The sequence below is a fragment of the Etheostoma cragini genome, chromosome 19 (genome assembly GCF_013103735.1).
Source record: "Etheostoma cragini isolate CJK2018 chromosome 19, CSU_Ecrag_1.0, whole genome shotgun sequence".
NCBI lineage: Eukaryota > Metazoa > Chordata > Actinopteri > Perciformes > Percidae > Etheostoma > Etheostoma cragini.
Genome location: NC_048425.1, coordinates 12,234,589 through 12,304,908, shown reverse-complemented (window position 1 = coordinate 12,304,908; position 70,320 = coordinate 12,234,589). Strand labels below are relative to the sequence as shown.

Genomic DNA, 70,320 nt, shown 5'->3' with positions numbered 1-70,320 from the left:
GTATGTACAACATACAACTTCAACATAAGAGGAATGTAGCATTATATGGATGTGAAAAAAGCTATAAATAGCCTATTTAACTATAAAATTAGCTTTGGTTAAAAACAAATCATCGAGATAATTAATCGTGATCTCAATATTGATAAAAAATAGTGATTATCATTTTGGCCATAATTGTGCAGCCCTAATGTCCACCAACCAAAGCTATATGAAGAACAAACATAACAAATGGGGTCTTTATACTTAATGCAATCACATACAAAAGCTACTGCATAATACTGAAATTTGTAGGTGGGAAGGACACACACACACACACACACACACACACACACACAGGCTGTGCTGTGCTGCCATGGAGATTTGTTTGCTTGCTGAATCCTGCCCACCTATCTGGATGTTGGTTTGTAGCGCTTTCAACCTTCCTTCATTTTCTCTTGCGCCCTCCTTTTTTTCATTCTTTTCCCTCCTCTGCTTTTCATACATTTATGTTTCTATTTATAGAAACATAAAACGTTGGAAAAACTCGTCTTTATCGGCAAGACGGGTTTCCAGAAAAAAAACTGACAAAAACTGTTTGTTTCTCCTTAGATGGGAGCACGTGGTGTAGGAGCTCCTAATATTTCCATACAGTGTCATATCGGACGATGGTCGAAAGAGCCAACTTAACACAGAAGTTGTTCTCATCTTAATAACCACGTTTTACTTGCTATATTATTTGCTCTCACATAAAAGCACTTATTACAGCTGCAACTACAGCTTCTAACCACAACTACTAATTACGAGGACACCCCACTCTAATGAAAGGGAGATGGAAACGACAGAATTTTAATAAAAGCTGCCAAATTAGAGAAATGTAACGGCATCTGAGCTGCAACATCTAATTCTTTCAATCTATTATAATCAATAATCTACTAAAATTCAGTCCCTCCAGAAAAACGCAATTATGCAATTGCATGATTCAAAGCATAATCAGCCAAAGTCCACATATTTATGAGGGGGTTGCATTGTTTTTAAAACGCAGCACTTTCACCGCATAAATTGCAGATTTCCGCACAAAATAATGTGGGTCGAATTTCATCATCGATTAGTTGGATCTATGCTCATCTATCATCTTACACGTTCTCTCGCACCTAATTTCAGATACTTAGCACTAGCTAAATCTGCAGTCTCCAGATTTGTGTCCGTTTTGACAGACAAATGCACAATAACAGGTTGACTTAAAATCAAATCTGTTTTCTCTCCATTTTGTTGCGATCACTGTTGCCAGTCTCCTAATAAAGCTAACCTTGTTAAAGTTAACGCCCCTTAAAAAACGCTATTTTACAGGCAACGCTTGATTGGGCCCGGCTACTTTGATCCATCATAAACCAGATTCTGGACGGATTTCTGTAGGTTATGTTGTTTACTAATTTAAGGTTATTTGTTACTCTAACAAAGAAATTGTTTTCATTTTTCTGAAGACCAATGGGTTATTACGGTCACTCTGTTAAAGGCAAACGTTCACAGATCACAGAGCTCTGATTGAGTCTAGACTTTACGGCACCGTAGGTAAGAGATAGTAGGTCAAGTTGTAACACCAGCGTCGGCATGTAATACTGTCTATTTACAAAGGGCATTTAAATGTATGTCTGATCAACTGCTAATTTAGGGGACATCGCCCAACCCTAGTAGGCTAACCATTCCCTTGTTTTCCCTAAGCCACAATGTGCCACTTGTTCAAAAAGTACCTTTTCTTTTTCTTCACTTAGCCCTAAACAGTTGTCACCGCTGACTCCGCGGCAGGCCTCCTAACACCGGGGATATGCTGCCACATTTTTTAAACCGATGTCACGGACTAGCGCTAAAAACCGCTCCACCCGCCAATGTGGTTGGTATACAAGGCAAAGTTTTTTTATTGTAATATGTCATGCCATTAGTCAGAGACAGTCTAAAGTGAACTTCCTTACAACATAAACTTGAGCAATGATCTGATCAAATCACATAGTGGTAGCAGTGTAGACAGTCACAGCTTTACGTCTATAGGTTATTTGGGCTGTCTCCTCACCAACATGAGTTCCACCAATCAGAGGCATCACCGTGGGATTGTCCAGGATTGTGGGTAATGAAGTACTAATCCAATACATTGCGAATAGAAGACATTTATCTCAAAACAAGGTTAGTGCCTGATGAACCTTTGGCATTTACAATGGCTTAGTCATGTCGTAGCTGGTTTCAAGTCTACCATCGACGGTTACCATTTTATGGCTCATACTCCAATTGTCAATGGAGAAATTGCATTGTACTTTTACTTTCGGAACCCGCTGTGGGCGGGACTGTTGAGCTCCATGGCAAAGAGAAGCACTTTGAATAATTCAGAATGTCTGCACAGCGTTTCGATGACCTACTTCATGGGATCAGGCCTCCTCTTAACCCAGTATGTTTACAAGAATCCTGGCATCCGGTTGCCCTCAAACTTGTCCACGCTTCCTGTTTCCGATTTATCAATGAAGAAAATAAAATAATAAAAAAAGAGTGGTGCACCTCTGAACGCGCCAGCAAAACCTACGTCATTTTGAGGTCACATTGCTGCATCACAGGTTGGGAACAGCGATTATAAAGAGGCCTTTACTTTAGCAAGATGGTGTCATGCTGAGTCTCAGTTTGCTGTGAATGTAGTGTCGTGTGTGTGTGTGTTCTCTTGAACTGGATTACCCTAACCTCCAAGGTATTTTATGTGTGTGTGTTTATGCATGTGTGTGTGTGTCAAATCAATTCGGAGCTTGTTTGCTCTGTTGCTGTCACAGTTGGGACACGCTGCACAGCACTTCCTTGCGTTCCCCATTTCTGCTGCTATGCAACTCTGTGTGAGGGAGTGAGTGAGTGTGAGTAATGCATGAGAGCCACCAGAGTAAACATATCTATGTAGCTTCCAAAGGGTGGCAGATATGAAAAGGTGATGAATACATGTACAGTTGTGTTCAAAATAATTGCGGTCCAACATCACTAACCTCATAAGTCATATTTTTTTGGTAGAAGTGATATCTCTACATGGCAAATAATGTACTAGTAAGTGTTGTACAGTCATAGAAAACCAACAAACCCAACAGTCATACCATGCATGCAGCTCAGTCTGTGTAACTGAATCTGTAATTGAAAAGGGCATGTTCAAATTAATAGCAGTGTTGTGTTCGATTAGTGAGGTGGTTGATTCTGTGAAGAAACAGGTGTCAATTATGGCCCATATTTAAGGAAGGAAGCAAGCGAATGTTGTGCATGCCGTTTATAGTGCATTTCACACTGAAATACTCAGCAAAATGGGTCGTTCCATACATTGCTCTGAGGAACAGCGGACTTTGGTTTAAAAGTTGATTGTAGAGGGGAAAATATAAAGAAGTGCAAAAATGTATAGGCTGTTCAGCTAAGTCTTGAAATGGCATCCAAAGCCTGAGCAACAAGGGAAAAAACGGTCAACTACCATTCCTATGGATGGAAGAATACCAAAATGGCAAAGGCTCAAGCAATGATCAGCTCCAGGAAAACCAAAGAACACTTAAGGTTACGTGTGAGTACTGTTACAATCAGATGACAGCTACGTGAAACAAAGCTATCAGCTAGAAGAACCTGCAAAGTCCCATTGCTGAAAAAAGACATGTGCTGTAAAGTGTCTTGAGATAACTCGTTATGAATTGATACTATAAATAAAATTGAATTGAAAATGCCGCAATCTAGAAAGAAAAAAAATGCAACGTGGGTTGTAGTTGATTAAATCATTGACAAGTCAACCACATCATCTCAAACTTTCATTTAACGTGTACTGGAAATCAAAACACACACATTTGATCACAGGAAGAAATCCAAGTATTTATAGCAGACTGACATCAGATGACTAAACAGAAAGCGTGAATTACATTGATGCAGTGAGAAAGAAAGAGAGAAATCCACACGCCTTCACCTGAATGATGTCGAGCCCTTCAAATCGCAGAGCTACAGTTAGCTGCCACACCTACCACTCTGCTCAACCGGAGAGGCCTGTTTTACTTTACCCCCCCACCCACCCAACCCAACACACACACACACACACACACACAAACACACCTAGGTAGTACCTGCTTGCCCTATATTTAAGCGTCCACCGGATGTCCATGTGTAAATGACTCATTAAATCTAAACGTAATTCCGATCCATTTAACAACTAACCAATGTAACTGTGTGCAGGGAAAAAATTAGGAACTGCTAGTGTGTGTGTGCGGCAAGAACAAACGTGAACATGATGGAGTGTGTGATCTACTTGGTGTGTATGAGTGTGTGTTTGTGGCAGGTTCTCTGTTGCTAGGGCCCTGGCTGGCTTTGTCTTTCTGTTCATCTGCCTAGTGACTGGTCTGGTAAGGAGAGAGGCATAATTTATGGTTTCCTGGGCGTAACAGCAACATATGTGTGTGTGTGTGTGTGTGTGTGTGTGTGTGTGTGTGTGTGTGTGTGCGCGCGCGCACCCTATAGATTGCTTGCAAGATGACTCATTCAATGGGAGCATGAATAAGGAAAAGCAAAAAGGTGAACGCTGAAATATCAAAACATCTTCACCACCATACCTGAGTCAATACACTCACACATTCAGTGTTTCTCTCTCTCTCTTCTATATTTAATTTCCAGCTCAACAGCTTGCAGGGAGATTCTCTACCAGGCTTTCACTCTCCTAAGGTGTCAGGTAGAATACATTAAACTGTGCTCAGCTAGACTCATGTTCCCATCACTGTGCTTGCTTTGTCTTTTGGTGCTTGACATTTGAAGCATTTTAAACCTACAACTGTCATAATTCACTGTCAAATAGATGGGAAACTAGGGCCAAGGAATTTTGACTAAAGAATTTTGACTTAAAGACAACATATGTATATTGGCCCTGAAATTTTTCCATTTCAACAATAAAATTCTGAATTCCAGAAATGTGAGGAAATGCGTCACAAAATCTGCAAAACCTGTTGACAGAAAACACTGACAGAAGTCCAGTCCCACTAGTCTTCAATCAAGCAGAGGGAAGTTACAACTCAACAGCTGTGACACACACTGTTTTTTTCCTCCCCAACTTCTTTTTTACATTTCTTTAAACCAATCACAATCGTCTAGGGCGGCGCTAAGCTCTGGACACGGCATCAGTGGCCCTGCAAAATGGATGCACCTTGTTTTGGTGGAACATTTGCACGCCGCAAAAGAAAATGCCACATACAATATTAAATTAAGTTACAATAAACTGTAACAATACAGTAAGACAATATATTTAAATTAGCCGGATACATGGGTAAACTTTATGTGCTCATACCAGTGTATTGCCGTGTGTATTTCGTCTATAGCACTCCCCAGAGTAAATGCTGTGAACATATTCTTTGTAAATGGTTACAATTATTCCCCAGTACCAAGCACGCCTGCCTTGTTGCCGGATGCAAATCTTTGTCAAAACTTTGTTTGTTGTTGTTTCACAAAGCGAAGGGATTGTGACAACGAGAGCAGAAGATGAGGGACATCCATCTGCCAAATGTCAGGCTTTATCCTGGAAATGTACCAGCCAGACTACATATCTTATGTTTTACACTGTCCTACTGATTAATGTGATGTGTCAAAAAGACAGTGTAGAAGAAGAATGCTAGCAAACAAACATAGAGGTCAACAATACAAGATCAAAAACACTAAATGTTAACAGCATTTTTTTGGTTGTTTGAAAGATAATTCTACAGGGCAGCATCAAGTTCCCAGGTTTTACTTTTTAACTTTTGAAATGAGAATGTTGAGGCTTCTGCATTTGCCTTCTGTCAGCTGCGTGTATGAAATCCCTCAGATCTTATCCCCACTTTTCCTGCTTGATAAAGTAGCGTTCAGGCGTGACAATGCTCAGTGACAGTAAGTTTATACTCTTAGGCAGAATTACATCACGCTCATTAATTTGGATTTAAAAAAAGACTGCACACTTAGCCATCCTGGTAAGGCAAAAGGGTCTAAGTTGGCTATTTTTTTTTACTGTTTTTTGAAAGTTTTTGAGGGAAAAAAAGGGGGGTCTTGTGTAAATAAACCTCAGGTAAACTCTCCATGACTTCTACAATAAGGAAATATAACTTGGGCAAATTAATGGTTCAAGTCTATCCCATTTCCATGTTGGGAGGACCCAGCTTGCTCAGCTAGTGTGTAACTACGCAAACAATGAAATGGAAAATGAAGTAACAATTGAAGAGGCAGACCAGTATTTCAGGCTGCATTAGTCTGTCTTTTCAGAAGACATGGCTCAGAGAATAGAGAGGGAACATTGTAAAACAGGAAATCAGACAGACAATCAACCGATCGTGCCTGGGGAAGTGGACAAAGAGCGCCAACCTACAGCAGACATGTCAATGCAAGTCATGCAGAACACCATTTTAGACCAATATCAAATAGTTTCCAAGACAAAAGACATGCTGTTTTGTCATTTTAATAAACCTGATGTGTCACCGTATTGTGTTCAAAATTCCAGCTAGTACAGCTTGAACCGGGGTCGCACTGATAATGAGTGTCATGTCTAAAGAAGTTCCTCAAACTGACAGCTGGTATCAAAGCGTGTGTGGCAACATGTCAGATCAGAGCCACTCAACATTATCTGCCATTTCACACCATCAGAAAGATGTCACAAGTCACTTCACTAAATGTGACAGCTCTCTTGTGATATGTGCCCAACGACTAGGGAGAGGTATTGAGCACCTGTACTTTAGTGGTAACGGTTTCAGGCCAAAATATTGTTACGCTCCTGGAGAAACGCCACTACTATAGGTTGATAGGCAACACAGACATCTGTAGCAAGTGCTCCTCCTACATTATATACACAGGAAAACATTTAACTCATTTTTGTATCCCCATCCTGTATAAATTCAAATATTTGTTCTTATATTGTATTGATATTATTATCATTTCATGTACAGTATACTGTATGCATGTATATTGTATCCTAGTATTTCATTTGTATTCTGTGCTGTGTGACTGATTTTGCTGCTGTAACACCATAATTTCCCATTTTTTTGGGATCAATAAATATCTATCTTATCCCTGCCAAAAAAGTAAAAATGAGATAACTGTTTGATTAAATCCTACTGATACCCTTCCCTACAACAGTTGTTTAAAATGACAGGATGGTAGCTCAGTAACTTTTACAACACGGCCCCCCAGACTTCTATAACCATTAACAGCTTAGTTTGCCAGTCGTGTGTAAAAAGAACTTGCAAACTTTACATCCAAGTCAAGTAATTCACCATGAGGCGTAAAATATGGAGATAAAAACTAAATTCATTCCAGCAAAGCCCTTTTTTGGGTGATACAAGGTCAGGATATTAAGAGAATTTGTGTTTTTACCTAGTGACACGTTGACTAATCCAACCACAACAGAATTTAACTAATACTGTTTGCTGATCCCCAGTGGAGGAATTACAAGGTATAAAATAAATATAAATGACAATATACATCTCTGACTGGAACAGAGACACTCATGTCAACACTCAACACGACTTCATGCCCATTGCCATGTTGTCCTGTATCTTGAGACCCGACACCAAAAGCTTTCTATACGTGGCCTTTAAAACAGACTGGGTTTGTGTGGGAGTATCCATCTGTGACCTTTTGCCTACAAACCCAATTAAGGACCCTTACACCCCTAAATCCTCACTGGGTGCTGTAGGGTGAGTTAGGGAGCATTCAGACCAACTATAGCACTACAGCGAAAACAACACAGGAGGCTGCCTTGGTACAGGCGCGTCACTAAAGGGTACACAAACCCGGCATACCAGAAAGTTCCGTTCGATGGTAATCAATCACCAAGATACCGTACTACACTAAACTGAAGGTCAATACTCATGTGTTTGTATTTAAGTGTGTGTTATATCATTTTGTTTCAAACACACCAAACTTTGAGATTACCTTAAAAAACCTGCTGGATATAGAGAGGACCTGTGTGTGTGTGTGTTTTTTGAGGGGGCTAAAGTCAAAAGACATCCAATTAACTGTATTGTTTCTGACCTCTGTAGGGTGTAGCCATGTAAAAATATGTATGTGTGTACTTATTTGCCCACGCTTATCTACATAGCAGCCTGGCTGTCAATCTGCTTTCCTATTCACTGTAAAAGAACCAGTGATCTATCGTGTGAGACAAGCCAGCACACACACACACACGCAGTGAGATCATGGTATCATCAGACATCTCCTGTCAGCGATTTATTTGCACAAGAAGCCAAGATAGACAAAATCTTTGAACCTCGGATTCTCCAACACAAAGAGCTTTCCCTATTGGCTGTTAAGAGCAGCTCTGCAGTCTGGTTGGCTGCGCCGCTGCAGTTCACACACCTGGGTTGGGCTTTCAACGTTTCAGGGAGAAAACTGTTCGACAGAGGGTGCAGCTCTTGGGAAAGAAACATTTAATAATGCTCCCCCTTATTTATGACTTTATATTTATTACATAGCCATGTCTTATGAATTGTTGTAGGTTATAACAAATGTTTATTTTTTTTCATGTGTACATTTGCTCTATTGATGTTGTATAATATAAAATATTAAAATGCGGTTAGCGTCACACACACACATGCTGACATCACCCACTGGCTACTCTGTCAACATGTAGACACAAAAATTGAGTTCTTTATTATTTTAGTTTTTAACTTTTCATGCAAGCTTTCTTCTAATTACAATAAATCTCCAGATGGAACTGTCAACAAGATTAAGACAGATTCTGCCCTGGAAGCTAGGGCTTTGTTCCGGCCTTTTAATAATGATTTACAGAGCACAGCCAAGGGCTTTCTTCGTCTTTTACATATTTAAGCACAATGCCAGAGTGGTTCTCCACTCAACTGAATGGAACAATTTAGTTTTTGAATCTCCAGCTCTCAAAATAATTTGTAATTGTGATACATGTGTTGATGGAATGGTATTTATAGTGTGTTTAGAAGCCCTCTGGCCTCTGCATAAGGGTCAGTAGATTTAGGTCAAAAGAGGATTTATTGTCGGGAAGTGCCTTCAATTACCTGCTCCCAAAAATGACAATTCTAATTTAATATCTGGGTGCCAACTTTAACATACCTCTCAATTTAAATCTCCATCTGCTGCAGGAGTGCTTTGGACCCCTTTATGTACAATTTGTTTAAGAATCAATGAAAGATCCATCTAGTTTATTGCAAGTTTGCATTACAACCAAAAACTTTGAAAGCCTATTTTCTTTTATCACACACACACACACACACACCAATTCCTATTCCTTTTAGCAACAACAACCAGCAAGTATTTTGAGTTTGTGACATACTGAAGGTTCCCATGTAAAGATTGTCCTGCACAAACACAATATAACTTTTTCTTTCAAGAGACCATCACTAGAGGGAATTGTATGGTCACACATGCACTAAATAAGTCGCAAATCAATGTTGTGTATTAAGAAAAAGAACACATTTTGTATCAAGCCACAACAAAAGTCAACCTTCTCTTTAAAGAAAAGGTACTTTCTAAAACCCCACTTGATTGATTTGACACTTTACAATGCATTATCACCGTTTCCAATGGCAAAGGGAGCATAAGGAACATGTGTTTTCACACATGTACTATGGTGAAATATTAATGCATAGGGCTGATTTGCTGATGATGGGCTTCTGTACTGTCAACTCTATAGCATTCACGTGGAACTAACAGGGTTTTCTGTATTGCAACAGGTCAAAGTACTGAAAAATCAGGTAGGAGGACATGCCCCAACACACAGACTAAACAGAAACCTAAATTTATTCTTCTACTCTGCAAAGAGTGGGAAATCCAGTGTGAGTGCGTAGGCAAGGTGGTGAATCACTGCTGTGTGGCAAAGACAACAGAGACAGAGAAAAAGCAAAGAGACAACCAGAGACTGTGGAAGGCCAAACAGGGCCTCATTCCACAGCAGATACAAACTTCCCACTCAGGTAGATTAATGGGTAAATGAGAACTTTACCATTAAATTGGAGCATTATCTTAAATTCTTACCTGCCCGGTCGAATTTTCAATGACTTGCACCAGTGGGGTCCTTGTTGACATTTTTGAAAGACTTGAAGTTGCCAAAAAGGGGAAAGGAACAGTGAAACAAAAACGATTCTTTAGTGTCTTTTGTGCATTTAAAATCTGGCTAGATGATGGTAGAGGAAAAATCCAGTTCCAGATGCCCAGTGCTAGCCAGCTAGCAGCACGACAGATAGCCCGTGAATCAACAAGTTGAATCCCACATCAGCGACTAGCCGAGTTAGCCAGCTAGCAACTAGCTAGCAGCAACCGTACGTCCCATGTTTGTCAACAAGCATAAAACAGGAAAAAGCTAAATGTCTTCTTCAGCTTCGGTCTTTTTGTGAAAACATCCAGTTCCTAATTAGCATTTATCAGTGTCAATGGTGACCAGTGAGTTACCAACCTGATGCTCGGGCGTTTTGGCCAGCTAGCTAGCTACTTGGGTTAGCTTGAAGAAAAGTTGTGGCAATGGTTGTATTGAACAAGACAAGGTTCAATTAGGTGGCTAGCATGCTAACCTGTAAAGTTGCTAACTAACGTCTGACTTCAATAGCGCAGTGTCGACGCCTGTTTCTCTTTTTTTTTGTGGCACGGATGTTTCCTTTCAGGTTGGAAACCAGGTTCGGGGTCTACAAAACTTTCAGGCCAAAGTTATTCCAGGCGAGGTCTCGACCTTTTCAACTCACACAAAACAATTCAAAATGTTCCCAGCGAGATATCCAGGGTAGGGTACCCTAAACTAAAAGCAGCACCATGTAAAATGGTCACATGGCAGGTGAAAAACACGAATTAATCTGCTGCGCTAGCCAGTATTAGCCCATGTAGCTAATTCAGTGTTTTTTCGAAGCAAGCTCGCTAGTTTGCTGATCCTCCTGCGGCCACAGAGCAACCCGCAAAACTCAAAATCCACGGAAATCACCGGCGCTCTTCCTTGTACTGCGTGATTGGAATAAGGTCGTTCAACAGTGCTGCACTGCAGTGTTCGTCCCGTCGGTACACCGACCGCTATTACCCCCAAGACCAGCCGACGGAAGATAGAATGATCAAGTTGTAAAATCCATTATCGGTAAACGGGGGTATTCTTGTTAAGGAGGTGCGTGTCACGGGCGACAGGGGGAGAGAGCCGAAGAGCTGCGCCCGATTGCAGTCTATGCGCACGATCCTGCCCTGATACCGGAACAAGCTCGCGGCAACATGGCTGCTTGCACCACGACTGAAACGATTGGGGAGGGAGGGGGTTCGTACTGCGCTCGGCTCTACTCGTCTTTTTCCGATTGTTCCCGTTGACCGCGACTCCTCCAGACTGGTAAATGGCAGGTGCAGGAGATTTTGTTTGTAGCTCAGTGAAGACAAAACCCCAGACCCACAGGGTCCCAAAAAACCCCACATTCACATTTGTGTCAGTTGCTATTTTTGGTTATGTGATTACTCGCAAATGTGCACAACTTAAGAACAATGTGATCTGGGTCCTTAATTATATATCTTGTGGCCCTGTATCCAAATCTATAGTAGGCTAATACAGTTTTGCCCCGGAGCCCACAGACAAATGAATGCATTCATGTTTTTAATAAAAAACAACTGTTACTGTATTAAATGTGACAAACTGATGTGACATGTGAATTACTCAAAAGCAACACAGATGTAAAAATGCAACTATTTAACTGTTTGTAATTACTTCTTTGTATAGCATTGCCGTTATAGTAGTGTGAAACACCAAGAGACAGACAACTTTGTGTTTTTATTGGCATTCATTCATTAAACCAGTGTCACACCACAGCATGACATGTATGGAGAATGCAGAGAAAACTTCCCTGAAGACTAAAATTGGCAAACTGGGCATGGCTTTTTATTTCTAAAATAATAATTTATTGTAATAGTACACCAAGTGCCTCACAAATTCACTTTTCAATTAAGATTAAAACAAGAAAAAAAACAAGACATTTTAAATAAAATAATACCCAAGGTTTTATAGTTTTGCTTATTTAACCACTTTTTCAATTTTGTCCCAAGGAGTTTATAAAAGTCAAATTGTTACTGTCTAAGAGCTGCTCACTAATTAGGTTGTAGTGAAAACAGTGCCTTGCTCCCGGGCAGGGTGACCTTTGCTGACACTGGGGATCCTCTGGTTGAAGGCTAGTTTAATAATTAGTCCAAAAAATCCTTCTTTTGTCAGCTGCAGAATTTTAGTGGAAAATGTATACTATACTATATACACTATATCCCCTTCATTTATATCTGAATGAGCCCATAGTCCATAATTAAACTATACTCTTATGTGGTTGATAATATGCCTTTATTGCAATCACAGCTGTAGAAATGAAGTGTAATTTGTATTATATGTACCCATGAATGTGACTGTGAGATGCTGACAGCTGGCAGAGACATTTTCAAGTTACTTAGCAACAGCCATGGACTGAAGAAGATAATATGGCTGCCATTGGAAGTGGTGATGTGTGAACTCTGTCAATCAGGAGTTCCGCAGAGAGAGACTAGCCACAATACCAAATATTCACCATTTGCACAATGCAAGGATGTTATGTAGAATTAAAAAAAGAAATCAGGAAAGGAAGGGGTATGGGAGGCTTGTTAGTAATGACTGGGAGAGCATCCAACTGGCAGGATTTCCCGATGAATCATGGGAAAAATCCCATCCCTGATGATGGAAGGAGTGTACATAGGGGTACATCCACTGTTACAGGAGAGAAACACCTTGGGTTTCATGCATAAAAGTGTGGCCTAGTTAATGTACCATAGGGAATCACCGGTATTTTTTTTGCAACTTATCAATCAGTATACACTCAAACCAATCCAAGACACTTGGCAGAAGATGTCCTCTTTTTCTGTTTCAGCGTATTGGAGCATGTCCCAATTGACAGTGGAAAACAGGAGAGCAGATGACACCCGCAATCTGTATTTTGTGACCAGTACTTTGTGAAAAATGTGAAATTAGAATGTTCACAAAACAATATACCACATGAACCTCAATGACTCTATTTTTATTCATAGTGTTTACAGATTTCACAGGGGCTGTTTAAGTGAGTCTAGTTTGTTGTTGGGAAAAATGTGCTAAAGTGTCGCCATCTGCAGGATGCCTGAATACATTACAGACTATCTAGCTCAAAACACATCCAGTATGTTCCTCAGCCTATCCTTAAGACAATTTCCTGCTGTGTGTCACATGAATATTTGTATTAAAATTCAGTTTTTGGCTGCCGTATTTTGCAGAACAAGTGAAACTGAGTAAGAGGTTGAAGTGTAGACTGTTAATTGCAGCTGATTTGGGAGTATTTTGAAGTCTCAGTGGATGGACATAAAAAAAAAACACTACTCAGCCTTTTTATCTCTGATCTCCTATTTCACAGTGCCAACAGTATCTGGCCAGAATGAGGCTTTAATGACAGTTATTTTGAATAGGTAGCCTGTACACATCTCCAGCCTGTTAATACATCTCCATCAGGTTGTCTCTCCGGCTTTTTGTATTTCAGTCTATCTCGACAAGAGTCTAGAAAACTCACTGTGGCACTATGGCACTACTATACTCTGTTATGTTGTCACATGTATGACTCAAATGCATTGGAACATGAACCACCCAGCTGTTGCCAGTGATTTTGCTTTCAGTAAGCCAGTTATTGAACAAATTTGTGGAGTAATTAAAGCAATTCTTAAAGAATTATACACAATTTATTATGAGATTTCCAACAACAAAATGTGTGGTGACATATAGTCTAATAATAAAGGCAAATTACTCACAAACTCACCAGTGAGCGGCCGCAGGTTCGACTCCAACCTGCCGCCCTTTGCTGCATGTTATTCCCCCCTCACTGTCCTCTTTCATGTCCTCACCTGTTCTATAAAAATACACCACTTGCTGCTGTTGAGAGTTAAAGTTAGCTGGAAATAGAGACGGAAAAGGATAACACATGGTTAAAATGTCTATCTTATGTAACATTACAAGTACCAAACAAGACACGAAGCCTGAACATCAACCCTTCAAGGATCAATATGTCTGTATGAAGATAATCGTGTATATGATTAATCCTCTGACAGGACTGTAGAGGTTAATCAGACACATAACATCGCCAACACCATCAAAAAAGAGCACTTTGCCATGGTATAGCTGATCCAGATCATTCAGTGCTGATATAAAATTGCATTGTAACATATTGAGACAAAATGTACCGCCAACGGCCATTATTATACAAAATGACACAAACAAAAATACTTTACACACTCACAGAAATGAGTGAGAATATCCGTAGCTAACCTGACAATTTAATAGGTGCTGACTCACAGCGTGGGCAAAATGATTGAAGTAGTAAGAGGCAAGGCCAAAAATAGGCTGAATCTGTTGAGACTGGGCTGCAATCGCAATAAGCGGAACATGATTTACTCAAGATTAATAAAACCTCTACAACTACAGCCAAAGTAAAGACAACTTGTTTAGTTGTTGCTATTAAGAGCATTACATATTTTATGAGTCACAGTGAAAGAATCACGTAGAAAAGTGTAAGTCTTTTGAAGTGTTGCTTGCTCTGGAGAGAAATACTAGAACTGTTGGGTCCTTATAGTGTGATTATAGTGAAATTATAGTGTGGTCTACACCTACTCTATCTGTCTTGTGAGGTTTTAAAGGGGCCTTGCCACACGTATTTCATGACTTTGTGGTAACGTCTGGACTCTGTATGCCTTGGTTTCCTTGTTTCAAGCCATTCTAGCGGGGTATAGAAAGTCTGCAGGAAGACTCTGCTCGATTTATGTCAGTTTTTATTCATATTTAACGGGCTAAGTTGCTTGAGCCTGATTGGCTAACAGCTAACCAATGAGAGCCTGGCAATTTCAATGTCAAGTATTTATGCCATCTTAATTTGGGGTCTTGTGCGTCTGCTCTGAGGTAAAGGAGGTCTCGTTCACTTCAATGATCAGGATGATCGACTTCTTTATTGTCACGCCACGCTGCAGTGAAGCGCGTACGATTCATGGAGTGATGATTCCCTCTGTAAATCAACAAATGCTTATAAAAATAGCCGAACATCAACCTATAATCTGTCTCAGAGCGTTCATCTATCTTCACTGTGATTAGAAATAGACTGCATACCAGGAAACCCTTGGAGGAAATTAGACCTGTAGGAGTCAAATTCATATTTATTTTATGAATGCTCAAATTTAACCAAAACAAGTCCTCCACAGTTTATAATAGTTTTAATATCGTTATTTAGTTTTTTCATGCTACATTTTGTGTAAAGCAGACTTTCTTTACTTATTCTACTTTTTTAAAGTTACTTTGTATAATATATGTATTAGTTCTTGTGCTGCTGTGGCACTTGTGGGATCAATAAAGTTGATCTGATGTTAAGTTTTCTTAGACTGTAATTGCCCACTCAGTCTTTGTAAGGATTTCTGCTCTGGGGGATGAACAAACTGCGCTCCCAGAATTCAAAGTTACTCCCTAGAGTCTCTAAAAGTAGAATGGGAGCCAGAGCCTTTAGCTATCAGGCTCCTCTACTGTGGAACCAGCTTCCGGTCTGGTTCCAGGAGGCAGACACCGTGACCACATTTAAGAGTAAACTTAAAACTCTCCTCTTTGATGAAGCTTATAGTTGGGGAGTGAGGAGTCACAGTGTTTGCCTAGACCGGCAGTGGAGGGTGTATGGCCGCAGACACCCCTTCTCTTCTCTGCTTCTCTTTATAGTTGTCTGATTAATTTACCATATAATAAATAATATAAAACTAGAGAGATGCAGTGTAGTACAGCCCGACCAGGCTCCCCCCTTTTAACCTGTCACTCCTAGTTATGCTGTAATAGTTTTAGACTGCCGGGGGTCTTCGACACACTGAGCTCCTCTCTTCTCTCTATCTTTCCATTTCTGTGCATCCATGTCCCAGAAATGCTTGTTACTAACCTAGCTCTGGGGAGTCATTCCCCGGAGTCCTTATGTTCTTTCCCCCCTGCATGTTTCCTTGGATCCGGGAGGCTCCAAATTCACGGTTGCAGCGTGGTCCTGCTACACGTCCTGCGATGTCCTGTTACATCCCGCTACGCTCTGCTCTTTTACTGTGACTGTTTTTGCCGCTATAAATCTAAACCACAACCGGCTCGTCAGACACCGCCTAACAGGAGTCTGGGTCTTCTTCCTAAAGGGAGTTTTTCCTCGCCACTGTCACACAGTTATTTGCTCTGGAGGGAACTACTAGAACTGTTGGGTCCTTGTAAATTAGTGTAGTCTAGACCTACTCTATCTGTAAGGTGTAAACTCTTTTAATGAATTGATACTACCAATAAAATTGAATTGAATTATGTTGCCGGGCTAACAGTGATGCTATTAATGGACCTTTCTTGTTGTTGAGGTGTCAAACCTCATTTAAATGACATCCTTTGGACACTACTTGGTATAAAGTCTTATGTCAGACTAAAACGGTGTGTTCATTATTCTACAAATGGAAAAGCTTGTTGAATTTGGGTTAAACGGTCTACATCTCTGCGCATGTCAACTAAAAAAAAGGTAGATTATGCTTCAAATACAGTGTAGAAAATCAAATGTTTATTAGGTAAAGAAAGAAGCCAAGTGCAAAGGCACAGGAACATGAAATGAGATTTTGGGAATAATGACAATACCATGTTTGGGTCTAATATACAGTGAATGCATGTTCAGCTATCCAGAGGAAACATATTCCAAATATCAAGGCCTCTGAAAGCCCCAAATTATTCATTAGTTAAAAGAAAATGACAGTTAAATGAATCAGAAAGAAAAAAAGTTTTACCTGAGATACAACTTGAAAAGCTTTAAACTATGTACATACAACATTTGATTCATGTCCTTGATTACTAAAATATGTTTTAAATGTTTGTTTAATCCAAGATCATTGCTGTTATGAATATGCCGTCTGGCTTACGAGATCCATTTAGGTAGGGCACTGTGGCTGTATCTGGTGATTAGCATTGCTTAAAAGAAATTACCAAGTCAAGAGTGCTTTTCCCACTACTATGCTAATGTTAAGATGGCAGCTGGACTATACTCCGGCCCTTACACAGTGCTATGGGGACAGATCTGGTAATGCAAGACCACAAGGAGACGGAGGTCAATTTTTCTTTGAAGTTCGTTAAAAAAGTAGCGCTCATTTTCCTGTTCAAGATCTGTGTTTAAGAAATGCCTAAACTGTACAACATCTTTAAAACCTTCAAAAAAAAACACAAAAGAAAGAGAGGGCTCACATAATAAAAAAGGAAACAAAGATAAACTATAGGAATATAAATAATAAAAGGATCTGTGGGGGTGTTAAAATGGCTTCACGAGGAGCCAGGGAGTGAGCATTCACCTCCGACTCACTCTCTTTAAATATCAGCGAGCAGATCCTCCACGGCGACAGTTGTCAGGTCGGAGTAGAAGTTGCCCTCGTTGTCTCCGCCTCCGAACACCAGCAGGCGTCTGCTGACCGAGCCTGCGTCCATATCCACGTCTTCTTCATCCTCCCTTGAGAAACTGTGGTGACCGTCTGTCTCCATGGTGATGATGGAGTGCCCCGCCCTGGGGACGGAGAGCTGAGGGAGCGTCATCTCCGTCCAGCTGTTGGTGTCTGAACCCAAGAAACAAAGAAAAAAAGGGATGAGTTTAATACTGTAAAATGTATAATGTAACAAGTATAACAATTTTCATCCTTTGTTGTAATTAGAGCTGCAATGAATGAGTTGATTAATTGATAAGACAATCAGCATTTTGGACTTTCTTTTGCTTAAAATAAGGGACAACTCCTAGATGTACTTTAATATATTTATGTTAACCAATACTTCAAAGAGTCAACAAGACTTTATCCCGATTTGTAAGTGTGTATGTGTGTGTGTGTAATTGTGAGCTGCCTCTGACCTATATCAAAGATGAAGGTGTCACTGAGAGCGTTGTTTCCGTTGTAACCTCCGTGGATCAAGAACTTTGTATCTGAGAGCACAGCACTGCCATGCCAGCTGGAACACACAGACACACACACACACACACTTTAAATAACACAGAACAGCCCTGCAAAGTACTGAGGAAGAATATCCAGACCAGATTAAGCTGGGTGTGTTTGGGTGTTTAGTTGTGTACCTTCGTGGAGAGGGGGCCTTGCCAGTTGTTTTCACGGCAGAAAACTCCATCAGACCTAAGAAGCACATTATTTTATGTTAATAATGCATGCAGTATGTTTTAAAACTCTATCCAGATATGTGCCTCGAGTGTGTGTGTGTACAGTTGGTGTGTGCTTTACCGAGGTCCAACATGTACATGTCATTGTAGCAGACAGGAGTGTCCCATCCACCAAATACGTAGATCTTCCTCTCCTGCATCACACATGCAGAGTGGCTGGAAGTGAAACAGAGAGGGAGGACATAACCGGAAGAAAATTAAATGAATACATGTGTGTGAGAAAAGGACTGGCAGCCAGACATGCTGAGAGGACATTTGGACCAAACCGTCTTACCCTGAGCGGGGGGACGGCTTGTCGCCAGTGACAATAGGCTGATACCAGATGGAAAGGTGGGGATCGAAGATATACAGCGAGTCACTGCAGCCGTCCGGCTCTGGGTTTGGACAAGGAAACACTCCTCCGAGCACAAACAGCTCCCCCCGAAACAGACTGCAGCTGTGGTAGGCCAGAGGAGGGACCTTGCCTTGAGCCTGGAGGAGACAACAGAGGAAAGGAGGACATGAAGAAAGAGCACAAGCAGCAAAAATGGGATTGGGGGGGGTTAAAACAAGCAAAACACACACCTCCACCATGGTCCACTTCCAGCTCTGTGTGTCAAGGATGTGAACGTCGTTGAACCACTTCTTGTTCTTAGAGCCTCCGAACACAAAGATCCGCTGTGAGTCCGGGTCGTGGACGGCTGTGTGGCCGATCCTGGCCTCGGGGGTTGGACCCTCCGCCAGAGTCTCCGCTGCAACCCAGGACATGTCCTCTGTTGGACACAGATGAGAACACTCTGAAGTGACTCCACCAATGTTAACACATGTCTCACAGTAGCCTTGTATGATAGGGGTGTGATAAAAATCGTGCACCCTTGTTATATGAAAATGTTTGTTGTTTATGACTGACAGACCTGTGCAGAGCTTCCACATGGGATCTTTGCAGAACTGCATCCTGGACCCCTGGCCTCCAATTAGAATAGCTGTCAGAGCATCGATGGGACACAGGGTCTGTCCCCAGCGACCTGACGGGCTGACCAATGGCGCTGCAGGATAACCAGAGATTTGTTGTTAATGTCTCACAAACACACAACCTCTGGATAGATGTTTAAATGTCAACACAAGCCCAAAATCAAATAAAGTTGAAACATTTCAGAGACCTCTAACCACGAGTTCACATCAGATGCAAGGCACGGTGTTGACTTTATATATTGATTCTGCCCAACAAGGCCTTATATGTAGATATATGCCCATAGGGAAGACCAGTAATAGGCAAATGAAGCTTTGGTGAAGCACTGAACCACTTAGAGGAATAGTTTTGAAAATGGGTTCATTACTAGAAGCTTCAGTAACAGCAACCTCGCCTGGTGAAGTGCCAAGGCTGGTATTTTTTTCCCACACTTTTTGGACTGAGCCCGCTTCTGTTTCTCTCACAGCTGCTCCACATTTAGAGAAGTTTATGTTAAGCGAGTACAAAAAAGTGAGGGTACACATTTTTCGCGATTCATCCAGTATCCAGTGGGTCTTCAGATCTTTCCGGCGGTGGAGAAGTCATGTACCGCTGTACCTCCACTGTAGCTTCAGAGAATGAAGCAGTAGCTGCTTCGGACGTCATATGTCACATGATTTTCCCATACCAAAGCAGCCTTCGGAGCAGCGGTTCAAATAGAATTGTAGTTAATGGTTTTAAGCACACATCGAAGCTTCAGTGTCAGACCGCCATCACTAGTAAAGACTGAAGCCCTCAATTAAGCATAATAGATATTAAAAAGGTGCTGGGAGGTGGGTTTGGCACACAGCCACGTGTCCAAAGGTAATAATGTTAAGCTTAGTGTCTCCTAGTTCCAGTTTCATGTATGAAAGATAAATATGACAGTAAAATTGAGCTTTGAACTGTTGCCAAATAGGTAAATGAGGGTATTTTCCGACAGTGTCCAGGTTGTTAATACCTGGGTGCACCATGGTCTGTCCAACAGACCATGGTGCACCGAGGTGAACTGTGAACAGAACCTCAGGTGGACAATCTGCATCAATGTATTAGAAAAGTGAATAAATACTACAAGCAAATATAAAAAACAAACTAAAAATGGATGTAAGCACAAACTCACTGGTCTGTGTGGGAGTCTTGGCCTGCTTACTCTTCGTCCTGGCTGCACTCTGAGGAGGCGTTCTTCCCACAATCCCCAGCGCCTGTCCTGCTCCATTAGCTGTGGAACAGAGAAAGTAAAGGAGATGCGATAGAAGAGCACACAAGGAAATGCTTTACTCCTCCACACCAGGCCACAGGAGCGTCTTTAGCATTTTCATTAGCAATACCACTGTGGCTCACACAGGCATGAATACGGTTTTCTTTACAAACAACTATCTGTTGCAAATGTAAACACACAGGCATTAAGACAACTTTTTATTTGTATTCCATCCTTAAAAATCATTTATATTATGTAGCATTAAAGATGAGTTTTGACTGAATTTGTAAACAGTTATGGGAAGTCATGATTTGACATCAGGACACTTATCAACAACATTAGCATCATATTATAATTCTCCTTCCACAGCAGGATATATCTCTCACCTGTTCCCTTCATCTTTGCTGCGTCTGCTCCGCTGCTGACCAGCTTCTGGCCACCCTTGGTTTGACCTGTGGCCTTTCGTACAGGTGTGGGCTTCTCCACGCTGCCATTTGGACACACATTCTCCTGTTCCCCACCCTTCGTCACCTTATTCTCGTCCCTGTCTTCCTTCGACACTCGCTCTCTCTTCCTCTTGCCGTTGAGTTCCCGGGCTGCAAGGGGAGCCACGGCGTCCTGGGACGGTCAACAATTAATTTATTATTTAGCACTTAACACACTTTAAGACTTATTGTTCAAAATATAATTCCAAGAGGAAACTGGAATAGAGAGGTGAGCTGTGAGAGGGACTGGGCCAAATGTAGGAAAAAATACAAAAGTAAGTAAACACTTACAGAAGTGGCTTTGACAAGTGTTAAGTATAATAAATTTAGTTTTAAGATACGACTGTCTGAATTGGTACCACTATCTACAGCCAATGCACCATCCGTAAAACTAATATCTCATGTAGCATTTCATTTATTTTTTTATCTCTAACAATCATGAATGTTGAAAGACAAAACAAAATTTTAAAACCATAAATAAAACACAACCAATCAGAAGTTAAAGGATTAGTTTGAGAAGGAGCAGGAAGCAAACAGCTTATTTGGTCCCGCCCTTATTCCACTAAATAACAAATAAATATGCAAATACAGCATACAATCTTTCAGGTCTTACAATAACTAACAAGAAAAACAACAATACTGTTAAATTACAATTCCGTTCCCATCTTTCAGTCTATTATTTTCTGTATTGGTCACGTATTGATTTCTTTAATCTATTATATCATGGCTCTGTTTGATGTCACTGTTCAGTCCATTTCATAAAGTGAGCCCACACCATGAAACACATATGCTTTTAATCTCAGTTTGCAAGAGAGGTTGTTTGAACATACATAGTCCTCTAAGATGATATCCCCCAGCATTAAACGTGATGATGATTTTTATTGAACTGGTACACAGTCACAGGAAGTCATGGACAATTATCAATTACCAGCTCTTGATGTGTGATTTAGCTGTCCAAATGACGGATTTCTAGTATTATAAAGTACATAATTAACACAGATTACCTTTGGTGTGTATTCCTTTACAGACAGGAGTTCCGTCTCTGACCGATCTGCTTTTACCTGACACAGAAAAAACACAGTTATCCATAACTGACTCCTTGTGTGGGAACACACTTGCAGATCTTATTTTATTAATAGTCGAGACTCAAACGTGTCTACCATCATACATCAATAATGTCATCTTACCCCCAAAACCCTCACCCCACTCATGGCTTAGGTATTAGCAATAAACCAAATAACCACTTCTTAAAGCTGTTTGTTTGGCGACTCCTGGTACGCCATTTAGTCCCGAGTCTTACTCAATACTTACCAGGTTTCCTCCTTCCAGAGTGACGTTGAGTATGACGCTGTCTGTCCAGGTCTCCTCTTCCCACTGCTCCCATGACAGGCACCTGCAGGTCAGAGGATGTCCGGGTTGGTTACTCAATAAATCATTTAGATTTGGATTTGGTGACAGTGGGAGACGGTATATTATTTAACTATACTTGTTATATGGAGTCAGTTTTCCGATTGTGATGGGGAACCGGTCAGCATCGTTGAGCTCCGCGTTGACGCAGATCCGTTCCCCCCACGGCCCACGGCTGAACAGCACCACCTGGTGGACACTCGGGGGAACTGCAACAGACATCTTACTCGAACCCTCAGCACTGACGGGGGGAAGCAAAGAAATAAGGGAATATTGGTACCTCTTGCTATCCAGAAATACTAGGTTAGTGCAGGAAAAGTAGGTATTGGCATGTGAGAAGAACGTCATCCTTCCGTTAACACTGCTGATTTAAAGAGGCGTCAATGGGACCAACACATAGCTGGCTAAAGGTTTAGCTAGCCTACAACATGGGCTGGTGACAACTGCCTGCCAAACCCGTAACGTTACTTAACAGCAATCGAGCTGCGGTTCAGTTAGCTACATTCACTATAAGGCTCACATAAATAATGAACCAAGGTAAGAAACTAGTTAACGTCACTGTAAAGTAATCGTTAACTGTTGCGTTAACGTTACCTCAGCAGCCTTTGAGGGGGGCAGTTTACTCCGAAAACCGCATATATTCCGAAATCTTCCATCTTTGTGTTGTCTTCCAGCAAAGCCGTTTATTGTCACAACGTTTTGCTATGCAAATTTTATTTTGACATAATTTTAAATATCAAAACAACAATATCTTGTCTATCTCCCTCTGTTCGACATCTCCCGCCACAGCTTATGTGTACAATTTCTAAACTCCGCGCGAGTTCTTGGTATAAGAGTATGAGCGCGTGTTTTGGGGTTGAGAATATCTGTACGGCCGGAGTCTGCACTGTAAAACATAGAAGAGAACCAGAGCTCCGCCCATGCAGTACAGGCTGACACGACATCGAACACACTTCAAGCTGCAACCAGCTCAGAAGCCAATCACAGGCCTTCATTCAGCACCGCCGACAGACGTAACAAAAGCTGCGTTCAGGAGCATGTCACCACTTTTTAAACCCTATGCATCATCTTAACTGCACTCCTATTCGTTATTCTTTTATTATGTTTTATCCAATTTTGGCTTATTTTAATTTAATCTATTCTTTTAAAAGTATACATCTATGTATAGTTCCTTGTTTCTTGTCCTATTATGTATATTATTTCTTATGTAGATCACATTTTCTTGTTGCAAAGAAAAAAGAAAAAAGCAATATCAAACGGCAGTATCATTGATTGGGATGGTTTACAACACATAATCAAGAAAGGGTTTCCAATCTTACAATCTATAATTAAATGTTAAAGGTCTGCTTCTTTTTTTGGTGGGAGGGTCGCTGGTTCAAGTCCCCGTTTGGCCCAAAGTACGGAGTGTGGACTAGTAGCTGGAGAGAGGCCAGTTCACCTCCTGGGCACTGCCAAGGTGCTCTTGAGCAAGGCCCCGAACCCCCCCTCAGCCACTCAGGGCGCTGGTCCAGCATCTTTCCATTAATGCATGTATATGTGTGTTGTAATTTCCCCATAGGGGATCCATTAAGAGTACAAATAAAAAAAAGTTTAAAGTAAATTCTTCGCTCAAACACCCGCACTTTATCAGGCCGAATGTGAAATGTCATTCTGAGGTATAGCGGTCAACGTAATTGCCTCAGGATACAGAAGCTGAGGATGAGTCATAACCTAGTTTTACAGTCATAACCACACCTAAGGAGACAGTAAAGAGTCCTTCTTGACAACCTGTTGGAAAGAGGTTTAAATGTGTACAGTACAGTGGTGATAGAAGTAGCCTCAGATTATTGGACCCGAGTAAAAATAGAAATATCACAATCTAAAGGTACTTTGAATGAATCACGTAAAACAACAGAAGTATTATCAGCTAAGTGTACGTAAAGCATCAAAAATAAAAGTAATCATTATGGAGAATGCTCCCTTTCAAAATGTTATACTATTATCCAGTATACTAAAATAAATTATTAGATTAGTATTCATGTATTTTAGTATTGTTGCTAGTTAAGATGTAGTTTATTGTTACTAAACTGGGGGTCATATAGCCAGCTGCCACAGCCACATCATTAAATACTGCCAGTCACAACAATAACTTCAACCAAACTACAGAAATGGCTGTAGCTGAAGCAAAGCCCATTCCCAGTTGTAGTGTGGCCGTAGACCGTGGCTGGCTACAGGCAGTGCTCAGCTTTCCACCTTAATTGTAGTCAGAGTTTTGTTTGAGTCTGCAGAATGCAAGAACCAACCCTATGAACTCAAAACTCTGTCACTGAGTTGGTCGGAGTGAGTGTGTTGATGTGAGTGTTGGTGTTTCGCCATTGGCAAATTGTATTGGTGTGACACAGGCTTTTACGTCCACCATGGACCATCCATCAGCTGATTAACTTCCTAAATAAATGGTTATTGTGGTTGTTGGTGGACCCGTGTTAACAGTGTGTGTGTGTGTGTGTGTGTGTCTGTGTTTGTCTCTGCCACTCACTCTTCAGACAACTAAATGTGTGGAACAGGTAGGTCTATGCAAATTATTAAAAACCAATCACAAACAACAGTGGTAAAGGCTATTTCTGTACAAATACAATAATCATTCATTTATGTAACATAGGCTGTTGACCACAATCCTCTGTACCAGGCTTTCCTTTCTAACTAAGACAAGACAAGTTACCTTGTCAGCTCGTTCTGCTTGATGTCTGTCTCGAGGTCCCTTCTCCAGGTGTTCTTGGGGCCGCCTTCTCCTTCTTGTGCCTTTGGCGTTCTATCTGCCTGGTGCTTGTATTTGGTTTCCGGAGCGTTTGGCCAACCTATCCCAATCTTCTTTCTTTCTTTGGAGCTCCAAATGTTTTTCAGCTGGAGGAATGAAGCCCTTGTCTTGCCAATTCTGCCTCTGAATCGTCAAAGACACTGCCCAAGCAAGTGAAGGCTTCTACTTCCTCAAGTGCCATTCCCTCCATGGTAACTAGGTTTTTGTGCGTAGTGTTGACCTTGAGGTTTCCCTTGTTTTCCCTTTGTGGATGTTTACAGTACTCTTGTCTTCTTCTGCATCTGCTGGCCACTGTGTGATAGCATAGCAAGGTATGTGCTATTGTGGTCATTATTATTCAATCAACAACCAGGATGAAGAGGACAGGGGACAGTAAACAGCCTTGTTTAATGCTGGATTTCAATCGGGAACTTTAAGTGAGCTAGGCTCCATGGATAACTCTGCAGGCCATCCAATCTTAGGATGTTGACCAAATTGTCTGGGATGCCATTTCGTCAGAGCAGTTTGTCGACAATCTGTCACTAAGTCATTATAGTGGATAAGCAAGTTTAGATATTTCATTGTGTGAAAACCTGAGGATTTGAAACTCCAGGAGAACAGGGAGAGGGGGTTGGCAAGCAGGGTATGCATATATTATCACTTATCACTATCAACATCTTCTATATCGAGATCACTCGCAGAAAAAGACTTTAGTTTCTCCGTGAAAAAATGCTGCAGCTCCTCAAGACTTATAAGTGAGGCTGTGGGTCATAATAGTCCTGGGGTACAGCTGATGTAACACTGACTACACACATTGGATGAGTAATCCAGAACACCAAGTTGATAAAAATAGCATGATTACTTTGTTGAGTTCATTAAATTAAAGAAGTCTTCAAATATGTGTCTCTCATGTGATGCCACTTGACTGGGAAAATGATTGGGACCACTACAGATGAACATTAAAGGTCCTTTGACATGGTGCTTTTTGGAAGCTTTTCTATAGACCTTAGTGGTCCCCTAATACTGTATCTGAAGTCTCATATAGACCTTAATGGTCCCCCAATACTGCATCTGAAGTCTCTTTTATATAGACCTTAGTGGTCCTCTAATACTGTATCTGAAGTCTTTTCCCCAGAATTCAGCCTTGGTGCATGTGGAGCCAGGGTGCGGGGCCTTGACCAACTGCCAAGGAAGGCAACACTGCCCCTTATGACCTCATAAGGAGCATCATTCCAGATCGGCCCATCTGAGCTTTCCTTTTCTCAAACGCAGAGCAGGGTACCCAGGGCTCAGTTTACCCCTATCACCATTTCTAGCCACTGGGGGACCATAGGCAGGCTGGGGGAACGCATATTAATGTTAAGTCAAAGTGAAATTTTTATGCCATGGAACCTTTAATATCCATATTCACATTATAAAAACCACCGTTTAATATCTATAAATGTATTTGACCACAATTAAGCATATTGACCATACAAGGTCCAGCCAGGTTAAAACCTAATCTCATTTTTGCACAAAACCACATGAAAATGTTGAGCGCTCATCCTGGCTCATTCCTGTTTCAAATCAAACTTTGGTACACTTTGTTGTACAAACTGTTGCCAGACAGAGTAGTCACCTGGATGTAACTCAAGCGAAGCCCTCTAACCAATAGTGAAGCCTGTTACAGGGTGGAGCACCTACAAAATAGAAATAGTAGTTAGATAGCGTCGTCCTTTTTCTGGTTAGGGCACCTGTGGACTCAAAGTCCTGACAGGCTGGAGTTTGTGCAGCCTCCACAAACACAATACTTTACCATGATGATGATAACTTGAAATACAAAACACTAGCGAGACACACTGACTCACGACCGCTGGTTAGAAACACCAGCCAACTCCACACTAACGCAGAGCTCAGCAAGTAACCCCCTCTCGTTATGTCAAATGACATGATGTAGAAGAAAAAAAAAAAAAGAACATTAAAAACTGTTGAAAATCTGTCACTTTTTTCTACTAAATTTGTGCTATTGTGTCTAATAAAATATTCATTTATGTGGTATTTTCATACACTTTTATATATTCATTTTGTACAAATGAACCAGCAATATGCCCTTTAAGCCGTCTGTGTGTGTTAACACACTAAACTGGGTGCTGCCATGGTGAAAATATGAAGAAAAGAAAACCTCTCTCTGGTTTCAAATAAATTATTTATTATATAATTAATAGTTCTCTCGTTATATGAAATCAATCATGATCTTATTTTAGGAGCAGAGATCATCTGGTATGACACTGCTTGCTTTATCAGACTGGGACCGTCTGTGCACCTCAGGATGAAAATCTCTACATTGATGCTCCTTTGCATTAGGGCGGTTTGGAGTAAAAGGAGGCCTCCTGGATGTAGTCTTTGAATCGCTAACATAGTTTTTACAGTCTGCGGTGTCTTCGTTTGGAGGTCAGCGCTGCTCTCATCTGTGGAGGTTTCCTTCCTCTTCTTCTGAGGCTCCCTCATCTGCAGCAATGTAGTTAAGTGGACGCTAACCCTCCCACTCCAAAGGGAGAAAGTCCTACCTCCAGTCTGCTTTCAGAACTTCTGAGGAACTATGTTTGGGTGGACCGGACACTGCGGTCTGCCAGCACGAGGCCTAGTGGGAGGGGTGAGCAACAAGGACAACATTAATATCTCCGCTATTCTCACACAATTATATGTATAGGCCTAAATATGTACATGTTACACATCTACATTTTTTTATCTTATGTTGTGGAAGACTTAAGTCAATTTAACATCTATTAAATGATCAAAAACTGCACCACAATATTTAAATGTGATTAATTTTAAATGATCTTGCATTCCTATCTAAAACCTGCTGCAGCTTTCATGACCTGTGCTGGCATTGCCACTAAGCAACAGCATACAGTAGATAATAGTCTTGTAAAAAAGATTCTATAATATGACATTTGAACACTTACCAATAAGATATCCCTCTCCAACAGCACCTTTCTGGCCAGAACTAGTCATCTTTAACAAGTTAAAACACTTTAAATGAAGTGGATAATAACCAGCACGAAGGAAAGGTGTTTGTGCGTATTGGTGTTAGTGTGGTCTAGGCACTCCTTAATATAGGTTTTTCTATAAAAAAAAAAAAATAAATAACAAGCAGAAAGTACACAAGTATTGTGGACTGCCACATTTCTTAAAAAATGGGCTAAACAAGTCTGTGTACACACAATTCATGCTTAGACCTATTTATTTTCTCTCCTATACAACAGTCTTTTCTGTGTGAGGAAACTTACTGATCGTTTTATGGAGGCTGTATTAAATGACAGGAGAACATTAAGATGTCTCCTGTTATTACCGTTGAACTAACATACACAACCAAACGGTACGGGCTTACCAGGGTTCTAGTCCAGAGTGTATCAAATGTGACAAAAGACTGACAGAGCATTTGTCTTTAACATCTTTATTCTTCTTTTTTCATTATTTTTATTCGTATTGAAATTCATACTCTTGTCATTTGGACCTCTTTTATTTATTTATTTTTTTAACGGCTTCGGTCATCTAACGCGTCTAATCAAAAATTCACCAAAAATGATTTCATGTTGTACAATCCACCTGGCGGACAATCCTATTGGCTTCACCAGGGCGCCATCCGACAGCTGTGGTCCAAAACTGTGTGAGGAAGTTCCATTTTAACCAAGGTTTCCGTCTCCTGCACGCTTTAAGAACACACTTGAGTACTCGTTAGGTTGAGAATCACTTTCACCTTTCAGATTCTTCTAAGTCAGTGAAGTACAAGTGCACAAGTGTCTACTTAACACTAATCCAGTAATATACACAAGACATTATTGTCATTGTTAATACCACAAATGAACAGTGGCATTAACATTAATGATCAGATCACAAGATTCTCCCTTATGACAATACTGTCTCTGCATTTAAATAAAATAAAAAACGGCTGAAAACTAGAAAAAAACTAATTATAGATTACAATTTGGGTTTCCTTAAAAGCATCTTCACATGTACAATTTACCAGATTATAATTGCACTAAGGGGCGATGCTTCAGGGAAAGCCAGACCACAAAATATTTATGGTGAAAAGGAACTCCCTCAAAAACCTCAACCTCTAGAGTGTAGAACAGCAAGGAAGCCATACTGTCTGCCATGTGCTCCATACTGCTTTATTCTGATTGGCCATGACAATACTGTCCCCTCACATTTCCTTCTGCAAACAGGACTGAATGGACACCACAGGTTACTGTACCCAGTAGAGACACAAAATGACTCATCCTCACAAACATGAAGAGAAAAAAAATTAAAATAAAAATAAAGAGGAGAGGCTATTTGAAAACCTGATTTGGATATGGACACTCGATCTGATGCTGGACAAACTGAGTTGTTCCGGCAGGCAGTGGCTGTGTTCCAGACCAAATACTCCCCTGTAACAAGGTTGTTCACTACACCCCATAAATCCAAATGTAACTAAAAAGGATGGAGCCGTGAACAAAAATTTGACAACTGAGCTTTTTGAAGATTAAAAAAAAAAAATCTGACCTTTCCTGTTATACATTGTTCTTGCTTAACTTGACTTGATGCATGATTGAGAAACACACCTCTGTTCTAATAAACTGGACAAAAGATAAACATGGACTTCCACATAAATTGGGAAAATAACTGTATCCATGATTACACCTGTCCTCATCTGTCGACAACACTTCAAAACAAGCGTGCAGGGAGGGTGGGGTTGTATTTGGTTTGAAACGGAGCCGACCGCAGATACAAATAAGAACCCGCATTTCTAGATGCACAAGAACTGTGGTGTCACAAGGAGCTTATGACATAGGAGCAAACGATAACGGGTATGACTGACCGTGATGACACAACAGAGCAGCGGCAGAAACCCATCAAGTCCCCTGAAATAAGGAAGTCGTTCTCTTACCTCACTGCTATGGAAACCCTTAACCTACGGATGATGTTTTCCGGTTTTGACAGCACACAAATTAACAAGTATGTGAAGCACTTTCTCATGTTTATTAGATGTTTTTCCCTGGCATCACTCCTTGGTAGCTGCCTCAGTTCCAAGGGGATATTAATAAGATCTGCATACTCTGTAAACATCACCAGTGTCATCTGAAATGCAATGATGAGCTAGCGCCCGCAGAAGGGCGGTGCTGGTATTACACCCCTCCCCCACCCGTTCCCAATGTCCCTCAGTTTACAAGAAATAAAAAGGATTAAAGAAACAAACAGAAAAAAAGAAAGAAAAAGAAATCCCCCCACCCCCCAACTGGGCCTGCCAGCACGCCATTGACTTCAAGTGTGTAGGAGTGAGTGTGTGTGTGTGTGTTGTGTGAGAGAAGCAGTGTGTGTGTGTGTGCGGTTGTGGCCGCCCGAGTCTCTGGGAATATGTGAGAACTGGTGTGTGCGTGTATGTGCGTGCGTGCGTGGAGGCTCCGTGGGGGTGAGGGGGACTCCTAGTATTTCTTCCCCGGGACAAACTCCTTTGCTTCGGGATTCAAGATGCTCTTCCTCTGCAGAAAGACACAGAAAAAGAGTAAGCGCGTACTCGTTTCTACTCTTGCGTGTTCATCAATTTCTAAGTGGGCTTCTCTGTTGTGAAACTGGATGCATCTGTGACTCACCGCCACTTCTTCCAGGTTGTTGTTGTGGTGGTGGTGATCGCTGACAGACAGGCCGTTGAGCTGCTGCTGCAGCTGCCCCACCCCCTGGTTGTTAAGGTCGCGTGAAGGGATGAACCAATCCTGGTCCTCTTCCTCCAGCATTTCCTGGAAGCAGCGCTCCAAGAACTCCTGCTCCAACAGCTCCTCTTCCACCTGGGAGATGACGAGGGAGAGAAGAAAGGGGGGAGGGAGATGAGTGACATACATGCAATGGCAGAGAGAAATTGGCAGGGGAAAAAGGGGCAAGAGGGCAGATGGACAGAAGGAGGAATATAAGAGGGATCATTTGCATGACAAGTGGGTGGAAGGTTTCCCTAAAGAGACATCTCAATAATGTGGTGGCATTAAAACAGATGACTCATCCAGGCAGGCGAGAGAAATTGTATTGTTGTGTTAAGTCTGAAGTTCTCCGGTTGGACCATAAAGAATTACAATTGTTCTTGTTGTGCCCCATGTCTATAAAACAAAGTAGGAGCACACACCTGTCTGTTATACTCTTCTTCATTCTCCATCCACATGTACTCTGCGAATGGGTTGGCGTCGCTGCCCTCTCCTGCGTGCCCATTGGCTACTTGCTCTTTTCCCTCCTTGCCCGGAGCCCCACCTCCCGGTGTCTTGGCCAACTCTGGACCGCTCATCTCAGCCGGCTCTGCGCGAGAAGACAGTTGCATTGCAGATGAATAATAGTTAGGAAAATGGTCAAGGCATAAAAACAGGAACTTTTTGGTAAATCACAACAACAAAAACTCTTCTAAAGAATTCATCATGGCAAAGTAGAATGACTTAGCTTAACAGGCCGATTGAAAACTGCATCACCGGATGGGACTGATCCTGGTCTCAAAAACTACTCTGATACCTAAAAAAGGTCTAACCGCAAACAGCTAAATGAGTCTGAGTGCTTAATAGAGTTGTTGGCATTTTACGACAGCAATATATATATATTTTTTTCATGTTTGTGAATTGCAGTGCTTTGGTAAAAGGCCATCACATTATTACACACACGCACACACAGATGTTAAGTCAGATAGATTGTGCTGATTGATGAAAACAGAACACATAGCACAATATTAACGTATTTATTGATTAACTCTTTCCATAGCGTTTAGCTTCAGTGAGTGGAGCAAAACAGTGTGGAGAAAGTTCAATCTAAGCAAACCCCGCATTCGTAGAGGTTTCAGCCAGCCTATGGTCCCCCAGTGGCTAGAAATGGTGAGAGGTGTAAACCGAGCCCTGAGTACCCTGCTTTGCTTTGAGAAAAGGAAAGCTCAGATGGGGAGATCTGGAATCTTGCTCGTTATGACCTCATGAAGGGCAAGGTCCCGCCCCCACCCCCCCCTTCTTCTCCTCCTTAAAAGCTACAAACTCAGAAATGGCATGTCCTAAGGAAAGCTCCTTGTGGGACTGGCTCTAGTGGCTGTAATTCTGCACCAAGGCTGAATTCTGGGAAAGAGACTACAGATACGGTATTAGGTGTCCACTAAGGTCTATATAATTGAGACTTAAGATATGGTAAGGTCTATGTCAAAGCATCCAAAGAGCACAATGTCATGGAACTTTTTTTTATTTTTTTTATTGTGATTAGACGTAATTGTTTGACCATCCTACTTGTGACACAGAACTCCTGCTCTGATGCAAAATTCCCACTATAATAACAATCCTCAGACTGCCTGCCAGCTCAAACAGACTTGTCATGACTCAACCGTGGCCTTGTAGTGGGAAAAAAAAGAAAAGAAAAGTGAAGCGATGATCTCAACCGAGCCGCACACACAGCCCCGGGGTCAACCTCATGCAGACTGACACACTATAGCAAGGTTTCACTTGCGAGGACTGACTGCCAGGAACTCCATCCATACTAGAACCTGATTTCCAAATTCAGGAAATAACATTTTACATTTATGTTTCCGTCCCAGTCAATGTATCAAAATCAACATGTGAGAGCTGAGTTTGACCCGCGGCAGACCGACAGCACGGACACACTGTCCTTCAGAGGAGTTCATATAAACATGTATAATCTAAGAGGAGGGGTGTCTGCCTGGCTCAAAGCTGTCAGTGTTTCTGTCTGGACAGTGACAAAGCAGTGCAATCATGCAGTGCAGAGATTTACACGAGATGTTAGCTATGAAGGTAAATAAATACTCTAGAGAGGGAGGGAGAGGGTAAGAAAGAAAATGTATTAAAAGACTATACACACCTAATTTAATTCTGCACTAGTCGCGCAAGGCCCCAGCATGCTCGGAGTGTTTGAAGCCAGCATGTGTGAGTGTGCCAGTGTGACGAAATTCACTTTTACTGTAGCCTATAAAGTGTTACGGAACAACAAGACCTAACATCAATTGCTAGAAGTTTTACCGGACAGTTAAAAAAAAACACACACACACACACACACACACACACACACACACACACACACACACACACACACACACACACACACACACACACACACACACACACACACACACACACACACACACACACACACACACACACACACACACACACACACACACACACACACACACACACACACACACACACACATTTTCAACCAGCCCTACAAAAACCCACCAAGCTAAAAATGATTAGATGGATCCAAACCATTTAAAATAATTTCCAACAATTGAGTCATTGTAAACATGCCTCTGGTCAGGCAACACAAGAGTGCATGGAGCACGGAGAAGGAAAAGGGGAGACACAGCACTGTGCCATTATGCATTGCATGTAGCACTTAACGTGTTCATGTTGCATAACCATGTGTTGGGCACCACGTAATATTTACTTAGCGGAGCCTAGCATTCTCCACGCCTGCGAGCCGTTTGATCTGATGAGGGTGTAGGATAAACAGCGGAAAGGTTAAATGCTGCTCGGCAGTAGGACTACACAGACAATACAAATTCAGAGAAAATTACCATAAAAAAGGCATATGATTGAGCGCCAGTTCTGAGTTAAACAACCTCATGTTGTAATCTAAAACACTTTCAGTTGCACTCTATTTGTAGATAAACGTTTTCTGACTGGATGTTCCTGATAACCAATCCCCCCCCCCCTCCACTGCAAGTGCAATTTCAAGGCTCAAAAGAAGCCTCCATCTTTAAGTATGTCAGTAATAAATGTCCACATTGCTGCCTTCATTATGTATTTCTTTACTGCAAAACCTTATCATTAATATTCCCCATCTTATTCGGGAATAATGTCTCTCCTCAAGATTTACGCATTCATTGTATATGAGGTATAGATCACATACAGATAAATGACAAACTATCACAGGAAATGGCTCATTCAAATAGAGATGGTAATTTACATTAGAAAACTAAATTGTAGTTGTACTATTGTTAAAAATGAGGGCGGAAAAACTCAAAATGTCACCATTAAGTAAGGGATGATGTAGCGTGAGAAGCCATTAATGCAAATTAGAACCTTGCCAGGCCGATGCAGGACTTGAATCAGCCCTAAGGGATTCCATAATACCTACATACCCAACAAAGGAATATCAGAATAGTCAAATATTAGGGCCCATCCCTATTTTGTACTATGAAATATGGCCTAGTAATAGAGTTAAGAGTAGGCTTCAGTAATAGCTGCCATATCAGTGTTTTACACCTTTAGAAGCATAAATTGACCAATAACATTATTGTCTGTGCTTCACATTCCACCATGATATAGCTACATTTTAGACCATCCCATCCAGCATTAGATAGCCGGTTGGTCAGACAAAAACAACTATATATAACTATGTATTATTGTCTACCATGTTAGGGGTTACTCAATAAATCGTTTTAACTAATTTTGTATGCAAATTACATTTGACATTTACTTGTTCCACATTGTCAAAAGGAGAGGATTATTTTGGTTTACAATTGTCAAAAGAAATAGGCAATTTGACAGTGTCAATGTGGGCTCTGGCAAATGTGATGGACACTTTTCACGGAGATTGACGTTTTACATTCTAAACAATAACAACTAAATGAATGTTACATGAATTAATAATGAAATCATTGTTGAGGGTCTTAAAACACAAATTAATAAAAATTAAATTTCCACAAGTGAACTCATGAATCTCAATTGTAAAGTGAGAAGTGCGTGGACAACAAAATAAGCGCATGTACTAATACCAAACAGTTTAAAAAGCTAAAAAGGATGAACCCGATGGTGAAAATAATTTTCTGAGGAGTTTGTTGTTTTCATATAATTTACTAATGTATTAAGAGGAACCCAAGATACTAACACTGTTTACATTTACGTTACGTTAGTCTAACGTTACAGTCTGTAATTTTGGGAGCTGCGTCGTAGTAGCTTATAGTATGCTAACGGTTTCTAAAAGCTAACGGGCTAAACCAGGTGCCCAGGCCTACCTGGGAAGTTCGTAAATGGATTGGACGGTTTTGGCCGAGGTAGTGCTAAGTGGCTAGTTTACCGTAGCTGCAAACAGATACACATAGCTGTGCTGTCAATGGGCGGGCCTAAGGTGAAAGCTATCTCTGCAACAACAAAGGGCAGCGGGCTAGGTTATCTTCTTCAAAATCGTTAAGTGATTTTGCATGAAAACAGCTTGACCACAAACAAAGCTCCAAATAAAAAAATACACAAACTACGATAACACGTAAAACATAAACCGAGGTCAAACTCCATTCCTGTTCGGATGCTTAAGGCCAAACAAAGTCGGTTGCTTTGCTATCAGCTAGCACGCTGCTACAGCATGGCAGCATCAGTGAAGCAGGTCAACATAACAAGCCTCCGCTCTCGACATTACAACGGCTTTACACACACACACGACGAGCAGTTAACCGTTTAAAAGGCTAAGTTACCTGGCATTGTGCTCTAGGTGTTCGCTTCGAAGTGTAACGTTTCACAAAGTTTTAGCAACTACACTGCACCGAGTGCGTGTTCGTCGTTTCTCCAGTAGGATTACTGTGCTGCGATGCAACGTAGCTCAAGTTAGCTAAATCCTGTTAGCCACCTTGCTAACGTTAGAGAGCTGGGTCGGTCACGTGGTCTGGTGCTGCATTCGTGACTTTCAGGAACGTGGGAATTATACGCGAAAATGTCAAATACATTTCTATCACAATTTCTCACATCCCAAGGCAACATCTTTACATGTCTTGTTTTATCCCGCCAAAAATCTTAACCCAAAATATATTTAGTATACAATCATATAAAACAAAAAACTGAAAACCATCACATTTGTGGGGTTGAAGGAAAATAATGTTTTTTCTCTTGATAAATTATTTAAATATCGATTCATTCATTAGCTGATTAAAAGATTTAGGTCCAGCTTTGAGCAAACTGTAATGACAAACTAACACAATTACTTATTGAAGCTTTACCAATACAGTATAAAGGGTATGGTCTAATGTACTCCATAACAGTTAATTAAACCTCAGTTTGAGTATTGTTTGTGTGATATTACAAATGTTTTCTATATCATGATCTTTATGGATTGTAAAATACTTACTGATAATGTGATTTCAACCATATTGACCAGCCCTAGCTGAGATGTCTGCATTCATCTGAATATTGACACATGACCAAGTGACAATATTAAGAACATGCCGACTTCCATTTGAAGGATGAACATCATTAACAAAACTGGCAAATATTAGTATGCAAGGTGGAAGCATGCAGAAAAATGTAGACAGAAAATGAAAAACAAACTGACCAAAGAGCAGTTTTTTTGATTGTGCAAAAACAATTTGCACTGATGCACAGAAACAGACGTGGCCCGGATATGCAAGCAGCTACACCACAACATCTGGTTAAATCCCTCTGCAGTATTTCCATTCCTATTCCCCCCCCCCCCCCCCCCCCCCCCCCCCCCCCCCCCCCCCCCCCCCAGAGGCTAAAAGTGAGTAATTCGATGATAGATCCCAAGATTGAACAAAGTCCAGCTCTGATACACTCTGAAAAGGAAAACAGTGTAAATTACGGACCCTTTCCTCAGGCCGGGCTTTTTTTGATTTGTTTTGGTTTTTGTCATTTTATTAAATCAAAAACAAAAATTGCAACACAGCCTGACATAGATAATATGCATCTTTCTTCTCTGGTTTGAAATCCCAGTAGTTAATGTTGTTGATACACTAATTGAGCGCCCGACAGCAGCGGACACTGTGGTTGCCTAGCAGCAAACGTAGGATGATTCTTATGTTTCTGCTTGCAACAACTTTTTACAAATCAGCTCAGAAAAGTGATTATTCTATTTTCAAGCCAACAAAGTGCATCCAGTGCAAAGGTCCAGTGAGACTCCACACCTATAGCTCATTCAGTCATGACATATGAAAAGTAAAACGCATATACTCATTTGCCAATTTATTTGGTACAATTCTAAAATTAACCAAGTCTAATACAACAGTCACAGCAACAAATCCTCCATGGTCATAATGTTCCGATTTTGTTTTTATGATTTATACAATTTATGATAATTTTGGGAAATGTAGGTAATGGTGTTTTTTTTCATATTGTATTGTCCTAGGATGGGTTTCTAATATTTTGTCCATCATGTCTCATACAAATTACATATTTTTTGTACATTAAACCAGCTCCAAAATGGCCATTAAGTCAAGAACCAACACCTCTCTAAAACAAGCTTCATGAAAGAAGGATGTATTGTAGGGATGTTTTAAAAGACTGCATTACTTTTAGCCTGGTAATCCTAATAAAACTGACAACTGATTGAGAACACTACTTCTTTTGGTACAGACACTGTTTGCATTTAGTTATTTCATTATCGGTTAATCAAATACAATAGTAAAAAAAAGGCATCAAAACTTCCTAAAGGGTCAAAAGTCCCAAAGATTTCAACGATGTAATTAATCGTTTAAGCACTACACGTCACAGTAACGTTGAGCTTCGAATATCGGGGCTCACAATGTGTCCTTGAATGCAACCTATGAACAAACATCCCTCAAGCTCCGCCACAACATAACGTTCCTCAGCAGCCTACACTTTTTACTCTCTCACGAACACACAAATGCCTGCGTGGCTTCGAACATGTAACCATTTCTGCCGATAAATACCAAATAATCAACACTTTAATTGACTTTTTGTGGACTAAGTGATTCTCAAGATGAACAGCAGACTATAACTCACAAGCTCTGTCTGTTGTTCGAATCAGTGTAGGCCTAAATATAATATGTATCATATGTTACTGATCTAAGTAAAGATCTAAATCCAACATTTAAAGACACCAACTCGACAGTGCTCCGATGTTGTAACGTTAGTCTGCCAGAAAACAACTATTACTGTTGTAGGAGAAGACTAAAGTTGGTTTGCCACCATTATTTTTCATGAAAGTTTTTTTCATTTCTTTTTAAGACTGATATTCTAGTACTTAAGTGGTGCCACACAATACATATTGTTAGCCGTCAATCTGAAGCAAGTAATAAGTAAAATACTCTTATACCGAAATTAACCCAAGTTATTGCTTTTTAACATGGGCTAATTAGCGTTTTTGGTTGCTATCTTGCTCCTTTTTCTTTTTGTCTCTTTCTTTCTGTAGCAAACAGCTAGCTTCCCCCTTTACTCCACTCACAACAACAGACTCACCACAACTTCAAGCTTGTAGGGGGGAATCCGCTAACCAGCTGTCGGGGGGAAACGGCTCTTTTCCGGTCCCGGGACGTCACAGGAAAACCACACAGTTAATATATTCTCCTAATAATCTCCAATAAAATGAAAATATACGTGTTTCCTTTGTCGGTTTGCTCACGTTATTGGTTAAAAACGGATAAATACCCTGTTTCTCTGCAGAAACGTCGAGGGGGAAAAAACGTTGTGTCGTGCGTCGCGTTTGTCCAGCTGTACACTTCAGTCATTGGTTGGACTTTACGTCAGTCACCACTTCCTAGTGATGCTATTGGCCCAGCCAACCACACGCCCCGCCCCATCTCACGTCCCGTAGGCAAACAAAATAAAACAATATTTTCTCTCTGATACTTTTTTTTTGACAATGTGGTTGTTTTAACTTGTTCTGACCTTCCTTACTTGTCTTTGGCTCATTTATTACTGTAACATATTAGTTTTTAAGAAAGATATATATTTAGTACATACAGCCTTCAATTAAAAGATTATTTAAATACCCTCACAGCAATTGTTTCCATCCATCTGAAACCTTTCCACAAACTTTACAGTATTGTATTCATTTGATTATTGATCAGTGACTATCAATAGTGAAAAGAAGCCTGGTTTAAGCCTGGTGCTGCAAAGTAGCATCAATCAAGTCAAGTAACTAATGAAATTGTCGTCCAAATTGAGATATAGCAGATATGCCGATTTGTGGGAGCCAGTCTTGGATTAAAAGACATAGTTAGTTACTAGGGATTTTTTACTGTGCAGTGGACCCACAAGGTTAGAAGAGTCTTTAATGATTATAGAAAACCCTTTAGAAATGCAAAAGTATTATTGTACACCCCTTTGTTCACTGGGTATTTATATTTCTGAAAAACACAAGGTCAATTCTGACTGAAACGTATTCCTAACACATGAGAAGCACAAACCGTGCCCAAACTCAAGGCACACAATGGCAACAGAATATAAATTGATGCATTTTTCAACAAAGGTTATTAGTTTTTGTGCAGAAAACAGTCCATATTGAAGACTTAAATTATAACATTTCAAAGATTTTGTGTATTTCAATAGAGCAATGTCAATTGATGATATATTTTAACTTAATGTCACTGGAAACACATGAACACAGGTTACCCTGGAGGATGGTTTTGTAATCATTTTAAAACATGTCAAGCAAATGTGCAATCCCATTGGTTACAGCTTCAATCTAAAGATATAGACAAACCACTAACACCACCAACAGCATGATGAGAGACGTTTTTCCTCCGTGCGTTGATGGTGTTTTTGAAGAAGTGTACAGCCTACAAAAAAGGGCAAAAGCTTAATCCTTTTCTATTCATTCACAGCTGCCACCTTATTTGCATCAGAACCTTTTTATATCTTTAGTGGCTCTATTCTTGGTCAAAGTGAATTCTGCCTTCAGTAAGGACAGCTGTTCTGAATCAGAAACACTGTTTGGCAGTAATAACATGATGACAGTGACATATATGTTGGTGTATGTAGAGATATTCCTTCTAACAAATCTTCTTAAAAAAGTGCAATCTTACATGCCTTTCATATTTTTATTTTGCCCAGAAAACTGTAATTTGAATTTTTGTCATAAAGGTGGTTTATTGTATGTTGTTTTCTCAGAATGACCATTGACTTATTGGCAGCACCCACGGGTACTTCACAAGCTTTTTAGCACACCCCGAATTAAAATCTAGAGCTGAACTGCCAAACCTGTGAAAAGAATCCTTGGCAAATTAGTGCTACATTTTTGAAAGCATCATTTAGTCTCTGTCCTACACACCTCATAAGGATTATGGTGAAAACAACAGGAGACTTCAGCTTTCACCTGGAACCACCCAGCTGTCCTGTTGAAGGCTAAAAGAGAGAAGATGTCCCGGGTTAGCAGTGAAACAAGATGCATTACCCTAAAATCACAGCGGAGGGCGACTGTAACACACAGTGTGGTATCATTTTGTTGTCAACGTGGATGGAACTTGTGTGCTGGGACCTATATGGTGTGAGTACTGCAGTCCCGTAACCACCAACGATAGTGAGTTACAAGTGAAAACAAGTGACTTTACTGCTCATTCTTCCATGAATCTGGCTCTACACCACTGCTGCTTGGTCTACATGTAGTATAGAACATTCAGAGAAGCTCCATGTCACCGTGAATCGTTACTGTACCAGATGTCCAGCTGGCTGCTTTATTCCTGCATTCTCTCAGCTGGATGCAACATGCAGGGTTGAACATATGTGTTGAGAAGGCCATGGGGATAAATAAAGAACCAAATGTTCCCCAGAGTGTCACCTCAAATCTATTTGTGTGTGTTTGTGTGTGTGTTTGTGTGTGCGTGCAATTGATTTGCACCCTAGCCTGTGATGCGTCTCCTTGGGAAACTCATAAAGGGCTACAGAAATAGTTTGTGTCCTTGTAATCACACACACACACACACACAGACACGCACACACACACACACACACACACAAATATGCACGTACACGCTGCAATCAACTGGAGACCAAAACCAGTCAAACTTTTCTAAATGACCCTATTTTTTTAACAAGAGTTTCTGCTCTGGGCACACACGACAAAGGCAGCCAGAGACGTTGAAACATATTTTGATATGAGACGGTATTTCAGATTTAATACACTCCCCACACCCAAATGTACATAAGAGAACATAGCAATATGATATGCTGCTATTACATGAAGTCCCCCCCCTCTTCTCTCTCTCCTCTGCTATAAATTATACCAACTATTTTTGCTATTGAATCATAAATCACAAATTCCCTTCCTGCATTTTTCTCTCTTTCCCCTTGCTCTCTCTCTCTCTCATTTTATTACACAATAGCCCAGACTTGATGTCAGAGGGCAGTCATGTTTGATGTGTGTCTCTCTGTGTGTGTGTGTGTGTGTGTGTGTACCCTAGCCTTTCCTGTGGCCCTGTCCCCACCCCAGGCTTCACCGGTGAGTTTGTCCAATGCCACTTACACTGACACATTCACGCTTCTACACACTGGAACATACGACACACCCTTGCTTGCACATGAGCAGGAAGTAGCCCTTTAGCACGTACGCCAAGCTACAATATTGCCTTTATTATTTTCTGCACAAACTCAATTTTCCTGCACCTACTGTACATGTGCTTTTAGCCCAAGGTCCTGTTAACACTCACCACTGAGGTGCTGTTAACGCTCCAATAAGCACCAGGCCTACAGTATGTGTTCTAATTTAACAAGCACATGGAAATATGTTCCTGCTACGCATTTGTTCCAGAAACCTTTAAGAAAACAAGGAGTTACAAAGTACATGCAGATATTTCTACTGCCCCTTTAATGGTTCCCTTGTGTGTTTTGCACTCGCATGTTTAGTCTCTGGGCCACTTGTGTGTTTGCTTTGAAAAAAAACAACGCAAAAAGTCATGCAGTACTTGTGCAGAATGATTTTTTTTACGAGAGGTTTTATAATTATTACCACTTAACCCACAATACTACAACAGGGTGAGGGGATCTGCAAATTAATGACCAATACTTACCTTAATGGAAGAAGAGGGGATAATTAGAATGCCATCTTTCCAACTGACATGTGATTGTGCTGAGCATCTATCACTGGAACTTGTCAGACTTTAGAGACAGCTTAGTTAGATGAGAATGTTGGTACTACTCTTCTGTCTGTACGGTAAATATATGAAGCTAGAACCAGTTAGCTTAGCATTAAAGACTGGGAATGGGGACACAGCTAGCCTGGCTCTAGAAAAATCTGCACACCAGCATCCCTAAAGCTCATCTATTATATGTTGTGTTTCCTTTGGTAAATTCATACAAAAACATGCATTGTTCCTTTATGTTAAAAAGATCCCCTAATGTTGTTTTTGATTATAAAGCAGGTCAAGGTGCTCTATAAATACTGTAAATGTATTTAACATTCACACAGCCTACAGAGTAGAGACCCAAAATATAACATGAAAATAGGCCCAATTTGGGACTTTTAAAGCGACACTATGCAACGTTTCCCGATTCAGCCCCCCTACAGAAGTGGCGTTCACCCTGTTATGAGTTGATGAACCACTGAAATGGTTATGGAAACATTATTTTAAGTTACAAAAAATGACAGAGGGTTGCTTTACAAGAAAGAGTTTCACATTTTGGGTGAATTTGCTTCTTCACTTTCTTGCCGAGAGTTAGATAAGGGGATCGTTTTCACTCTCATTTCTAAATAAATTTAGTAAATTCATCAGCAGTCGGTTCACTTAGCTTAGCACAAATGTAATAATAATAATAATAATATACCATGTTAGCATGTGGAACTTAAATGTATGTTGTCAACACTATGCATAGCTATCAACAAGATACAATCAACTTAACTGCATTTACAAATATCTTGTACGCAATTGCTTTTTGTATTGATGAATGCTATCTGGAGGGGAAGTAACAGGTTCTCGTTGAGATAGGGGTCTATGTAGAGCAGCTGAAGGAAGAACAGTATCTTAGAGTGCGTGTGTGTGCATGCACGCTTGCATGTGTATGTTGTGGGTGTGTTTCCGTCAGTTGAGAACTTCGTGAGAGGAATGCTGCGTGTGGGTTCCTTCCTGTCAAGTCAACCCATCACTTCCTGTGTTGGGCGTTCTGCGTCCAAAGCGAAGGGTGAGGCTGCACCTATAGCGGGTCTGCTTCAGAATTTTGAGTCTCCGGGGAATGATGCAGGAGCCTGACTGCGGCCCCCATGGTGGGTTTAGGCAGGTCTAATACAGATTAGGATGAAACTGATTGCAAAACAGGAATGAAAAAGTACCAAAATCATAGAAAGTCCAAGTTTGATAGCAAAGCTGTTGAAATGCTGCCCCCGACTGCTGATTTTAGTGATTAAAAACATTCCCTGGAGCAAATGAACGCAGGCAAGGGATCAAAAACTAAGGATTAAACAAAGAAAGATTCAAGAGAACAGAGAGAAAAGTTTTTGGTCTCTTGGTTTTTGAGCAGCAAGGGGAGACATGCCAGGTAATGGCTTCCAGACAGACACACACACACACACACACACACACACACCTAATTTTATTGGGAAATCAGACACGACAAGGAGACTGAGTGTATGTGTGTGTATGTACCAGAGGCCTTTTCTTTCGAATACTCAACAGGTCTGACTTCCTCTGCCTATTGGGAGTGGGGCCAGCTAGTCTTAGTGTGTGTGTGTGTGTGTTTGTGTGTGTGTGTGTGTGTGTGTGTGTGTGTGTGTGCATGTGTGTGTGTTTGCAGGTACTGGGGGTTAATGTATGCTTTCAATCACAGCTCACAGCACAGCACAGAGGAGAGAAATCAGATCCACTCACGCTTACACACACACACACACACACACACACACACACACACACACACACACACACACAGCTCAGGAATACTCCACCCCTCAGTCTCAAACACACACAAACCTAATTTCCCAGTGAGGTAAACCCCCAGAATTTCCCACATATGCGCTGTCACAGCCCTCCCACTCCTGCGATTTGTGTGTGTGCGTGTGTGTGTCAACACTTTTCCTTGACATTCCTGCACAGAGCGGAGAGGCAGCGAGCTCGGCTGCCGAGAAACAAAACTACAAATCTCACTTCATTTGGAAAAGTTGGACTTTTCTCAGAAGAAGAAGAAGAAGAAGAAAAACATAGATCTTGTCCTTTTTGTTGCAACTCGTCTCTCCATCCATCACACACACTTTGGCAACGTTTCTGACTAGGGAATTCCAATTTTGGGAAATCTGCCCGCAAGTGGGAAGTCTTTGATTTTTTAAAAGGGATTTCTAGAAAGCATCCTCTTGTTTCCTCCTGTTCCTCCATTCTCCATCTCCACCTCCCTGGAGACAGACTCCAAACCTCAGACTGCAGAGTTTAGGAATACTTTTGGAGAGACAAAGGACGAGACCACAGTGCTGCAACAGCATTCAAAGAGGTGAGTTAACAGTAAAGAAATGCCACTTTTAATTTTTTAATGACATGTAGCGCTCGCTCCAATGTTGGCTGAATGCAGTTTTGCTTTGGACAAAGGCATCTGAAAACGTGCATGTTTGCACTATTTTGCATTGGTGGTTTTTGTCATAATTTGTCAGAGTGTAATAATAACGCCTGTCTTCCCTGTAAATCTGCCCTATACTTCAAAGAGAGAACTGCATGGTTGTGGGTGCATAAAAGTAGTGCGTGTTGCATCTGTCCTAAATGTAACCTCTCAGGGGAGTCAAAGTTGCTTGCTCTGCTGTTCCCTTGCTAGATCTTAGTTGTGTGTCTGAGAAAGAGAGAGAAGAAAAGAATTGTGGGGCAAGGGGGGTTTAAATCATCCACTGTGCATTGATTTTAAGGAGATGACAGGGTTAAAGAGACCAAAAAGAAAATGTATGATGAAACAGGGAAAGGATGTGGAGTTTCAACCCGTCTCTGGTTATATCATTAAATAGCAGGGACAATGGGGAAAAAAAGCCAATGATACACACACACACACACACACACAAATATGCATTCAAATGCTCAAATGTTTCAGGCACACGCATGAATAAATGCACACAGATGTTGCATGCGTGCACACAAAGAAAGGGTGTCAAACTAACTCATGGTCTCTTTCTCTCTCTTACTTTCTCGAATACTCACACAAAACACACACACACACACACACACACACACACACACACACACACACACACACACACACACACACACACACACACAGAATGAGATTTAAACAAACACAGCTTTCTTTCATTGCACTCATCTGTTTAGTGGGTTCTTGGCTCAGATCACAGACGGTTCCAATGATTCCCAGTGCTGCAATACCATAACCACACACACACACACACACACACACACATACACAGAGTTAGATACGCTTGCTGTCTTTATCTCACATTTCATGCACAAACATTTTTTCATTCTATCGTCCTCTGTAATTAACATTTCTGTGCCCAAGATCATAAAATGGGTGTTATGAATGCAAATGAGTCTTCTGAATAAGTGCACGCAATGTTTATCAAGATGGGTCTACTGTTGGGGCGACCTCTGGATCACCCAATAAGGCTGAGGCCTTTGCAGGGCCCCAGGGTTCGAGTCCGACCTGCGGCCCATTGCTGCTTGTCATCCCCCATCTCTCTCCCACCTTTCTGTCTATCCACTGTTACTCTGAAATAAAGAGGAAAAACCCCCAAAAACACAAAATGTAAAAAAAATTAAGTTACGTTAAAATATGTTAAGTTCTGTAACGTGTCCACGTGTTTACTTGTTTTGTGTTTGACCCCCACAGAAATTTGTCTCATATACTGCATTTACATATTGGGTATTTTAAAGACATTCAAATTCATAAACTTGAAAGTTTCTCCAAGCAGCCAGTCACTGGCCTCTGAGTTATCCCTTGTGTTGTCTTTCGGGTCGAATTTTAAGTTTTTTAGATCAGAAATATGGGTTTCCTTGAACATAACTGCCCAAATATAACATGGATGTATGGATTTATGTTGTATGGAACCTATACTAATTTCTTTGCAGGTGAAATGGACGATAACATTCATTGAATTTTGGGTGTTTAATTACATTTTTACATTTGAAAAACATGTTTAAATGGTTTTAAAACAGTATCCTGACTGAACTTTGACATAAACCACTCTGGGATCCACTCAATATCCTTTGATCTTAACTAACATTTTTCAATACAATTCACAGTTTCTGCCTTTTGAACTCAAAAATTAGGTAAAATGTTATTTCAATTAGGCATATTGACCATGAAGTTAAGACAAAAACGTTTTAAAAAGCTTCAAATGCGTGACAAAACCTTACATTCTGACCAAGATGGACAACAAGTTGACAGTCGAAGGGAAGACAACACAAGGGTTGAAGCAGCTGGGAGCTGGAAGTTCAAGTGCACTGCAACAGTCAGGGTGTGTCTTCCTACTTCCTTTTCTTGGCTCAAGAATATCTTTGGTGCGTCCAAAACTTTCTCCCTATTCACTATCTAGTGCACTATATTTATTTTACGTAATTCTATTTGGAAGCCGTGAAGCATTCATTATTCTATTTGCATCATGCTGGTGTTTGTGTTTTTCTCTGCAGAGCCTGGCTCCTGTAAAGATGGCTGACGTGGTGCAGCCAGAACCCAACGGCCTGCAGATACCCGGTGAGACACACATACAGTATTTTGTACTTTATACACATGCTTAACTATTATGGCAACCTGGTTAAAATGACTCACTGTTATCTTTTGGAGCATGAACACGCAGACCTTTCAATGCCCCTCTCTCCCACTTGGGAATAAATCCCATCAGATTCCAGCAACATTCCAGTCATTCCAGTGAAACTACAGATATTCAATCATTTAGAGAGCTTAAGGTCGAGTGCATGAAAAATGAGGTGATTTCTGCGTGTGTATGTTAACATCAGCAGTTGATGACAGTCCAATAATGGCTCTTTCCAGTGAAGTGTGTGTGTGCTGCTTTGCCAATGCTGAAACGTGTTTATATTTGTAATGAGATTTCAACAGTTAACCACCACAGCGTATCTTTCCATTTCTCATTCCCTTCCTCTTTCTCCATGAATTCCCAGGTGATCCTTCATCAGCTCCTTCATCGCCTGCCACAGCTAGAAATGACTGCAGCATCACACCCCTCACCCACTCACCCTCGCCGGTAACTATGCACACACACACTCACCACAGAAACTCCTCCACACCCTTTACTCTTTCTACTTATTTTCTTTATATAGAGCTCTTAAACACGACATATAAACCCACATCCACTTCGCACTGTTATTAGTGGTTCATAATAACACTTACACTCAGAGTTTGAAGTGAAGTGTAGACTTAAAGTAAGTGCCCAATAAAGACTAGAGGAGTAAATAGAGAGTCTATCCAATAGGAGTGATTAGGGAGAGTTCTTCTCCCATCTGTACAAGGTCCAACTCACACAAATCTCTCTCTCCCTCTTTCTCTCTCTCTCAGAGGGTGGATGTCAGACCCAAGATGTCCTGCCCGTTCTCGGTTGTCGTGGCAATAGACTTTGGGACAACCTCCAGCGGCTATGCATTCAGCTTTGCACAGGACTCAGAAGCCATACACATGATGAAGTAAAGGCTGTGTGCATTGTTTTTAATTCAATTCTATTCTATGATTTTTCCATACCTTTGACATGTCTTTCCTGCAATCTTTGCACGCAGGCGTTGGGAGGGTGGCGACCCCGGGGTGGCCAATCAGAAGAGCCCCACGTGTCTGCTGCTGACTCCTGAGTTGAGGTTCCACAGTTTTGGGTTTGCAGCCCGGGACTTCTATCACGACCTGGACCCAGAGGAGGCCCGGCACTGGCTCTACTTCGATAAGTTCAAGATGAAGATTCACAGTACACGTGTAAGAGAGATCAGGGAAATCAGATGTGTAATAGTGACAGAAAGACCACTTTACACAACATATACAGACTGAAAGGGTCAATTTTAAACATCTAGGTCGAGCTGCATTGTGGGAATTGTAGGATTCAGTGTAATTGGAACTTGATTTACTGTACCCAAGACAAAACATCTGGACATCTTGGCCTTTGCTGCTTAATCTTTCACAATTTCTTTTTTCTCTGTTTCTTGCAAGTCTTCGGACTTTATGGAAGCGAAATAAAATGCTAAAGTATGCCTCCTAAGCAACAGAAAGATGACTTGTTCTGGCAGCAGTGTTTCAGCATTTGCGGCTGTGTTTTGCTACAGGACCTCACCATGGAGACGGAGCTGGACGCCGTTAACGGTCGGAGGGTCAGGGCCATCGAGGTATTTGCTCACGCCCTGCGCTTCTTCAGGGAACATGCTCTTAAGGTAAAGTTTGCTGCACTGTAGCTCATCAATTGTTCTGTTTTGACTGAAACTCACATCTTCAGCACGATTTTGATGGTTCCATTTGATTCTGTTTTAGGAAGTGAAGGACCAGTCGTCATCAGTGCTGGAGGGAGAGGAGATCCGTTGGGTGATCACCGTCCCCGCTGTGTGGAAACAACCTGCTAAACAGTTCATGAGAGAGGCCGCGTACCTGGTAGGGACACACATGTTGCCAGACACATCAAATCTATAAATCCAGCAATGGATGACTGGTTGAAAGGGGCTACAAACCTGTTCTGGTCTGATAAAAACAAGCTTTTTTCCTACAACAACCGTCTAAAAACCACTGAATTACAAAAACTACACATTGATTAAGCTTAAAACAAGGTTTTTCTTGACATTTTGGAGATACATGATTTTGACTGGACAAAGACGACTGTGGCCGCAACTCTAACTCTTGTTCAACAGGCTGGACTCTATTCTTCCAGATACACACACACGTACAAACATGCAGGGGATGGTCGTAAACTGTATGTGTGTGTGTGTGCACGTGGAGTGTGTGTGTGTGTGTGTGACACATCATGAAGCGTTTCTTTTGCCTCCATCTGCCCTATACATCTTCCCACCAATAGACAACTCCTCCTCGGTGTACTGTAGTGTGTAACACTAACTTGTAGGACGGGTGGATACACGGACAAGAATGCATTGGGTCCTATCTCAATACATCAATGACAATGGACCAACCCCTGGTTGAGTGTGTGTGAGTGTGCACTTGTGCAGTATAGCACATGGGAAATACTATGACCTTTCATGCTCTCCTCATTCTCGTTCTTGTTCTCTCTCTCAATTTTCCCATCTAAAATACACACACACACACACACCCTGCACAGGCTCCTAGTTTGAGGCTGACGGGTTATGTGTGCTTCCTGCTGGTGATGATGTAATCCCAAGTGAACAATGAGAGAGACTGGCGTACAAACACAGGAAGTGGTGTCCAGACCCCCGCCCTGCACATACACACACACACACACACACACACACACACACACACACACACACACACACACACACACACACACACACACAACTTTACACCAAATACATCACAACTAATGCTTATATTTCATCTCTCCTTTCCCAGTGACACATATGTAGACTATATACAGACCAATGCAGTACATCCAAGTCTAAAAGCATGATGTTTTTTTAAAGATACATTTTTGGGGCATTTTTTTCCTTTATTAGATAGTGACAGTGGATAGACAGAATAGGTGGGCGAGAGATGGGGGATGACACGAAGCAAAGGGCCACAAGTCGGACTCAAAGCTGGCCCGCTGCAAAGGACTCAGACACGGGGCGCACGCTTTTACTGGGTGAGCCAGAGGCCGCCCCAGCACGATGGGCTTTTGAGAGCAGCTTTTTCCTACGTCTAAATTTCTCTTGTAGCCCCCTAAGTGTCTCAGTACACTCAAGAGCAGTGCAGGGTAATACAAGTTTGTCTTCCTCTCTGTTTGTCTTTACTCCTCCAGGCAGGTCTTGTGTCTCCTGATTGTCCTGAGCAGCTCCTCATCGCTCTGGAACCTGAAGCTGCTTCCATTTACTGCCGTAAGCTCCGCCTCCACCAGGTGATTGACCTGAGCTTGCAGCCAATCACAAATGGCTTTGATTTGGAAGGATCCAGGCCCTTTGACTCCAGCTTCAGACAAGGTAGTGAAGAGAGAGAAAGATGTAGTCTATGTGTGTACTTTGTGTACTTTGTGTGTTTGTGTACTTGTGTGTGTGTGTGTGTGTGTGTGTGTGTGTGTGTGTGTGTTTGTTTGTTCACTTTGTCATTAGCATAAGCATGACACCACACTGTGTTCCTGGAAATGTTGTCGGATTTCACTTGGGGATTGTGGTTTAAGCAAAGAGCGAACTTTGTGTGTGTGTGTGTGCGTGTGTGTGTGTGTGTGTGTGTGAGAAATAAATCTGGCTTCACAAACTACTTGTGGTTTATACCCAGATGACTTTTCAGTTGTAAATTGTAAAACAAATTGTAGATTTTCTACAAAGACATTAGGTGACTGCCAGTGAGGGCATAGCATGGTCATGCAACTCTTCTGGTTGAATCATCAGTCCAAAGGACGAGAAGCTGTTTTGCAAAATATCAGGCATTTTGCGTTTCCAGAGCTATGTTCACAATGGCAATGAGGAAGCAATTTGTATTTGGTGAAGCTCTGATTTGAGCCTCTAACTGACTTTTCCTATAGCACTTTGTAGCACACAGAGATATCATGCAACAGCTGCATTAAAACAGTTGTTTGCAACAGGTACAGGACAATAGTGAAATACAGCACAAAGAAGGATTTGGAATTGGAGAGTGATGTGTAATTCAGGAAACGAATATGCCGTCCAAAATCCCCTGCACAGGCCCACTTATACATATGCAGTCAGTCAGTCACACACACACACACACACACACACACACACACACACACACACACACACACACTAAGATACACACGAAACACAGGATATTGTAATTGGAACAAGGTGCAGTGAGACTATGATCTCACCCCCTCCAGGCCTGTCACTCTCCCTCTCCTTCACTTGCATTCATTTTTCTTTCTTTTCCCTCTGTCTTTCAAACATTTCCTCCCCCTCTTACTTTCTTTTTCCAGGTTATACACACTTTGCAAGGACTCTGCAGACGCAGACTGCCACACTAACAGAAATACAGTATTTCGACACACACACACTTGGCATCACGGTTGTGGTTTTTATTATCTTTAGCTTTTATTCCACCTCATTTCGTCTCCAAAGATAGCATAGGAGAGTCATTAACACACACACACACACACATGCTCGCTCGCACACACACACACACACACACACACGCATGCTCGCCGCACGCATGCACACACACATTTATTTTTCTAGTGTTTCATGTAAATGGTTTCCAGACTTGAATTTCAATCATCAACCCCATGCAAACACACACACACACACACACACACACACACACACACACACACACACACACACACACACACACACACACACACACACACACACACACACACACACACACACACACTACCTCCTGCGTCATCCAGAGGGTGAAAACCACTGTAAGAGTATTTGCTTTCAAGACAATCTAGTCATTGCTACTCTACAATCTTTTCTTTCTTTCTTTGTTTCTCTCTCTCTCTCTCACACACACACACACACACACACACACACACACACACACACACACACACACACACACACACACGTTGTCAATGCGGGACGTGGTGCTTATTTTGGTGACATGCCAAGGCTCTTTAACTTGGCCATTTAAGACGAGTTGGATCACCAATATGCATTTAAAAAAAGGGTCTGTCTCATATCATGGATTCACTTGCACGTTTGGAGGCATGTAGGTGTATCTGCTCTGTCAAACAGCCTGTCAGCTGTTTTGTATTTCTGTGTGTTCTGTGTTTGTTGGCCTCACAACTTGCCAGTCAGGCGGCTTACACGTCGAGAGCTCAGATAAAGTTGAAATGTGAGAGCATTTCCAACAAATTGCTTCTGTCATGCAAAAACATAATGAATCCAGTTGTTGTATATTTTTCTTGCTTCACTTAGATTGAAAGACTTTGTACTATTCTTTGGGTAAATGTCACAACCTCATGGGTTATGAAACATTACCACATGTACTTTACATTAAAAAGTCAAATTAGGTTAAAAGTTTGTTTTTGCTCTAGCCAGTTTGCATTGAGCATGAGTTAAACTGATCCTACAGTGTGTTTAGGCAGAAAGACTACAGAATGCCAAGCAGTGAACGGTGGGGCTGACTCGTGTGGCCCACAGCTGGACTGAGTTAAAAAAAAAAAAACGTTTTGAATTGTTTTATTTTGAAAAGGGCGGCCCAGAGCAATATTTCAGGGGGACAAGAACCCCTGCTTGTGCCCCTGGGACCCAGAAATCCTTGCTATGTCTCTGAAAAACTGGAGTATTGCCTAGCATAGAGTGTTTTTAGAGTGTTTTTTAAACAGCTTCCCGCTGATGCCAACAACAATGTCCCTTTCACTCACTGTGTTAATTACCTAAACCATTTCATACAAGTATGTGTGTAACAAAGATCAAATATCAAAGGTATAAAATCTGAAGTATGTTGTGTATTTAGCTCTGTGTGTGTGTGTGTGTGTGTGTGTGTGTGTGTGTGTGTGTGTGTGTTGCAGCGAGGGAGCAGTTGAGGCGATCCAGACACAGCAGGACCTTCCTGGTGGAGAGTGGAACCGGAGAGCTGTGGTCAGAGCTCCAGACTGGTGAGTGTATGTGTATGTGTGAGTGTATGTGTATGTGTGTGTGTGTGTGTGTGTGTGTGTGTGTGTGTACGTAAGTTTGTGTGTGAGAGAAAGACAGACAGACCCCACATGTTGGAGATATTGATGATATTGACCTTTAACCCCAACTGAGCAGGCACACCTACAACTTTCTCGTGTCTACATTATTTACTGCATTCACTCTGTTCTTCTGCAGTTTGGATGCTGTTTTTTTAACCATTATGTACAATACCTGCCCTGTTGGACTGGGGACTGAGATTTTAGTCCTGATATTCTGAGGAAAAAAGTCTAAATGTTAGAAGAATAAAGTCAGAATTCTATAAAATGTTCACTTTGAAACTCACCTAGTTCTCTGGTTTTACACACTCTGCTGAGCCATGACAACAATCTGATGAGCCACACGCCCCAACTGACCCTTTCTGCTCCCTTTCCTGTCCACACACACACACACACACACACACACACACACACACACACAGGAAGGACCCAGCCCATGGGACTCTTGCAGTTCATCTGCACTGTAAATAAACCAAAGGAGTAGAAACCCTGTTTCATCTTCCACCTCTTCCATTTTTGTTCTCTCATCTGTCACAACGTTTTCCCTTTTTTTGTCAATTTTTGCTCCTCGCACTTTTTCTATTTCTTACTCACACTAGCTCTCTCGTGTTAAGGGTGTGGTCAGCTAAACTCAGGGAAAATAAGCCAAAACCAGCTCTTACCGCCTAACATAAAAAAAAAAACACACACACACTCGCACAGGGAGCGCAGCAATCACAGATGCCTGGAGCTTGTTTATGTTGTTTATATTTGAGAGTGCATTGGTTGAAGAGCTTCAGGGGAAACACACACGTGTGCACACACACACACACACACATACACATATATATACAAACACTGGAAACATGACATTTGGACCTTCCACAAAAATTGAGACACATTATCATTCATAATTTCCTCCTACAAACTATGGAGAAACATCACGTTCTCACAGCACTATGCAGAATATTCTCTAAAATGTTTCCAGGACACAGTATGTATTAAAATAGTGTGTGTTTGTGCACTCTTTGTGTAGGTGACAGGTACATTGTCGCAGACTGCGGAGGAGGAACAGTTGACCTGACAGTCCATCAGATAGAGCAGCCACAAGGAACACTTAAAGAGCTCTACAAGGCTTCAGGTACAAACTCACACGATTGGCTGAAACACGAAAATCTTTTCCTACTGACTCCAACGCTGTGGATCTTCTTCCAGGCGGTCCCCACGGTGCCGTCGGCGTTGACCTGGCCTTCGAAGCCATGCTGTGCCAGATCTTTGGCGAGGACTTCATCCAGAGCTTTAAAGCCAAGAGGCCAGCGGCCTGGGTGGACCTCACCATCGCGTTCGAAGCGAGGAAACGGACGGCGGCGCCGGGCAGGGCCAACGCCCTCAACATCTCCCTGCCCTTCTCTTTCATCGACTACTACAAGAGACACAGGGGGCAGAGTGTGGAGGCCGCCCTGAGGAAGAGCAAGTGAGTGTGGGCTGTGTATATGTGTGCGTAGATGTGTATAGGACAGCGGGATGGTAGGTGAGTGTTAGAGCAGTTGGAATAAACAATTAATGGATTTAGTGTATCTTTAACATTAAAGATGCCTCTCTGTCCTGTGTGTGTGTGTGTGTGTGTGTGTGTGTGTGTGTGTCAGTATGAACATAGTGAAGTGGTCCTCCCAGGGGATGCTGCGGCTGACACAGGAAGCCATGAACGAACTCTTCCAGCCCACCATCGTCAATATTGTCAAACACATCGGTGAGAAACACACAAAGCCCCGTGTCATGTGTCACCATAAGACAAAGAGTGGATGTTTCACATTGAAGATGTCACTATTTCCCTATGAAAAATCCGGCCACAGTACAAAGAAACACACACTTGGCTCAAAATGAAGTGAAATGATTTTTGTCCGCTGACAGAGGAGCTGATGGCAAAGCCGGAGGTTTGCGGTGTGCGTTTCCTCTTCCTGGTCGGTGGTTTTGCCGAGTCGCCCATGCTGCAGAAAGCGGTCCAGAGAGCACTGGGGCGGACGTGTCGCATCATCATCCCCCATGATGTTGGACTGACCATACTGAAGGGTGCCGTGCTCTTCGGGCTGGATCCCACTGTGGTGAGTGCTCAGGGACACGTCTATGTCCACGACGTTCCACTTCCGGGATTGTTTCCGGAAATTCCACCGGATGTTACTCCTTTTGAGCGGATGTTTGTAACTTTCCGTTTTCTTTGTGTTGGAATTTTAACCTCCGGTGGATTTCTGAGGACTATGGTTGATTGCTCCTCAGATCTCTGCAGGGTAAATCCAGACAGCTCGCTAGACTATCTGTCCAATCGGAGTTTTCTGTTGCACAACTGAAACAACTTTTGAACGTGCATGTTGCACCAAAACAAGTCCCTTCCAGAGGCTATTTTGCAGAGTCACCGTGGCTCTGTCTGGCGCTCAGCGTCTCCCAAGACAATTGGGATTGGTTTAAAGAAATTCCAATAAACCAGAGCACATTTTCTCCCAACCCGTAATGCTATGTGGTCTAGCCGGACCCTCATCGGCAGCGCTGTGGAGGAAGGTCTCGCAATGCAAGACTAGTAACAGAGTAGCTTTTCCACACGATCTAACAACCACTCTCTTTCAGGTCAGAGTGCGTCGATGCCCCCTGATCTACGGTGTTGGCGTATTGAACCGGTTCGTGGAGGGACGCCACCCACGGGACAAACTCCTCATCAAGGATGGTCGCCAGTGGTGCACCGATATCCTGGACCGCTTCGTCTGCGTCGACCAGTCGGTGGCTCTGGGCGAGGTCGTGAGGCGGAGCTACACGCCTGCTCGTCTGGGCCAGCGGAAGATCATCATCAACATCTACTGCAGCGCCACAGACGACGTCACGTACATCACAGACCCTGCAGTCAGGAAGTGCGGGACGATCACATTAGACCTACCGGAACCGCCGGCAGGAGCGGTGGGCGGAGCTGGAGGAGGAGCCGGAGGCCCAGAGAGAAGGGAGATCAGAGCCACCATGCAGTTCGGAGACACGGAGATAAGAGTCACAGCCGTTGACGTCATGTCTAACCGCTCCGTGCGGGCTTCCATAGACTTCCTGTCTAATTGAGGAGGAGCAGGAAGTGGATACGAGGATTGGAAAACAGAAAAACTAAACGGATTCTATGGACAATAATAGATAAAAGCGGTACTTTGGGAGTGGGCAACATCTTTTTTTATTTTTACTTTGCTTTCCAAGAAGCAACTTCCATCCTGTAATTCAGACATTTAGGCTTTATATTTAATCTTAAGAAACAGGAGAGGAACATCATAAGTACACACTCCTCAAAAAACATCTCAACTGAAGGGTAGGGCGCCTTCTATGTCCAAGAAAGGAACACATAAATATGTCTGCTCTCCTGACTTCAATGGAGTTTTTTATGTCATAACATAATGCTGTCCCAGGCATTTCCTGCCCAGAAAATACCGGGAGCAACACTATGAACTTGAACAGATCCCTTCTAAAAATTCAGCTTTTGCATTATACTACCTAGAGGGAAACTCACTTATCCTAATAGCCAAATAAGAAGACCGTTGCCTTTTTTGTTGTTTGCCATTACCAAGATATTGATGCAACTAGCAGGACTGAAGCTGTGACTGTGATTGTGCATCATCTAGTGGTCAAAAGACTGAACTACATGTTGAAAATCACATGGGAGGATCCTTCACTATGAAGGACTGTGCAATTATATGCATCTTTCTTACAAAGTATGTCCCCATTTACATGAACGTGTATCAGTCGGTATCTGTAGAATTCAGGACATTTTGTAGAAAGTTTCCTTTTAATGGTATTCTTCACTTTTCACATAGCCTACAAAAATGGAAAACCAGCATAATTAACACTGGGAGCCAGTGGATTTGGGCCTAAACCAAGCTTTTAACAGTTTCACTAGTCTATTATAGCATCCTTTAACCACACCTCTCAGCAGATGGCTCAGTTGTCTTCACTGTTACATGTTAAAACATGAGTGAGGTTCCTTACAACTGAGTTATCCCCATGGCAACCGAGTAAACTTCAACTGAGGAAGACAGGGTAAATGTAGTTAAAAGCTTAAAAAGTAAAACCTGGGATTTCTTACATCAAACTTTGGTCTGTATGTTTTAGTATAAGCACCTGCCGGGGCTTTAACTTTCCCCCTGAAGCCACCATACTGGGCCACATTAAGAGTCTTACGTTGTGTATGCTGTAATCTGTATTCATGTTTATGTTCACTTCAAGTGTCAGAATAAGAACCACTGTACCATGTTCAACAGGATGGCTTGATCTTGAGTTTTTATAATCTGCGCAGGTTGCAAACTGATTGAAAAGCGTTATCCTAATTTTATGATCCATGGCCTTGCATTGAAATAAAACCATGCACCATTTTCTAAAGCAAGACCATGCTTTACTTTTTAAAAGAGAACATACCCGCCTCTAATGCACTGCTGTTGACAATCTCTTCTGTCTCCACCCATAACCAGATGTTTCCGAAAAACAAACTGTCAACAATATGATTTCAGCTGTGAATTTATTGATAACAATGGTCCAATAAATAGTTTCACATAGCATAACCAACGAATGGTTCAGAACTGCTTAACATCAGTGCTTTACCTCCCATGTCACACATCAGTTTGTCAAGTAACACGTCCAGATTAGAAAGGATGGAAGAGCTGCTTCAGGTCAGAGAGGAAGAGCCAACTTGGAGGGGACAGGAGTGTGTCTGATTCAAAATCAAGGGGGGAAATTAATTTCATTCTTCTTCAATCTCAATATTTCTCAGTAAAATGGATACACGTGGAAAGATGCAAGACTTGAAATGTTAAACAGATGTTAAAGTGAAAGCTTCAGTAAAAAAAACTAAAACAAAGTGACAGAGAACAAGAAATGTCAGCCATCTTGGAAAAAGTCTAAAGACTATCTCGAACTTGCTAGATAAACTTAGAATTTCCCCCCTTTTTTGTTTCACTACACTTGCAACATATCTGACTGTTAGAACGCCTAATTTTATCCAGAATTCAAATCCAAATGCAGATCAAACATGCCAAACTTTTAGCAACACAATCTCTGCATCCATGTGTAGATCAATCCCGTTCCTGCATTTGGATTTTAATGCCTGTTTAAAATGTGGTTTTGGTCTTGCTTCTCTTAGTGAGCATGGGGTCTGCCGCGGCCTCGGCCCCGGCCACCACCAGGAGGTCCATCCATACTGCTGCGTGGGTTCTTGATGGTCTCATCCACTGACAGGATGAGGCAGGCTGCCTCTGACGCCGCTGTCAGAGCATTGATCCTCACAATGGATGGTTCCCAGACGCAGGCAACATAGTTGTCTGCGATGTCCTCGTTGTTGATGTCTACACCGTACCACATACCACCCTGCAGGGAGATGACAGGACAAGCCCACAAAGTCAAACGGAGTAAACTTTATATCCTGCGCCACATCTTAACCTGAAGGCCATAAAAGTGCCCTTATGCCAAATGCTATATTCAAAGTCTTGTGCAGGAAGGTAAAGCATGTGCGTTTCATTTTCTTACCTGTGCGTGTTTGGCACGCAGTTTGTTCAGAATGTTGGTAGCATCAAAGCCGGCGTTGTCACACAGCTGTCTGGGGATGATCTCCAGGGCCTTGGCGTACGCTCCGATCAGCAGCTGCTGTTTCCCAGGGATGGTCCTGGAATAATCCCGCAGGTACTTGGACAGCTCCATCTCTATGGCTCCTCCACCCGCTACAATGGAGTCGCTCTGAAAATCAGCAACGTGCAGTTGGCTTATTGCGGTCGAGTGCACACATGGGCTGACAGGTTAAACAAAATTTAAGTTCTAGATCAAAATCAAGTTGTAACAAACATGAATTTTAATCTCGCTGGTTTGTATTAAATATGCTACAAGTTTCCTTGACTCTAGCATCAAGGATAGAAAGAATTTCAACTACAACCAGTATTACCGCCCAGTCGAGTTGCAGTTTACATCCATGTCTGTCCAGAATCATATTATATGTAGTGAGGACTTTGAAGCAATTAAGAAAATGTGTCCAAGTGGATGTTTGTGCCAAATCTGAATGAATTCCCTCAAGGGTGTCATAAGAAGTCCCGTTCACAAGAATGAGAAGGACGTATGTACGGCTAACCCGAACACATAATGCTTCCGGCCACGGTTGTCGTGGCGGCATAAAATTATTATTAATTTAAAATACTAATTTCAAACCAGACTGAAGAACCTGCATATCACTTGATACAAAAGAGAGACTTAAGAGACTCCTGGATCCCTAGAGCAATGCAACACAACCAGTCATATTGGTGGATTGAACAGCAACACAGAGCTGGTTACATATCTGACAGAGTGTACTCTAATGGCTACATATATTGAGCCTTCTTGCAATCACTGGAAAACGTGCACATATGCACTCCAAGAGTCGACTGACCTTGATGGCTCGGCGTACGATCATGATGGCATCGTGCAGTGATCGCTCCGTTTCCTCTGTGAACTGTTCTGCTCCGCCCCTCAGGATGATGGTGCAGGTCTTGGCCTTTGGACAGCCCTTAAAGAAGTTGTACCTAAGGACACAGGTGTGATGGGTGTGAGCTGTCACAGATAATCATGACGCATGGTTTACTCAAAAGACGTTAATTCTCTCAAGAGGACTGACAGAAATTGGCACATGTCCCTCTTACCTCTCTCCTCCAACCTGGACCTCTTCAAAGTGTTCACACAGTCCCAGGACATCGTCTGTCAGGGCACCTACTGAGGTCTGGATGGAGCCTCCGCAGGCCTGCAGGTCACATTACACACAAGCAGTATTGTTCAAGCTTTTTTTTTTTCCATGAGAAATGTAGGTTTGCAACAAACAAGTTGATTCAAACAAGCCATCACGCCTACCATCATGGTCCTCTTCATATCCTCCTCCTGCACCCTGCCAGCACAGAACAGGTCTCTGTCAGCAAAGAACTGGGTGGCCACATCCCCGATGGGTAATTTGGACAAAACCACTTTGGCTCCTGACTGATAGATCTTCTCCAGTTTGTCGTACAGGATGTTCCACTCTGCGTCCACAATGGCCTGGTAGTCCTGCAGAAAAGGGGAAAGAAGGTTAAAACAGGCAAGTAGGAAGAGAGACTGATTTTACAACATCTCCCGGGATTTGTTTCACATCCTGAGCTGTGTGGTGGTCTTCATACCTCCACAGATTTCACGCGGACCTCAGCGTTATCCTTCTCAGCCTTCAGCTCCAGCTCCACATTGAGCAAAGCAATCCTTGGATTGTCATAGCGTTTAGGCTGCATCTCAAACCCGGCGTAGGAGAAGGTCTTCTTGAACGCAACCCCAGAGATCATTTGGGAATCCTGTGAAATTAAAAATAAAGACAGATGAAGTTGGAATTAAAAAAAAAAATGTAAAGAGCGGCCAGGTGTATTAGTAAAACTTAACATATAAACCTTTCAAAATGTTTAAACCTTGTTTTAACTTCTTCACTCACATTTCCATGACCAACCCATTAACTTGTTTCTAGAACTGTCTTATCTTGTATTAAGCAATTTCAGAGGCAAGTTTTGCTTAAATGGCTGGAAAAAGTATAAAATCCAAACCTCAAGGGCTCCTCCCTGGACCTTCTTGATGCCAATCATCTTAAGAGAGAGGAGCTCGTCCAGAGACATGACAGCATCCACCACCATTTTGGAGAAGAACTCCTTCTGACCGGCAATGAGCTTGGAGTTCAGGGCAGTGGCTGCACACTTCTCCAGCAGCTGCCTCTGCTCCCTGGAAGAGAGAGAGAGGGATACATTTTGAAAATGTACAACTAGACCAGTTATTAAAAGTAACCTGAAATGCTGTGTGGCAGCCCTGTAAATATTGGAGGTGAGAGTGAGCACGTACTGCTTGTCGTATTTCTTCACAGAAACGGCGATCTCATTGATCTTTTTGACAGCGAGCTGGGTGGCAGTGCGAAATGATCTGATAATGGTCTGTGGGTGGAGACCCTCCTCCACGTACGACTTAAGCTGCTTCAGGAACTCAGCAGCCAGAAGAGTGACGGAGGTAGTGCCGTCTCCGACCTGAGGATGGAAAAAAAGAATAAAGACGATTATGAAAAGCTATTATAGGTAGTTTTGACGGGGAGAGCCCTTCATTAGGCCTGAAACCGCCCACCCACCCACACCCACCTCAGCATCCTGGGAGCGAGCGATGTCCACCAGGGTCTTGGCGGCAGGGTGAACCACATCCAGCAGTTTCAGGATGGTGGCTCCATCATTGGAGATTGTGGCCTTACCTGGAAAACATTTAATGACACATTTTTGGTGAGGGTGAATTCATCCCGTAATCCATTTCTTACATCCTTGTCTAATCATCTCTCCTTACCTCTGCCATCCACCATCAGTTTGTCCATCCCCCGAGGCCCCAGGGTGGTCCTGACAGCCTCAGCAATCACCTAGAAAAGACAACGCGATAGGTAAACACACACACACACAAAAAAAACACAACCAAAAAGTAGAGAAGCTGTTTTACTGACCTGGCAAGCATTGATGTTACTGACGAGCTGGGGAATGCCCTGAGACGTGTCTGTCCCCTCCTTCAGCAGGATAACTGGTGTGGGCTAGAGAGACAAAGGGATAAAGGGAGAGGGAAGAAGAGGTGGTTGACAGAAGAAAAGGAAAGTGTGAGTAATCAAGTAAGCTAAACCCAAAACCAATAATTGAAAATAAGGTATACTGAGCAGTATGCAGTGGTTATCTGAAAACCAAATGTGAATGCTGCCAGCACATCTCACACACATCATCATCACACAACCCAGAATATCGGTAGAAACTGTAGGAAATATGACTGTGACCAAGTTCAGTTGCAGTATGAATGGCAAAGAAAATGCTTGCGTGTGAAAAATAGGGTAGTCTGTAGGCAGCTTGGCTGGGAACTGGAGGGTCACTGGTTTAAGTCCGCATAGGGACCAAAGTATCGTGGTGAACTGGTAGCCTGGGTACGGCCAAGGTGCTCATGAGCAAGGCATCAAACCCCCAACTGCTCAGGATGCCTTTCCACTCTGACATCTCTACATTAGTGCATGTATAGGTACTGAGCAAGTGTGTGTAATTCAGGCCTGTGTGTAATATGTGTAATAAAAACAGAGTGTAAATTGTAATTTTCCCTTGTGGGACTAATAAAGGACACATTATTATTATTGCTGTATATTAAAGCTTTTTCTTCCCATATTGCAATACCACAATATCTTAAAAAAAAAGTACATATCATAACGTTGAACTTAACCATATTGCGTAGCTTCAGCACAAACAGTCTAGAGAACTGAGTGATATTACTTTACCATTTAGGCCATAACCTAAAATGGTCCAACATCCAGGCTGTTGCTGTACTGTAACGTTAGCTGTGGGGTGTGATGCTTTTGGTGCTCATCATCAGACATGCTGTGCGACTGTCAAAAGCCGGATGTCTGTTTACAGTCTGCTCATGATACATCTTATATACATCTTATTATATTGCACAACGTTTTCTGATCATTAACCTTAGCTAGCAGATGTAAGCAAATAACTGATAGACTTTGTCTGGTCTTTGTTTCTCTGCATGAGTCCGCTTTATTCTGTCATGGCTAACATGACCACATCTCAGGACAACTTCGTATGCTGAGTAACGTTAAATTAGTCGAGCAATACATTTTAGTTAATCGATTTATCGGGCCGGTAGACATGTTTCCTATGCTGCCACCGTATATGTGTATCTAACGTTAACGTTTCATGCTGCCAGTCGTACAAAGAGGCTAAACACACAGCAGCTAACGGTAGCACAATAACCTGACGACAAAGCTGCAATGACGGAAACTAATAAAGCTAATAGAAAAGTACTTAAACTATCCTAAATTATAAACCTACATAATAACCAGCTAAAAAGGTATATAATACGTAGCTAGCGAACAGCTAACGCTAATATGTTAGTACATAGCTACGTTTACGCCCATTGATGCTGGGTACCCTACGAGGCTAACAGTCTGGATCAAAATAAAACCCGATTTTAAATCATTTTCACAAAAAGAATTGCTTCCAAAGACTGTCGACAGTGAGTCATCTAAATTGAGAGTAGTTCAAATGTAAATGCCCGCTGACAAACCGAAGGATGGACACGGATTATACATTTGAATTTGGGCATGAATGCTAACTCACTCACCATCATCTTTGCAGTTCCTTCGAGAAGCTTTCCACCGGCATCCAATCCCACAATGCTTTTCGAAATCAAGAGCTGTTGGGGGTGCGTTCAAGAACACGATGCGACGTTTTGTCAACGAAATGAATGTAGTGTTTTAAAACAGACTTCTCGATAAACATGCTTCTCTTGTGAAAATACAGTTACTAATCAGTGAGCAAACTCGTACACAAAAAGAGGATAATATGGAATAAATATTCATGAACACATTTTGTTAGTTAAACATAAATTAACCAATACATTGACTAGTGAGACAGTTTTTAAGATTAACTCATTATTGTGAAATATCTTATTTCACAATAATGTTATTTTTGTAACTGGGTTAAAGTCTGTCATCATCGCCTTTTCCCCAATAATGTCACATTTTGTTTAATTATCTCTTAAGTTATTTATTGGTTAATTTATATATATTTTACAGTTTAGTTATGTGGATTGTTATTTTACATATATACAGGGGAATGACCCGAGTTGTTGTAGAAACGTCCCTCTGTCTCCCAAAAAACACACAAAATCCAGTCCGGAAAAGGCTAAAAATTAAGATTGAATGAATAATATTAATGCTAATTGTGGCTGTTATCTTCAGAATCTGAATCAGAAATACTTCATTGATGCCCAAAGGGAAATTCGGTGTTACAGTTGCACAAAGTATATAAATATCAGAGTAGAAATATAAATAAAGAAATATAAGGTGTGTGGATATGCACGGTATTTACATGGTTAAAGGAATTTTTATGATACAGTATTTACATAATTAAGGAGTTGTAATGGTGAGCAGTAATAACGAATAAATAGTATAGGCAGAGTATTTCACAAATTTTAATAAGTCTCGCAACGGAAGTGCACATGTGTATGAGAAGTAAGCCATGGAGTGGGTGGGAGACATTGTCCAAGATGACATGTAGTTTGGACAGTGTCCTCCTTTCTGACACCACTGAGAGTGCAGCTCTGCGCCCCACAATGTCACTGGCCTTGTGGATCAGTGAGTCAGTGCCAATCAGAGTGTCTGGCTGCTTGAAAAGGTGTTGGATGATGATCAGTGTCAGAAAAGATGTGCTTTATTTTAGGGTTTAGAGGATTTGAGGTGTAGGGAATGCTGTTAGGTATCCGGACATGCAACTGCAGCAGCAGTCTCCTTGATTGTGGTTCAAACTAAATGGGAGCTAATCTAAATGAGAGAGACTCACATACTGATGGATACGACGGATGCTCTTAACATTATAAAAACATGGGACACCCGTTTGCAGGATGCTCCCGTGGACACTAGAAGAGCTTTGAATGGAATCTTGCTAATGGATGCATACTGATGGACCTGTACCTGTTTGATGTATTGGTAGTTCCATGTTGACCAGTGAAATAAATCCTCATGCTTTCTGCCCTGAGGCCAGAGTCCCCAGGACTAAACCCCTTTCCCTCTGCAGTACTACTAAGCTTAGTGATGGAGCTGATTACATCACGCGTCCCACTGTGTCATCATGGACATATTAGGAGAACTCCAAGAAAGCCCACGATTCATTCTGATAAAAGTTGCTCATCTGGTGGTACACCGAAAAGAGTTTTTGACCCATATTAATCAAACGATTAATTAACTAACGATTTTTAGAATCGATTCATTTCCCAATTTTTTTTGGGATTCATGTGTCGGTAAAATCAGCCGAAAGTGACGTCTTCAAATGATTAGCTTTTCCTGAGATACAGTCCAAAATACAAATATATGCGCTTACTATCCTGCAATAAAAAGAAAAGCATGACATCCTTACATTAGAGAATATGTGACCACAAAATGTTTGAAAAAAATACTTGGATGATTAATTCATAATCATAATAATATAATATTTTGTTGATCAGTTAATTGAATAATCGTTGCAGCTGTAATTCCTTCTCTGGTTGAGTAGGGTGACTCCCCGCACACATAAATGGCACAACAATAACCTACTGATTTGACTCTTTAGGACTTTTGTAATTTGTATTGGACATAATGTCTCAAATGATATGTTTTATATGATAAGTTAAAGAGTCATTTCGGAATGTGTGGCATTTTCCTCATTGTATTTCTGTTGCTTTTGGGACCACTAGAACAGAAAATCTGCATAGCCTTGGTGTTGGATGACTTCCATCCTTGGCTGGATACAAGGGAGGGGGGGGGGGGGGGGGGCTGTCCATATATCATATAAAAAACTAAATCAATAAAAATCACAGTAACTAAATCAACATTCAAAATCCAAAAGGGGATTTTATTAGGCTACAGCAACACGTGTATTTGTCACTTCTGTTCTGTACATCTATGCCATACACTATATCTGTTAAGTTACCTTAACAAAAGAGCTTTTTCAGTATTTTGGGTTTGTTTGTTCTTTAATTTTTTTAGCAACGTTTAAAAAAAAGTACTAGTCCACCCGTAAAATAGAGCCATTGTCTACGGAACAAGTGCACATTTTGTAATTCTTTCAGATGGACATTTCGGGTGGTTTTCCGCTTAACTACTACACTACAAACTGTCAAATGTAGGCTATGATTGTCTGTCTTTTATGTGTTTTTCTTATTACTATTTTACTGTGATTACTGTACAGCATTACTTCCGGGTGATGTCACAACAGAAACCCAAAATGTAATACTGCAAATATATACAGTATGTACTGCAATATGTCTTTCCTCCTTCTATGATAGGGACATTACATACAACTATGTAAAGCCATGTGTCACTATGTGAAACTTTTACAGATTTTCAGCTTTTTAACTGGTTTATTGTGTTTGACATACAAAACAAACAATGCTTTTTTTGTTAATCTGCTGTGTTTTGAGGCAAAAGTTGATATTCAGAATGAAGGATAGAGTATCTGTTGACGAGGAGGATCACGCTGGTGAATGTCACTCCGCTGTATCTTTGGCTGGGCCCACTAGGAGAAGACACACAGTTTTATAAAGAACAAATATACAAGGACATAAAAAAGCCAAAGGGCTCCAGTCACTCAGGTGACCTCTCATACCTCAGCAGTGTAGCTGGATTGGTACTGCGTCAGCGGTAGTCTCCTGCTGGGTGGTGGTCTGTAGAGAGTTGGCTGTACATCGGCCAGAGGCAGTGTGCTGCTACAAGAGAAGCTTTGCATCTTACAGCAACAATTAGGGCACTCGGCTTCCCATGCACTGCTGAAAGAGAGGGGAGAAAGTGTCAGCAAATAACACATAGGGTACAAGAAGGGTATGTGACAAGAAACTAAAATTACAATTTAGAAAAAATGTGGTAGTGATGAAAAGGCGAGGTTTGGGCATGCGGCTTACCAACTACACTGCCCGGTAGTAGGCTGAAGGAAGGTGCTGTTATTCAGTCCAGTAGCTGATCCAAAGCCCCTCAAGCAGCCTGTGTTCCAAATTTCAGTATCTAGTCAGAAAGGGAATTAACAAAATACACTCACTTTAATGTTACGTTAAATGTTCCCTTCAGACACATTTTGGAAAATACACTTACACTGCTAATTTACACGTTAGCAGTCTAACATGCTCAACTCAAATGGTGACAATTGAAATCAGCCTTAGAGCTGCTAGCATGACTGTAGAAACTGTAGACAGTCTTGTTTCTTTCTATATATGTGACATCATCGGTTAGCATGTTTTGTGATTATTTGAAGTTTTTCTCCAACATGGTTGGCACCGTTTTAAATATGAATGCAGAAGAAGACATTGGTGTTCATTCTTAAGGTTAGTTCATTCATTGTAGTAAACTTTGCGCTAGTTAGTGCTTGATCTTTCCTATCTTGTAGTGAAGTTGCCTGACTTTGTAACCTAAAGGTAATGTAAGATGGGACATGTGTGTTTCTGTGTGTTAGGGAGTGTTCTACCTTTGATTGTGATAATTGGACTGGAGGCCACAGGAAGGTGGAGAAGGTGCTGCAGGCCGGCTTCTCTACAGAGAGATCTAATGCAATCTTCCGAGCAAGCCGGACCGCCACGAGATGACAACACAATCACACCTAAAAGTGCACAAATGTAGAGCAGGTTTATGTCCATACTCCAGGAGCCACTTTCCCTAGAGTTGGAAAGCCCTTAAACAAAAAAGCAGGGTAAAAACACCAGCAGATTGAACAGTGAAAGCATTTGTGAAGTTCTGAGCCCCGAAGCCAAAAGTACTTCAAAAGGTTTCCCCATTGAAAAATGACTAGATGAATCAAAACGCCTGTAAAAGTAAAAAAGTAAAGTAAAAACAGACATCTTACCTTCCTCGTATAGAACATCAGTCTTCTTCTGCGGCTCATCTTTTGCCTCCTGCTGCTCTAACACATTCGCTGTCAAAAGAAAATGGACTGAGTATCAAAGCAGCTGCCAGCTTAGATGAGTGTGTGTGTGTGTGTGTAAGTATGAATTTGTTTTAGAGACAAAGAGAGAACTCCTTACCTTTTCCACCAAAAATGTAGTGCAGCTGACCTTTCTCCACCTCATCAAGTAAAAACCCAGTCTCCCTTGCAACTCCCACATCCTGTCTCCTGTAATCTAACATTGAAGAGCCAACAATCCAAGAAGACGCATCGGAGATGGAAGGCGGGTGAATGCCAAATGAAGGTAAGGAGGCAGGGAAGAAGGAACAAGTGGGAGGCTGAGAGAAAGAGTACAATAAGTATGATGATGGCGGTGGTACGAACAACTGAATGCTAGTTAGAAAATAAAGTTGTTGTTGTTGTTCACCTGTAAACAGCTACTTGAGCCGTAGATGCTGTTAGTTGTTTTGTAAAAGCATTGATGAAATACAGGCCAGGTTTCACGACAAGTCTATGAAAATAACACAATCAACATATCAATCAACATATCAATCCATCCATCAATCAATCAATCCATATATATCCATCAAACCTGAGGTGGGTTGATAAATGCAGGAGCAGCTTTAGGTTCAGTTCTGGGCTTCACCTGGTTTAACTGTAGGTGGCACTCACTGAAGGGTTTATAGTCTCGACTATAAGTGGTGACATATCTCTCTAAAGGCAACAGCCCCACAGTCTGCAAGGGGAAAACATGCATTGTGACAGTGGGTTATATGCAGTACTGTAGGTTAGCTCAAACAAATAACAAATTAAGTCATTAAACTTCTTAATGTCAAATGTGTGAGGAGTTGAAAATGATTATATATAATCATAATGAATAAAAGTATTCAATTCAGAGAACTGGTCCCTGTGATTTAACATATACAGTATACCGTACAGGATTATTATTACTGAAACGTTCCTTAAATAGCATTTTACTGTTGTTGTATTTGTAGCTGTTATACATGTGTAGTAAAAAATACATTAGACTGAATGAATTGAAGTGAAGTATAAAGTAGCAAGAAATGCAAATACTTAAGTAAAGTACAGTAACGTTACAGGTACGTCACATATGAGTACAGTAAATAATAATACTTATATAGTACTTAATAAATTCCCACCCTATATCCAGACAGCATAAGAAAGTATTATTATCATATCCGAACTCAAAGCGGCTAATAAGTTACTAGCTAGCAAGTTAATTAGCTTATCATCTGACTGCGCTTTCTTTATCGCCAGAGTTTAAGCGTCTCCCAATCACATCCATGCTTCCAATGTATTGTTTTAGTTTTTTTGGCCAACAACTTTACTTTTTTGGTTCACTGTCACCACTCCCATACTGTTTCGGCTGAAAAAGCTCCACAAAATCCACGACTGGATAAACCAAACGGCGTAGACATAGTTAGCAACCAGCTGCGAAACAGTGGAGCATTTAGCAGCTTTAGGGCCACGTATTCCTTAGAGAGCAAGCTAGCTAGTAAGGACCGAAAACAGTCCAAAGACAGTAAATATTTGGATTTACATTCATTGTGTGTTCAGAGTGCTTCATATGAATGATATTGTTGCTTCATAACTGCTGGATGTGTAATTAGGTAAAGGTTTTCTTTTATGTTCGCTTTATTTTAAAAAAGGTGCCATACTGTCAAGTTGTGTGTTCGGTTCATAGCTTGTTTCTGCTGCCCCCAAGTGGCCAAACGTCAGTTAACATGAATGTTAACTGGATGTAACGTAAAAGATAAAAGTATCACTAAAAACAACCAAGGCACCATCCTAACTTTCATAAAAGGAAACTGTACCGTTACCAATAAATCACTGTACGACAATGCATCACAATACCTAAATGAATTACATTTCTTTATTAAGTTTTTTGAAATAAAATAACAGAATTGAAGAGATGTTAGGTTGTGAGAAAATCAGTTTACTCAGTTTTTTTAAGTAGAAAGGGTTGATTTAAGAAAGGAAATAATTGACAGTAATGCTGACTGACACAGTGGTGCAGTTTATGCAAACTCCATGTACAAGAAAGAAAAACAGGTCATCAATTGCATGTTTTAACTGATGTAGCAACAGGAGCAATGTGGTTTCTGCAATTTGGAAATCTCATTTCAAACCAAAACATACTGTAGTCAGAGAAACATAAAAACAATGCACACTACCATTGCATAATTCAACTCAGAGATGAGAAAATGACCCAAAGACAATTTAAGTTGCTTAAATTTTTAGAGCATTTACCTTCAGGAGTTTTGAGGGAATCATGGTGCACCACCACAGCAGCGAAGCTGAACTCAATGTCAAAGGCAGTGGGAGCCAGGGGAATGTTATTGCTGCTGTTTTTAATTAAATTGTATGTATTCTATTGTTATTGATTCTATTTACAGTGATAGCACACACAATTACTGACACAGTTAACGGCCAAGGCGGGTACTTTAAATTCATACAGTAATGCTGTGATTCGGCATCCATGTGAATCTATGAGAAGGAGTGCTTTTTATTAGTTATTACATTACACACTGAAGAAACTCAGACATGTGAAGAAAGCCTGGTGATGAATCAAGTGTTGCTTTTTGTTACATTTCTCTGTCTATAATAAGTACAAACAATAAACTGAGCAACTCATATTTAGGAATTAAATGGCTTAAGGCACAACAGTAACTGTCTTTTTCTGACCACAGCTTTAATAAACTTTAATTATTTTAAGGATCAGAGATTATTTAAGACATGAATGAGTTGTTTTTATTATAAATGTCAAATGTAAACAAGTGTAGAAAATGTGCAAAGATTTAAAATTACAGTAAAATAAAAAGTAATATCAAGATTCTGAATATTTTTAAATCACATTCCTGGTATCTTGTAGTAAGAGCAAAATAAGTGCTAAACCATTATCACACAATCATTATCATTATAGTAAGTGTCATTAGCAAGGATGCTAATTCTTATATAATCAACAATATAATTTCCCTTTAGCTGAACACTGTTTGGATCTAGAGGCTGTGCAGTTTCACTCTCATGGGATGCTGGTAAAAGTGTGTTGGTAGAAGACTTTGGCATTAGCTTTGTAATCCATAGTTAAGGGTGAGCCCATACTCTGAGCCCCCAGACTAGCACCACCAAGGGCTGAGGACTGCCGCAAAATCAAGAGACTGTAGCCATGGAAACGGGCCTTAAACTTGTCAGATGATGCCACTTCATCCAAAACCTCAGTGAACCCTAATCAGAAACAAAGAAAGTAAACTGGGTTTTAGGAGAACTTTCTACCGCTTCAATTCAATCAATTTTTTCAAAGTAAAAATGACGGGGGAATGGGTGAAAAGCTCGTTGTCTTGATTGGAGGGGCACTCACCTGGCTTTAGAAGCTCCCAGCTCTTCCACACTGAGCCCACACACAGGATGGGCAGGCCAAGGTCACAACTCAATAAAGGCTGTCACCCCAAAGAAAAAACAAGAAATTAATTAACAAAATAATTAATGTTTCTGACATAC

At 41.4% G+C, this 70,320-nt stretch overlaps 7 protein-coding genes across 24 annotated transcripts in view; 1 reads left to right on the top strand and 6 right to left on the bottom strand.

The window, feature by feature from the left end:
• Positions 1-11,207, bottom strand: part of mark2b (MAP/microtubule affinity-regulating kinase 2b) — a 54,258-nt gene extending 43,051 nt beyond the window's left edge. For 11 of the 13 annotated variants that reach the window (XM_034856496.1, XM_034856498.1, XM_034856505.1 and 8 more), the window contains exon 1: positions 9,976-11,207. In XM_034856496.1, the coding sequence (XP_034712387.1) occupies positions 9,976-10,026 (51 nt within the window). In that variant the 5' untranslated portion in view covers positions 10,027-11,207. The remainder of the gene's footprint in view (positions 1-9,975) is intronic. The other 2 variants (XM_034856502.1, XM_034856509.1) reach the window with 1 other exon arrangement.
• Positions 11,208-17,145: 5,938 nt separating this feature from the next.
• Positions 17,146-23,064, bottom strand: krcp (kelch repeat-containing protein). The gene is made up of 13 exons (XM_034856510.1): positions 22,819-23,064; positions 22,304-22,465; positions 22,129-22,210; positions 21,822-21,878; positions 20,719-20,950; positions 20,255-20,353; positions 19,061-19,192; positions 18,732-18,919; positions 18,442-18,638; positions 18,229-18,323; positions 18,069-18,123; positions 17,850-17,947; positions 17,146-17,562 (listed from the first exon to the last, which is right to left on the bottom strand). The coding sequence occupies exons 1-13, from the start codon at positions 22,878-22,880 to the stop codon at positions 17,321-17,323; spliced, it is 1,701 nt and encodes a 566-aa protein (XP_034712401.1). The 5' UTR covers positions 22,881-23,064; the 3' UTR covers positions 17,146-17,320.
• A 5,437-nt stretch (positions 23,065-28,501) lies between these two features.
• Positions 28,502-38,448, bottom strand: paip2b (poly(A) binding protein interacting protein 2B). Of its 3 annotated transcripts, none has more exons than XM_034856518.1 (4): positions 38,191-38,448; positions 31,134-31,302; positions 30,613-30,804; positions 28,502-30,501 (listed from the first exon to the last, which is right to left on the bottom strand). In XM_034856518.1, the coding sequence occupies exons 2-4, from the start codon at positions 31,287-31,289 to the stop codon at positions 30,445-30,447; spliced, it is 405 nt and encodes a 134-aa protein (XP_034712409.1). In that variant the 5' UTR covers positions 31,290-31,302; positions 38,191-38,448; the 3' UTR covers positions 28,502-30,444. The 3 variants fall into 3 exon arrangements, with proteins under 3 accessions (XP_034712409.1, XP_034712410.1, XP_034712408.1); XM_034856519.1 differs by having other exon boundaries at positions 31,134-31,300; positions 38,329-38,440; XM_034856517.1 differs by lacking the exon at positions 38,191-38,448 and adding an exon at positions 35,457-35,658 and having other exon boundaries at positions 31,134-31,300.
• Positions 38,449-43,610: 5,162 nt separating this feature from the next.
• On the top strand, positions 43,611-57,213 carry hspa12b (heat shock protein 12B). Of its 2 annotated transcripts, XM_034856269.1 has the most exons (15): positions 43,611-43,891; positions 43,945-44,139; positions 46,275-46,338; positions 46,764-46,846; positions 47,158-47,282; positions 47,373-47,559; positions 47,904-48,008; positions 48,106-48,222; positions 49,538-49,715; positions 52,214-52,300; positions 53,391-53,495; positions 53,570-53,828; positions 54,001-54,104; positions 54,266-54,456; positions 54,974-55,447. In XM_034856269.1, exons 3-15 carry the CDS (start codon positions 46,293-46,295, stop codon positions 55,445-55,447), a joined length of 2,061 nt encoding a protein of 686 aa, XP_034712160.1. In that variant the 5' UTR covers positions 43,611-43,891; positions 43,945-44,139; positions 46,275-46,292. The 2 variants fall into 2 exon arrangements, with proteins under 2 accessions (XP_034712160.1, XP_034712159.1); XM_034856268.1 differs by having other exon boundaries at positions 43,611-44,139; positions 54,974-57,213.
• Positions 57,214-57,313: 100 nt separating this feature from the next.
• On the bottom strand, positions 57,314-62,590 carry cct7 (chaperonin containing TCP1, subunit 7 (eta)). Its single transcript, XM_034856270.1, has 12 exons — positions 62,519-62,590; positions 60,861-60,944; positions 60,710-60,779; positions 60,514-60,620; positions 60,227-60,405; positions 59,938-60,109; positions 59,530-59,694; positions 59,231-59,419; positions 59,026-59,123; positions 58,776-58,908; positions 57,890-58,096; positions 57,314-57,730 (listed from the first exon to the last, which is right to left on the bottom strand). Exons 1-12 carry the CDS (start codon positions 62,522-62,524, stop codon positions 57,503-57,505), a joined length of 1,638 nt encoding a protein of 545 aa, XP_034712161.1. The 5' UTR covers positions 62,525-62,590; the 3' UTR covers positions 57,314-57,502.
• A 2,690-nt stretch (positions 62,591-65,280) lies between these two features.
• On the bottom strand, positions 65,281-69,311 carry LOC117934735. 3 transcript variants are annotated; one of them, XM_034856659.1, is made up of 9 exons: positions 69,073-69,311; positions 67,394-67,537; positions 67,229-67,312; positions 66,941-67,139; positions 66,763-66,831; positions 66,388-66,519; positions 65,831-65,930; positions 65,539-65,698; positions 65,281-65,448 (listed from the first exon to the last, which is right to left on the bottom strand). In XM_034856659.1, exons 1-9 carry the CDS (start codon positions 69,094-69,096, stop codon positions 65,368-65,370), a joined length of 993 nt encoding a protein of 330 aa, XP_034712550.1. In that variant the 5' UTR covers positions 69,097-69,311; the 3' UTR covers positions 65,281-65,367. The 3 variants fall into 3 exon arrangements, with proteins under 3 accessions (XP_034712550.1, XP_034712551.1, XP_034712552.1); XM_034856660.1 differs by having other exon boundaries at positions 65,539-65,695; XM_034856661.1 differs by having other exon boundaries at positions 65,360-65,448; positions 65,521-65,698.
• Positions 69,311-70,320, bottom strand: part of nagk (N-acetylglucosamine kinase) — a 3,252-nt gene continuing 2,242 nt past the window's right edge. The window contains exons 9-10 of the mRNA XM_034856658.1: positions 70,181-70,259; positions 69,311-70,047 (exon numbers count right to left, since the gene is read on the bottom strand). Of these exons, the coding sequence (XP_034712549.1) occupies positions 69,845-70,047; positions 70,181-70,259 (282 nt within the window). The 3' untranslated portion in view covers positions 69,311-69,844. The remainder of the gene's footprint in view (positions 70,048-70,180; positions 70,260-70,320) is intronic.

Excerpts from the sequence above, each read along its gene's own strand:
- krcp (XM_034856510.1), bottom strand. The coding sequence starts at position 22,880 with ATGGAAGATTTCGGAATATATGCGGTTTTCGGAGTAAACTGCCCCCCT. Across the intron at positions 19,193-20,254 it reads CAAGACTCCCACACAGACCA|CGCCATTGGTCAGCCCGTCA; the intron begins GTGAGTTTGTGC and ends GTTATCCTGCAG. Across the intron at positions 18,639-18,731 it reads GGAAGTGGACCATGGTGGAG|GCTCAAGGCAAGGTCCCTCC; the intron begins GTGTGTGTTTTG and ends TGTCTCCTCCAG.
- paip2b (XM_034856517.1), bottom strand. Across the intron at positions 30,805-31,133 it reads AAGAAGAGTATAACAGACAG|GTGGAAGAGGAGCTGTTGGA; the intron begins GTGTGTGCTCCT and ends GTCATCTCCCAG. Across the intron at positions 30,502-30,612 it reads ACAACCTGGAAGAAGTGGCG|AGGAAGAGCATCTTGAATCC; the intron begins GTGAGTCACAGA and ends GTCTTTCTGCAG.
- hspa12b (XM_034856268.1), top strand. The coding sequence starts at position 46,293 with ATGGCTGACGTGGTGCAGCCAGAACCCAACGGCCTGCAGATACCCG. Across the intron at positions 53,496-53,569 it reads AGAGCTCTACAAGGCTTCAG|GCGGTCCCCACGGTGCCGTC; the intron begins GTACAAACTCAC and ends ATCTTCTTCCAG. Across the intron at positions 53,829-54,000 it reads GCCGCCCTGAGGAAGAGCAA|TATGAACATAGTGAAGTGGT; the intron begins GTGAGTGTGGGC and ends TGTGTGTGTCAG.
- cct7 (XM_034856270.1), bottom strand. Across the intron at positions 59,420-59,529 it reads TCCGCGTGAAATCTGTGGAG|GACTACCAGGCCATTGTGGA; the intron begins GTATGAAGACCA and ends CCTTTTCTGCAG. Across the intron at positions 58,097-58,775 it reads TCGTACGCCGAGCCATCAAG|AGCGACTCCATTGTAGCGGG; the intron begins GTCAGTCGACTC and ends GCTGATTTTCAG.
- LOC117934735 (XM_034856659.1), bottom strand. The coding sequence starts at position 69,096 with ATGATTCCCTCAAAACTCCTGAAG. Across the intron at positions 67,313-67,393 it reads CATTTATCAACCCACCTCAG|ACTTGTCGTGAAACCTGGCC; the intron begins GTTTGATGGATA and ends TTATTTTCATAG. Across the intron at positions 67,140-67,228 it reads GCTCAAGTAGCTGTTTACAG|CCTCCCACTTGTTCCTTCTT; the intron begins GTGAACAACAAC and ends TCTTTCTCTCAG.